This window comes from Equus przewalskii, chromosome 15 (genome assembly GCF_037783145.1).
Source record: "Equus przewalskii isolate Varuska chromosome 15, EquPr2, whole genome shotgun sequence".
Classification (NCBI taxonomy): Eukaryota; Metazoa; Chordata; class Mammalia; order Perissodactyla; family Equidae; genus Equus; species Equus przewalskii.
Window position 1 is genome coordinate 84,421,294 of NC_091845.1, and position 72,089 is coordinate 84,493,382.

General features: G+C 46.1%; 1 long non-coding RNA gene and 1 pseudogene across 1 annotated transcript; both read left to right on the forward strand.

The window, feature by feature from the left end:
• The first annotated feature begins 4,276 nt into the window (after window positions 1-4,276).
• On the forward strand, window positions 4,277-5,283 carry LOC103551793 (large ribosomal subunit protein eL32-like; annotated as a pseudogene).
• Window positions 5,284-30,555: 25,272 nt separating this feature from the next.
• On the forward strand, window positions 30,556-57,963 carry LOC139076238 (uncharacterized). Its single transcript, XR_011527625.1, has 2 exons — window positions 30,556-30,725; window positions 53,573-57,963. It is a non-coding gene; the product is annotated as an uncharacterized lncRNA (long non-coding RNA).
• Window positions 57,964-72,089: the final 14,126 nt, after the last annotated feature.

The window sequence follows — 72,089 nt, forward strand, 5'->3', positions numbered from 1 at the left end:
CCCAGAATAAAGTATATTTGGCAAGCAAGGTGAAGCGTACAGTGATTGCTAACGTGAGGAATTTGGGAGCAGCCCAAATATCCCATAATGGGGCTTTATGTGCCCTATTTATTTATCGTCATGAGCAAATAATGATAGATTTGCTCAATGAAATGCTATTTATTCCTTGAAAAATGGTAGTTATAAAGGCTACATAGGCACACGAAACAATGCATTATATAACAAGGGGGAGGAAGCGGTTAAGACACGGAATGTGCCCCACAGTTTTTGTCATGTGTAGGGGATCTGAATATGCCACCCCAAAACACGCCTCTTTGGCACAAGAATTGCTTCGAGCTGAAGGAATTAAGAAGCAGCAAACACAGAAAGAGCTCTCCACCCTCCCTCTATGTGCCCAAAAGCAGGATATAAATTTTCCTTTGTGAAGGTGTCCCCACTCCCCTCTCCTGGACCAGGAGGAGAACAGCCATTACCACTGGAGCCAGAAAGTCGGCACCATAATGGGTCTGCACAAACAAATCCTACTGAAATAACTCTCACCTTCCATTAGTTTCCCCCGTATATTTACCTCCCTATGGTTTACCATCCCCAGGACCCCAAACCTCTTTTCCTTTATCTTGCACTTTGCTACAAATTTACCACTCCTTGTTAAGATAGTATATAAGCCCCAAATTCTACCCACCCCCTGACTGACTCATTGCTGAGTCCTTCAGTGTGTATGCACGTTGTGCACATAAAGAAACGCTGCTTTTTTTTCTCCTGTTGACCTCTCCTTTGTCAATTTAATTTGCAGGTCCCCAGAAACTAAGCATAAGAGGGTAAAGGAGAAAATTTTCCTCCTCTGTATGTGTTAAATAAAAAGGAAAATGGCAGGAAGGGAATATACCAACATACTAGCATTGGTTAGGTAACATGTAGCACATTCAAACAGAAAAAAAAAAGCCTTGTCAAAGCAACATTTTGTAAGGACTGCAAGTTAACTGAACACCGGCATCCAACCACTAAAAACAGATTTGGTTCAAGTGTTGATCAAAGCAGTACCTGGAGGGGTACTTTAAGTTAGGACTTGATAAAGAGAACAGTGTTTGGTGAGGATGGCTGAACCCATGCTATGAAAGCAAGAAACAGACAGTTTTACAAGAGAGTTAACAAAAGTGTGATCAAGAGTCAGGTTCTAGAGTCAGATTATTTACTATTTGCAAGGCTTTGTGCAAGTGACTTCACTGCTTTGTGCCTCCATTTCCTCCTCCTTAAATTGGGGATAATGGTAACCGCCTGGTGGTGTTGTTGAGGGTTAAATAGTATGGCCTACACACGGTGAGTAGTCCATAAAAGTTACTAGAAACATTCTCTTAGTGATGCTCTTTCTTTTCTTGCTGAGAAAATGTTGATAATCAGTAGCCACGTGTAGCAGAAGAATGGCTGTATCAAGCGTTGGGTGACTTTTTGGCCCCTCCATCGGTTTGGTTGTGAGATAGAAGTTCCTCTCTCTGGTCTGGGAGCTCTGTGGTCTCTCCTTTGGGGTGAAAACTAACTCCATATATGGGGTCCAAAATGAAACTGATTTCCACAAGTGGGCAGAAAAACAGACGCCGTGATACTTCCTGTGAGGCTCAGTGGTTCGTCCTCTGCCCACTCTGCAGCCCCATGTGCAGCCCGCATTGTGGCAGGCGGGAATGGGGGTAGGGCGGAGGGGCTCTGGGTGAGTCAGCCGGAGGAGAGGGAGAGTGTCGTTTTGAGGGAGGCAGATTAGGACGATGGACTAGCAGTCATGCTCCGCGGCTAGTTAGCTTTGTGACCTTGGGCCGATGGAGTCACTCTGGCCCTTCGTTCCTCTCCAGGTAAGAGGAGGGGAGCTGAGTAGCTTCCTTCCAACACCAACATTCTGAGTCTATGCACCCCTCCCGGAGACCACATCCTCTGAAAAGACAGAAGAAACGCCGCAGGTCCTGATGGCCCTCAACTGACTCACATGCTCCTGGGCAGAACACCACGCCCCCCAAAGCCTTCCTCCACCAGTACAGCCCCACCGACTCAGGACTGAACCCAGGCTGCGCTGGGGTCGGGGAGCCGAGCTCCCCCGTGCAGGCTGGGGCTCTGCGCTTGGTGGTCGTCATTGCTGTCCTGGGCAGTTTTGCCTCATCTCTGAGAGCCCTTCACGGTGTTTACTCAGCCTCTTTTCCCAGCACCCGTTTGAAATGTGCTGGCTCATTTCTTCCTTTCCTTTGAGAAGTTCAGTTCCCCTTTGGCTTTAACTCAGAGCTTTGGTGATGAAAGAAAGGAGATCATATTTCCTCTAGTCAGAGCTATATTTTCAGGGCACAGCTGCCTAGACCCACCAGAAATAAAACAGGAGGAGATACGAGGTCATGGGCAAATCCCACCCAGCTCCCTCCTGGTGGGAGAAGAGCCCAGTGAGAACTTAGTCTCTGGAAGCTGGAGTCCAGACAGGCTTGTGGGGTGAGTGCTGTGTGCTGGTGTCTCGTTAGCTAATGGGTTGAAGGGAGGCTCTTTTCTGGGAGCTGGATGGAGCTGCCTTCAGCCCCTGCCCTACCCTCAAGCTCTCACGACTGCCCGAGGTCTGGAAGCTGCCTTAATCTCTGACTCATGGAACGTTGGAACTAGGGTGTCCCAGACAACTGTTGTCCAGTGTGACACCGAAGCCCCATTTGGTGCTGCCCTAAAAAGCCATAACACACAGGGCTGGTGTAGAATACACTGTGGGAGGCCTTTTGGGTGGATTGGGGCCTTGTCATTTCATATTTATGTTGTGCAACCAATACACACACACACACAGACTCATGCGCAAAGCAGGTGACTGGAGAATGAACGGCCCGTTTGCCAAGGCATTTGAAATATTCACTCTAGGACAGCAAAGAGCAGTAAGCGCGAGTCTTATGATCTGGTAATAATAGCTCTGTGTAGACAGTATTTATTGAGCTCCTATGAGATGCCAGGCACTTACCAAGGATTGCATCATTTAAAGTTCCCTGTGGTGTCCACATTTATGGATAGAGGCTTAGAAAATTTAAATAACTTTTCCAAATTCACACAGTGACTTCTCTGTTCACTCTGTGGTGAAAACAGAATTTGAATGGAAGTAGTCAGTCTACGGAGCCTGTGCACTTAGACTGTCCTACTTCGCTGCGTGTGGCCTCTGTCCCAACGGTGCGGTGAACACTTTTCATTCTGCATTGTGGGTTAAGAACCAGGCCTGCGGAGTTTTACTCTCTGGGTTCAAGTCCCAGTTCTGCCGTCTGTTGACTGTCGTAGTCGTAGGGGACCTGCTAACCTCTGTGCCTTGGTTTCCTGCCGTATAAAATGGGATAATAAGGGTAGCAAGCTCACGGGTTGTTGTGAGGATTAAATGGGATAACACATGGAAAGCTCTTAGAACACAGTGCTAGCCCTTCTTATCACATGCTAGCTATCATTAATGGCAAACATTTATTGATTGCCTACTGTATACCAGGCACTGGCAGGGAGGGACAGGGAGGACAGGATCTTGTGGTTAAAAAGATAAGTTATGGGGGGCGGGGAGGCAGATATTTAAACCAGTTATGATGTACAGTGTTACGATCCGTAGTGGATCACTAAGAAGGGAGTGACGGGCTGCAGAGGAAGGTTTGGGGCCAGACTTGGCAGGACAAGGATATTGTATGTGCTAAGGGGTGGGGATTTCATCCTGTGTAGGCAACAAAGGGGCTGGGGCATGTCATACATAGGGGGTGGCACAGTCCTTTAAGGGCTTCACTAACCTCCTGTCTGAACCGCGTTTAACCAGAGGTGAGTGTAAGAAAAGATCCAACAGGAAGGGAGTAATTCTTTCCAAAGTTTTTTGCCAGATTAAAAAAAATCTGTTTGGAAGCTGATCTCCTAGATTTTATATAATATAAAAAGATTCACTGTACAAAAAAAGGACTTCAAATCATTTTATATCCTGATCCCATATGCATCGTGCAAGTGACTCTCATTGACTTAACACATTTGGCACCATCTAGCATGTATAAAGCATGGTGTATAAATAGTAACATAGTCCATGCTGCCAGGGGCTCCTCTTGACTCAGGCAAGGATGACAGTGTGTTCTCCTAAGAATATGAGATTATGCGTGAGGCAGTTCCCTCACTCTGTGTGCCAGAGAGTGTTTGAGCGGGGGCATTATCTCCAGGGAATGGAATCATTTTCAGAGTCCAAGCTAGGGTTGGCTGGATTTTAGCGCAGTAAACCCAACCTGTCTCACCAGTTCCGATGTGCATGGCTGATTAAGTGACCAGCATGCCCAGCCAGGTGTTCTCTGCTTTGTATCCCCAGCTCCAACACAGAGAGCTGGAGGAAGTGGAAAAACCCAGGTAAATAACAAAAATAGGCAAGGCTGTGCAAAGGATTTAGCGTAAAACGTTCATTCAGGCTTGATTATAGGAGTAAGAATGTCCAACAATTGGTAATGTGTTTAAAAACATTGTAGCACGTGTGTAAGACTCACGACCATATAGTTACTATGAGTGAGGATGTGGAAGAGCTCGCCAACCAAGAGGGTTGTACTACATGACTATGTTCAAAAGCTTCCGAAATGGTGAGCACAATAAAATCTTATTTTTGTAAAAGAAAATAAAAGGCTCATATTTTAGTATTTTAATCTCTAGGTGGTGAGATTACAGGTGATTTTTGTTTTACTCTTTTGCTTATGTGTACTATATAATTTTTCTATAGTGACTGTCTATTAATTTTGTATCCAGTGTTATTTTTAAAAAAACAAACAAGAAAATCACCTTCCTCTCCTTCTTCCTGGATGCTGCCTGCAGAGGCGGCAGCCATCTCCTATGCAGCATCGTGATTGCCCTCAGAACTCTCGTGAAGCCCACGATCATCAACAAGGGACCAAGAAGTTCATCCAGCACCAGGCAGACCGATACGTCAACATTAAGTGTAACTGGCGGGGACCTGGAGGCTTGACCACAAGGTCCAGAGCAGATTCAAGGCTCGGATTGTGATGCCCAACGCTGGTCACCAGAACAATAAGAAAACAAAGGACAGGCTGCCCAGCGTTTTCCAGAAGTTCCTGATCCACAAAATCATGGAGCTGGAGATGCTGCCGACGTGCAACAGACCTTATTGTACTGAGATTACCCAAAAATGTTTCCTCCAAAAGGCCATCGTGGAAAGCAGCCCAGCTGGCTATCAGAGTCACCAATCTCCACACCAGGCTGCACGGCAAAGAAAATGAATAGACAGCTCATATGCATGTTTTATTTGTGGTCAATAAATCCATGAAAACTCTGCCATTTGGCATTTTCCTCCCTTAAAGCAAAAAAACAAAACAAAAACAACGCAGAAAAGCTGGATAAAATGAAGTGAAAATAATTGTAGGTTCTTCCCACGCGTTGCTCATTTAGTCCTCAGGACAATCCTATGAGATGTTGAGGCTGAAACCATAGGTATTCCACCAAATCCGTGTGTTTCAGGGCAGTCCCCAGCCTCCTTGAAGTTGGGTTAATCATATAACCGACATCTGGCAGACGGAATATGGGCAGAAGTTATGTGTCCCCTTCCAGCCCGGCCTTTTTGCTCTCTCTTCTTCATCTACTCAACTGCTGTCAAAGGACTCCAAGTTGTGCCCAAAGAAAGGGACCCCGATGCTCAGAGAGCACTGCCCAGGAAAGCCATCCGTCTGCACCCACCTAGGGAACGAGAAGTCAATTTTGCCCACGTGAAGCCGTCGAGACTTTGGGCTGTTTGTCGCAGCAGCAGAGCCCCGTCCTACCTTAATTAATACAGGTTCATTCTGTTGTCACCCAGTTTTACACACAAAACAAAGTAACTTTTCTAAAATTGCAGAGTTTTACTGAGTAGAACTGGGGTTTAAATCAACGCACATTGCACTCTAAAGCCACAGAATAAATGACCTCCCTATAGAGAGTTACACATTTCTCCTGTGCTCCCTGGGTGGGAAGGTGACAATGCTTCCAACAGATGCCGATTTTCAGAGTGTTACCAGGTGTCTCCATGAGCTGCTGGGGTATATATTAAAGTGTGAGCTACATAAAAATCACTCGAGGTGCTAAACCCGCCAGTTCCAGGCCCCCCTTCTCATAGACTCTGATTCGGTAGCTCACAGGCAGGGACATGGAATCTGAATTTTGATTAGCTCTGAAGAAATAACCTCGTGCCGCTGTCAGGGCTTGTGAGGCAGTTGACCTCAGTGGTAGACAATGCTGACCTTCTGGCTCCCCAGCCTGTGACCTCCTCCAATGTCTGGAGAAATTCCTCCTCCTTTTGGGTCAAGGGGTCGGAGAGAGCCCACCACCCACCGTGAAGCTGAAATGACAATTACGTGCTTTCCCAGATCTCAGGTGTGTGACCCACACATGACCTCTCAGACAACCTGCCCAGACTTGGAAGCAAAGTTAGTAACGGGAAGGAGACTGAGATGTGGCAAGGCTGTGAGGAGACCTGTGGCGAGATTCCAGGATCACTCTGCATATAGAGCCCCAAACCCAGTTCTTCTTCCCTGCAATTTCTTCTGAGAACCACCCCTTTAGTAAATGCCACTCGGCTTAATTCCACCCGAGCGGATGGCTTGCTGTTGCTTCCTATTAAGAACTCTGGCTGCTCTGTCGCTGTGATCCTGTGGGAACTGCAGGCAACAGGGGTACAGCCTCAGCCATCTGAAAGTGATTTCCAAATGTCTGGAGTTGTCTCAACTCCAACACAGTAAAGGCGAAACCCGTCCATAGCAATGATTTGCAAAGCTACCTTTTCCTCTCCGCCCATTTGCTTCGCTCCCTGCACATCTGCAAACTCTCCCTGCCTGCTCCGAACTCCTTCCCCAGGCCTCTCCGGAGATCCCCTCCCTCTTCTCCGATCCTTCCCCCTCACCTCTCAGACTCTGCTGCAGAAAGGCACCTGGGAACTGCCTGGTAGAGGCAGGTCTGGAATGGTTTGCCCTGGAATGGTTAATGCTGGGTGAGGAAAGGCGGAATCCTCTTTATCGAGCTTGGGAGAGGAAATCTGAGAATTTGTAGATGTTTCTACTAGTCCGTCGCCACAGGCGAGTGAGGCCGCCTTCCCCATCCTGCTGCTTCGCAGGCGCCCTGGAGCCAGGAGCAGAGCGAGATTTTGCACAGGGAGACCCAGAGTCGCCAGAGAAGTCTTGTGCTGCTTATGAGAGTGTGAGAAGCAGAGAATTAGAACACACCACAAATGGAAGCTTGCACTCTAGAAAACCCTGTGTACAGACCTCAGGACACACACCCACTTGTGCAAGAAACATAATTTTCTTTGTTTTTCTATAACTGTGTTCATAGTTTAGCTTTCACCCTGTCTGGTGGCAGACACTTACTCTCAGTCAATCCTTGCTTCTCTCCAAGGTTGAGTCTAAGTTCCAGGCAGCTTATTTTGTGTCACAGCTTTGGGAAGGGGCGTCTGGCTCTTGATCACCGTCTACCAGGCTGGCATCTCCTCAGATGCACAGCATCTCTTCTCCTCCTTGGGCCACACGCGTGCTGTCATCTCATCCCCATCTACCTCTGGGCCTCGCCAAGGGTAGCTCCTTTTGCTCCTCTTGGCTCAATCTTGGGTCCACTTTTTGGTGCAGCTCCCTCTTCTGCTTGGTAGCACGAGGGAATTCTCTGAGGCTGCTGCAGGCCTGTCAACCCGGACCCCCCACATAACCATCTCACGCACTGCTCCTGCTTCCTGCCCAGTGCAGGATAAACTGGGGACGCTGATCTCCCCTCAGGCTCCAGTTGGGCGGTAAGAATAGACACCTTCTACACTTGGATCCCGAGAACCCATCTGGGTTTCTACCATGCCCACCTCCATGGCCGGAGGCAGCCCAGGGAAGGCAGGCTCCGGGGACCTCTTCAGGGGCCAGCATTTACGCCCGCCCTCCAGTCCTCTTTGCCCATCAACCCCGGGAAATTTGTAAGGCTAGTTTTGAGGGTGGGAAAGCTGGCTCTGAGTTGCTATGCGCTCTTCAGAATCTATTGTCCTATGCCCTGTGCTCTTTCTGGTCCTGTGGTGGGTTAAGGCTTTTAGAACTACAAAGGCGTCTTTCCCTCTCCACTGTCATTCCAGCCTGAGGGGAAGTGCAATGAGCTTGAGCGGGAGGAAGGGCCGTGGGAAAACCCTGGGGCCGGGGTGGGGCCCCGTGGTTAATATCTCAAAATATTATTCCACCACAGGGGTCCGATATGTAATACATGCCGAGGGCTTTTTTTGGCTTTTTATGAATTTTTAAGAACATCGGCTCTTACTCAGTCACCCCCATCATCGAGTGATTAGATTAGCAAGCCCTGCATTCACACGGTCAGTAGAACTGATTCCCTGGATCCTGTCCCTTTATAGGAGGGCAGAGATTATTTCACGTCTATGTACTACACAAGTGCAACTTTTGTGTACATTCGCGATTAATTTCTATAGGAGGAAGTAAGCCATTTTCCCCTTCTTGAATTTCACGTAAATGGAGCCATAAAGTGTGTAATTTTTTTGTGTCTGGATTCTTTTGCTCGGCTTAATCATGTTGTTTTGTGTATTTTTTAAAAAATTACTGTATAGTATTCCATTGTATGGATAGGTCAGAATTTATTTACCTATTCTCTTGTTGATGGATATTTGGGTTGTTCCCAATTTTTGGTTATTATTTAAAAAGCTGCTATGAACATTCTCGTGCCCATCTTCCAGTAGACACAGGCTTCCTTCCTCCCGGGTATATACCCAGAGTGGGATTACTGGGACATAGGGTAGTTAGATAGTTAGCTTTAGTTTATAATGCTAAATAGCTTTCAAGGAGTTGTGTAAATTTATACTCTCACCAACAATGCATGAGAATTCCAGTTGCTTGACATCCTAATCAGTAAGAATTGGTATCAGCAAACTTTGAATTTAGCCATTCTGATAGACGTAGAACCCATTCTGATGGGTTATATCATTGTGGTTTTAATTTGTATTTCCTCAAGAAGTAATGATACTGAGCACCTTATCATATGTTTATTAGCTATTTGGATATCCTCCTTTGTAAGGTGTCTGTTCAAATCTTTTGCCCATTTTTTATTTAGGCGTTTGTCTTTCTCATTGATTTGCAGGAGCCCTTTATATATTCGGACACAAGTCTTTGGTTGGATATGCATTGCAGACATTTTCCCCTAGGCTGTGGATCGCCTTTTCACTCCCTTATGGATGTCTGACTTTTGATGAGCAAAAGTTCTTAATTTTAATTGTGCCCAATTTATTAATTTTTTTTTTAAAGATTTTATTTTTTCCTTTTTCTCCCCAAAGCCCCCCCGGTACATAGTTGTGTATTCTTCGTTGTGGGTCCTTCTAGTTGTGGCATGTGGGACGCTGCCTCAGCGTGGTCTGATGAGCAGTGCCATGTCCGCGCCCAGGATTCGAACTAACGAAGCACTTGGGCCACCTGCAGCGGAGCACGCGAACTTAACCACTCGGCCATGGGGCCAGCCCCCCAATTTATTAATTTTTTATGGCTAGTTATTTTTGTGTCCTGTTTAGTAAATCTTCCCTCAATCCAAGCTCATGAAAATATTCTCCTATGTTTCTTCTAGAAGCTTTATTGTTTCACTCTTCACATAGAGGTCTACTACCAATCTCAAATTAATAATTTGTGTTTGATGTGAGGTAAGAGGCAACGTTCATTTTCTCTGTTTGGATATATAATCACTATAACACCATTATTGAAAAGATGATTCTTCTGCCGTCGTGCTGGTGGTGTGCGTCAGGAAAATGTGTACATGTGGGTATATCTCTGGACTGCTGAGTCATCTGCCTGTCCTCAGGCCAGTATCACACCGTCTGAATCACTGTAGCTTTATAGTAAGTCTTGAAATTTGGTAGTGTAAACCCTTCAACTTTGTGCTTTTTCTTCAAGATTATCTTGGCCGTACCAGGCCATTTGCATTTCCATATAAATATTACAAATTTCCACCAAAAAAATCAACTAGACTTTCGATTGGAATTGCATTGAATCTGTGGATCAATTTGGGAAGAACTGACATCTTAACAATGTTGAATGGTCTAATCCAATTTAGCAAGAATACTGGATAATTCTGTGTATATTTAATCATAGCATCTGTGAATAAAAAGTTTCACATCTTCATTTCCAATCTTTACTTTGCTTAATTTTTTTCTTTCCTCTCGCACCAGCTGGATCCTCCAACATAAGGTTTAATGAAGTGGTGATGGTGGCATCCTTGTCTTATGTCTGGTCTCAGGGGTAAGGAGTTCTGTATTTGAGCATTTGTTGAATGCTAGCTGAAGGTATTTTATAGATACCCTTTATAAGGTTAACAAAGTTCCCTTCGAATCCTAGTTTTCTAAGAGATTTTATCTTGAATGACTGCTGAGTTTTGTCAAATGCCCTTTCTGCGTGTATTGAGGTAATTGCACATTGTTAATTTGATGAATTACATTGATTTCTGAGTATAAATCAATTTTATAACTTTATAAAACTTGACTTGGTCATAATGTATAGTCTTTCTTATTTATCACTGGATCCATGTTACTAATATTATTTTGTCTAGGATTTTAGCATCTATGCTCTTAGGACATAATGGCGTGTGACATTCCTTTCTCATAATGTTCCTGGCAGTTTTTGGTATCAGGGTTATGCTGGTCTTGTAAAACTAGTTTGGAATTATTTCTTCTTTCTTCTCTAAAAGAGTAATCCTCCCTTGAATGCTCAGAAAAAATCTACCAACAAGGCCATCTGGGCCTGCAGGGTTTTCTTGGGGCACGGGAGAAGGAAGGCTTTTAATTACAGATTCAACTTATTTAATCAATATAGGACTACTTATTTTTCCTATTTCCTTTGTGTTAGTTTAAGTAATTTGTGTTTCTTGAGGAATTTGTCCCTTCCCACTATGTTGTCAAATCTTTTGGCATAGAGTTGCTATTTTATGTTTTCAAATTTTTTTTTAATGTTTACGATCTGTAGTTATGTCCCCTTTCTTATGCCTGACATTGGTAATTTGTTTTTTTCCTTCTTGATCCTATGCTAGAGGTTTATTAATTTTTTTGATCTTTTCAAAGAGCCAATTTTTCATTACATTTCTGCCTTTGTTTCCCTTTCATTAATTTCTGCTCTATATTTCCTGTCCTTTTTTTTTCTTCATTTGCTTTTCTTTTTCCAGCATTTTGGGATGGAAGCTTAGATCACTAGTTTTCAAACTTCTTCTTTTAAAGCTAGAAATTTCCCTTCAGGCACTGCTTTAACTGTGTTCCACAAATTTTGATGTATCATATTGTTATTTCTTTGATTTATTATTTTTTGCATTTTTTCAATAGCTAATGCAACACATGAAAACATATGTAAAATATAAATGCAGTGAAAATATGCAGTTTCCATCTGCATCACTTAGAATCTGGCAAAAAACAAAAATGTTCCCAATTTAGATGCTTCATGTGAAGATACTTTAATAAGAAATTATTCCCAAAGTGTTGATAGGACTGAGAGATCAGACAAGGAATGTCACATCATTGTTATCATTGTCACCTCTAGGCCTGACAGAGAAAGTGAGGAAAGAGCATTTGTGGAAGCTGGTAAGAACCAGAACGATGGGGCGAGGCCCCCTGCAGGTGCCACTGTTACGGAGGGTGAGGACACTGCCAGAGCTGCGTCACCAAGCAAGAAGGAAGTAGATGAGAAATATCCTGGCCACTCTCCTATGTGCCTCCATCTTCTGCTATTGCTTTTTTTGGGCTGAATCCAAGCCAGTCTTTTTTTTTTTTTTTTAATGGAATTTTACCCACTAAGTTCTTTTTTTTAAAGACTGGCGCCTGAGCTAACTACTGTTGCCAATCTTCTTCTTTTTTTTTTCCTGCTTTTTCTCCCCAAATCCCCCCAGTACACAGTTGTATATTTTAGTTGTGAGTCCTTCTAGTTGCGGCATGTGGGACGCCACCTCAGCGTGGTCTGACGAGCAGTGCCATGTCCGCGCCCAGGATCCGAACCAGCGAAACCCTGGGCCACTGAAGCGGAGCACGCGAGCCTAACCACTCAGCCACAGGGCTGGCCCCCCAAGCCAGTCTTTAGGTGGAAATCCCTCGGAGAGAGCACGGGGCAAAGAAGGGCGGAGAGTGTGGGGCTGGGGGAAACAGGTGGAGAATGTCAAGCACAGGGGATGCTCAGAGGTGAAGGACGGGGGTGGAGGTATGACAGGACCCTGCCCTGAATTGCTGGGGACAGTTGTAAGGAGAGGTACTCTGAACATCCGGACGACCAGGCGTCGAACTGCCCTTGACTCCATTCCAAAGAAAACTAGGATTTGGAGGATCACAGAAGATCTTCTCAGACAGCGTATTGAATAAACTCTGCCGGTGGTGATGTGTACCAGGGCGGTACACAGCACAGTACAAGGACGCAGTGTCGTACAGTGTTCAATCACATGCTGAGAAATTCATCCCCTTTTGAATTATGTTTCAATACTTTTGATTAAATCAAGAAGAAAGTTTCCACTTGAAAGTTTTAACAAATCTCTACTAAGAACAGGCCCAGGTCCAGACTTTTTTCAAACAACAGGATTGAGCTAGAAGTTAATAATATTGTTTGGTTTTCCTGGCACTTGTCTTTGAAGTTACTTTCAGTTAATAGCAAGTAATATTGGTTTTCCATTATGGGAATGATGTAAGATTTCTTTTGAAAATCTACATATTTAGGTAAAAACCAAATCAGTTTAAAGAAAAATATTAAGTAAACAGGAGCCCAGGAGTCATCAGCTATGCAAGCACCGTGACAGGAGACTCCAAAGGCTAAGTTTGAGGAGCGCCACTCAACACTATTGTGGGGTGTTTATTATTATCCACCAAGAAGGTTCTGCTTCAGACTAGAGTGTTCCAGAGCCTTCTCTTTCATTGATACAGAAAACATTGGCATCTCGGGGAGACAAACCTTTACTCGGTTTGAAGATCGTGTCTTTTCCTTGTGCACTTCTCCAGGAGCAGAGCACACAGTTCAAACCAATATTCAGGCCTGTTTAAATTTTTTTGTATTTCTTTTGTTCCTGTTTTATTTCAGGACTTCGAATAATAGACAAGTTTCTCTTTCCTTTTCCTTTCTTTTTTTTGAAAAAACACATCCTTACTCTTTGTTCGTGTCAATGATGCTTAAAACAAAAACGAAATTCTCAGGTTTTCTTCCGTTGTGTTCTTGCCTAAATATGAAAATGTGCTTGGGGAAACCAGATCATTAAGATACTTATGACTGGTTTTACCAAATATATCTTTTCTGTATCTTTTTTTCTTTTTTTGAAACAGATGAGACGAGTTGGCAGTCAAGGTTCTTAGACATAACAGGCCCAGTGTGGTGCCAAAAAAAGCCTTCTTTGGTTTCCTCCTTTGTACATGTTGGTTGCCAGATAAACTATCTTAATAAGTGGCATGCAAGGCAAACTCAATTTTAAATATAACCCTGAATAGATGGAGAGACGTGTGATAAAGCAAATGTAGTCAGATGTTCATTGTAGAATCTAGGTGGTGGGTACATGTGTGCTCACTGTAAATTTCTTTCAAGTTTTACATATGATTGAAAGTTTTCATAATAAGATACTGGGAAAAAAATCCTTAAAAGATCCATTTAGGAGCTGGTCCCATGGCCAAGTGGTAAGGTTCACGGGCTCTGCTTTGGTGGCCCAGGGTTCGCCGGTTCGGACCCTGGGCGCGGACATGGCACCACTCATCAAGTCACGCTGAGGCAGCATCCCACATGCCACTACTAGAAGGACCTACAACTAGAATATACAACTATATCCTGGGGGGGCTACAGGGAGAAGAAGAGAAAAAAAAAAAAAAAGATTGGCAATAGATGTTAGCTCAGGGCCAATCTTTAAAAAAAAAAAAAAAAAAAAAAAAAAAAAAGACCCATTTAGTGTTTTGCACAGAAAGGATGTAGAAAATAGGACCATTCAGATCTGTGTGCAGTTGGTGATCTGTTTGGGCCCCGCTGCAGTGTCCAGCGCATCATGGCGGTTCAGGCAGTGCTGCATGTTGGCAAAGGCCTGTTTAGGGCTTGCCAAGCCCTGTCCCTTTCCCAGCCGCCCGGATCCCACCGCTGAGCTGTGAGGCTGGCAGCTGAGGTCACCGCCACCATTTGTCTCTCTTTACAAATAAGGAAACTGAGTCTCGGAAGAAAGTACCTGATGACCCGGGAAGCTCAGCCAGACCTTCTGACACCCATTCTGACTATGCCTCTTCATTCCCATTCAGAATTTCTCCCCTTTTATTCTGGGTGCTGCTCTGAGTTATCAGGGAGACAAAAGTGATCCAATGAGCAAATTCAGGGCATCAGGCCAGCCAAGGTATTGGTGATTCCAAAGTGCTAACCACGCTTCTCCTTCTGGGGGAGTTTGCATCTCCAAGAAAGACAAATGAGCAATAATAAGCCAGTGAACACAGGAAACCCGTAACTGTGGGACACAGGCAGAGTTGGTGGAGACCGTGTTGGGGAAGGGCCAGGAGTCCAGGGTTGGGAGGGCACACTGGCCCCTTGCCATCATGCCCTGTAAGTGACCAGCTTCTCCATCCACACATAAAGCCAACTTTGTCCCCAAAAATCCTCCAGCTAGGATTTTCCACTTTGTGGTAGAACAATTATATTGCAGGTACAAACTGTTCATTCTATTTACCTTTTAATATTTGTATTTGTGACAGAAAATTCATCTTTAAGCTAATGATATTGATATCCATCTAGACCTGACACAGATTTCCAAATCTTATTCAGCAGTAAATAATAGCTTGCCAGCTCCTTGAGAACAGATAGAGAGGAGTAGGTTCCCGTATTTATTAAGTGGAAGAAAACTATCGTTTGTCTACAAGCAAAGTTTGTGTAATCCTGTGGCTGGCTTGGCTTCCAGATGTCCGTGGGCTCTAAGTGAGAAGTGAATTGTTCAAAAGCAAAGCAGAAAATGCCCACTGACCTGAGCTCCCATAGCTTCTTTAACGCAAACATGGCAAGCTTGTCGTCACAACACTGGTAACACTAATCAAAGTGTGCTCGCTCACAACTTCAGATAGAATGCTTATTTAATTAGATTGCTCTGGAAATTTTTCTAAGGTTTCATAATCTGTGAAAAAACCCAATATATCAGCACAGTCAAAAATCTAGGATGAGATTTCTTTAAATATAGATATATTACCAAGACCTGAGGGAGAACATGACGACGTGTAGGGTTTCCAGCAGGAGGAGGAGGAAGCACGCCCCCTGAGGGGCAAGGTACCACCAACTGGATGGAGGGCTTGCTCAAGACATGCTCCTCACCGCTCCACCCTACAAGATTTCTACCAGGTTTATTGAGCCATAATTCACACGTCACAAAATTTACCCATTTAAAGTATACAATTCAGCGGTTTTTAGTATATTCACAGAGTTGTGCAACTGTGACTACAACCTAATTTTAGAACATTTTCATCACCCCAAAAAGAAACTCTCTACCCAGTAGTAGTCACTCCCCATTCTCTCTCTCCTCAGCTCCTGGCAACCATTAATCTATTTTCTGTCTTTATGGATTTGCTCATTTTGGGTATTCCTTAAAGATGGAATTGTACAATATGTGGCCTTTTGTGACTGACTTCTTGCAGTTAGCATAATGTTTTCAAGGTTCATCCATGTCGTGGCATTCCTTTTTATTGCCAAATAATACTCCTGCAATGGACTGAGTATTTATATCCCCCTAAAATTGACATGTTGAAATCCTAACCCTCAACGTGGTGGTATTAAGAGGTGGAGCATGTGGGAGGGAATTAGGTGATGAAGGTGGAACCCTCATGAGTGAAATTAGTGCCCTTATAAAAAAGACCCAGAGAACTCCTTGCCCCTTCCACCATATGAGGACACAGCGAAGAGATAGCCATCTATGAACCAGGAATCAGGCTCTCACAGATGCCAAATCTGCTGGTGCCGTGATCTTGGACCACCTAGCCTCTAGAACCGTGGGAAATAAATGTTTGTTGTTTGAGCCCCCCCCAGCCGATGGTATTTGGTTATGGCAGCCTGAATGGACGAGGACAATTCTCTTGTATGCATATTTTATATTTTTTTATCTATTCATCAGTTGGTGGACATTTGGGTTGTTCCCACTTTTCAGCTATTATGAATAATGCAACTATACGCATTTGTATACAGGCTTTTTTGTGGGCATGTTGTTATCTCTCTTGGGAGCAGAATCGCTGGGTCATATGGTAACTCTATGTTTAACAGTCTGAGGAACTGCCAGACTGTTTTCCAAAGTGGCTGCACCATTTTACATTATCATCAGCAATGTATGCAGGTTGCAATTGCTCCACATTCTTGCCAACTTTCGATGCTCTCTTTTTTATTATAGCCATCTTGGTGGGTATGAAGTAGTGTCTCCCTGTGGTTTTGATTTGTATTTCCCTAAGAATCAATGGTGCTGAGCATCTTTTAACTTTGTTGTTGAGTTGTAAGAACTCTTTATATGTTCTGGATATACCCACCTCCAGAGGGTAGCCCTTGCCAGCTAACTTAGTAATTACAGGAAAGAAGGAGAAGGAGATGTGAACGCTAGTCCATTGAAGAGTTACCTTACCTTGTAAGGTCTAAGGGTAGCCTACCTAAGTAGGGGTAGGCTGGGCCAAAGTTGTTCTCAAGAAGCATTTCGGGGTCTGTGCAAATACTTGGAAAGGAATTGAGTTTAAGCCTCAAATATCTGCACCAGCAAGACTGGAAGAAATGACATTGCCCAGGAAGATCCCGAGTCCAGAGATCCCCAGCTGCCAGCTGCTGCCATAAAAATCCTGTCCATCTCTGCCATTCAAAGTGTAGACCTTGGACCAGCGGTACCTACATCCCCTGGGAGCTTGTTAAAAATACAGAATCTCATGCCCTGCCCCAAACCTACTGAATCAGAATCATTTTAATACAAACGCCAGCGATCTGTATATACTTTATAGTGTGAGAATCCCTGCTGTAGGACACTTAAAATAGATGTTAAAACTGCATGGCAGAAGGCCTGCCTGGATACCTGTGCCAGACGGGGCTGGCTGGTACTCAGGACTGGATTGGGGAAAAACAATGATGCAGGCAAATTTATCTCCAGCATCCCTAAACCAATGCCCTCAATTCCAGTGCTTTCCTTTTATATTTAGAATCTCCCTTTCTTCTCCTCTTTTTATAAGCAGTGCTTTCCCTGGGTTACCCTCTCCTATAGCACAGTGTGCTCTGTGCAACACTCCAAATGCCGTCAGACTGCAGAGAACAGCGTCAATGGCATCCACAATTTATGTTTTCTCCCCAATTAAGAAACGAGAATACCTAAGCCTTTTGGAGAAAACTAAATGTGCTAGGATGCCCAGGGATTTTTCCAGATCCTGAAAGTGACACCAGAGATTATCTTTATTATTTATATCCTATATCCTGCATTGTGCTGAAAAGAATTGAAGAATTAAAATAAAGATAGGAAAAAAATATGAAAAAGCTACCAAGGGTAGGGTCTGGGTACTAAATCTAGGCCATAGTGAACAGTATACTTTGCTAGAAACAGGTTGCAAATTTGGTCCTGAGCTTCCTAGCAGCCAATGAGACAGGGAAAATACTGTGAATTATGTGTCCAGTGTCCAAAAGATAAAAAGCAATCAGCTGCTCAGAGTTGCCTGGCCATTCTTGGTGCTGACGTGCAAGGGAATTTTCTTCTTTAGGCCTCCGATTTCCAGGTAAGAGCAGACAAACTCACACAGAGGAACCCTCAGTGGGTCAACATCCTCTTAGGAAAAGCACTCTAACGTGAGCACAGGAGTGAACCAAGGATAGTGTGTCAGGCAGGGCCTGGAGCTGGGGCCTCCCTAACATACCCACCAGCAGTTAACTGAGGCCTGAAAGGTTTATGCCACAGACAAATGTACCTTATAGGAGGCCCCCTGGATCAGGCCAATCTGGTGAACTATCCTTTTTTCCCCTTTCTCTTTTTTCTTCCTCAACCACTATGCTACTGTGGAAAAGACTCTTAAGGAGTCTTATCTTGAGTCCAGAAAACTGGGTCAAAAGATTTATTCTCCTTTACTTAACAGAGAAATTTGCCTTTGCTTTTTTAGCTCAAATCCTCTGAGAACACTGGCAGTGACAGGGACCTTGCAGATCGTGTAGGTTATTCTCCAAATGTCACCAAAGCCAGAAAGCCCTGGAAATTGGCTGTTTCCATGGGACAGTCATCGCACACTTTGCCAGGTTGGCTGCCAGGTGGTTATGATCAAAGGGGTCAGGCTAGCTGAAAGCACGTGGGAAGGTGGAAGGGAGGGCACTGTGTGACTTACAGGCCAGGGGGCTGACTTTGTGCAATGGAAAGAGTGCTAGGCTAGTATTAGCTGTGTGACCTCGGGCTTGTCCTTAATCTCCCTGGATTGTCCTTCCCTGTAATAAATAATTAAAGCAGTTAACACCTACTGGGTTCTTAGTACTTTACATGAAATATTAGGTCGAATTTTCACAACAATCTATAAGATAGATCCTGCTATTTTCTCCATTGTACAGATGAGGAAACTGAGGCATAAAGAGGGTTAATTGCCTAAGGCCATTCAGTTGAAGCCAGGTGGTCGGACCCCAGGGTCTGAGCTCTGTCAACTGAGAGAGTCAGATTAGAGGAATACTAAAACTCTCTCCACCTCTGTTATTCATTTCTCTCTGGGTAAACTGAGATAATGACAGAGTTGTGAAGATGCTGAGATAACACAGATTAAGTGGTTGGAACAGTGCCTGGGTCACAAGTGCTCAGCAAATGTCAGCCTCAACTATTGTTCACACTTTCACTATCCCCATTGCCATTTTATGGAACAAATCACTTCTGTCATCTCCTCAACAGCTGCCTGAGTGCACAGCTAGCCCAACTGAACTGACAGGATAAATTCAAACAACGGGTCAATTCAGTCATAAAATCAAGCAAGCCTGAATTGATGCTGAAGTGAATTGCCTAGCTACGTCGTCTTAAGCAGCATTATCCAATGGAACTTTCTGTGGTGATGGAAATGCTCTGTGTCTGCACTGTCCAGCCTGACAGCCACCAGCGGCAAGTGCTTATAGAACCCTGGAAATGTGGCTAGTGTGACTGAGGAACTGAATATTTCATTTCACTTAATTTTACCTACTTTAAATTTTTATCTTGATGGCCGCATGTGGCTGGTGGCTACCATATTGGACAGCTCAGGCTAAGGCCTATCTGGCAGCCAAGAACCTTGATGAAAGGACTGTAAAGTGCCAGGCACAAGACAGAAAGTCGAGAGTTCCTCTGGCCACAGCTCCGTTTCTTACAGCTGTGTTAAAGAATTGTGGATAACAGGATGCTCCGGCCTCAGAGGGCTCCGTCCACCTAATAGGTGGGGAGGTGTATTTCATGGATGGTGGGAGGAAAGAAGACAATTCCACTTTTCTCACTGGATGCCCCTGGTTGATCGTGGGTGGAGTTGCATTCCTTACTGTTGTTAAAATTTTTTTGTGGGGGTGGACAGTTTATATCTATGTTATATGACAGCATCAGGACATTCCATCTTTCAAATACCTTGTTTTACTAAGTGCAGAAACTAAAAAGTAATTTCAAGTCATGGCTTGAATGTTTAATTAGGAAAAAAGATGACCAAAATGCATGAGCAAAGAATCATGGACTTGGAGGGGCTGTCCCACAAGCACGTCCGTGACAAACTGGCGCCTTAGGGCACCGCACATCTGTCCCCAGGACTCAAGTGGGACACTGCACCTTGCTTTTCAGGCTCACTGGCTGTGGATCAGGAGAAGAGCACAGTCAGCCAGGTGATGACAGCATCATCTCAACCCCCACCCTGGTCCTCTGAGGATCCTGACAATTTTTTTTTTTAAATGAGGGAATTTCCTAATGATATGAAACACCAATGAGCTCATTTTGATCTAAGTATATAAGCACGTGACTGCTGCCCTCGTACAAATTACTAGGCCTTGTACCATGTTCTGGTTCTAAAAATTTTGAGCAATGAAGGTCCCCCAGCTCCTCCTCACTCCCCCTGCCACCGGTATTGGTTGGGTGAATAATTCAATGGCTGCCAAAATTGGCAGAAAACAAAATTGAAGTCTAATGAGTCTTGCTTGTGTTAAACCAATTTTTAAATGATAGTAATTAAGAGAGCTTTTATATAGGAAAGGCTTTGTTTAGATCGCAGCATTAAAAGCTACCACCAGAAACACGAGGGTCTTATGCATAAAGGATTCTCTCTTCGCTGCCTCAAAATCGTGCCGGCTGGGGTTTGAGCAGTGAATGCTAACACAGTGGCCCGCCCTGGCGCTCGCCCCACTCCACCACTGTCCTGTTGAGTCCACCTCCGAGAGTGCCTTGCGCCAGGGCTGCAGCCTCTCAGGCTGTCTGCAAACAGACACCAGGCCATCTGCCCTCTCGCCTTCCACCCAAACACAGCTGCTGGGCTCCATCCCAGCTCCCGCCATCTGGAGGAGGAACAAAGGCCCCTCGCCTTACCCTCCTCCTGTCTGCTGAGAGGGGACTGGGGAGTCTTGGCACTCTCTTGGCCTCAGTGAGGAAGGGAAGATGGAAGCAGCGGCCAGATCCGCTGCTAGTGGCAGGCAGCTCCTCCTCTCTGGTTTTTGGAGTCAGTGAAACCCTTCATTCATTCCCCAAACATACGTTGATCTCTTGCAAGTGTCAGACCCTGGACCAGGCTCTGGGGACCTGGACCTGGCCTCGAGGAGCTCGCCTTCTGGTGAGAGTGATGGACATGTGCACAGCCAAGTTCACAGTAGGCAGAGGTAAAGGGCTTGGAGGAGCCCAGCAAAGGGATGCTTGATGCAGACGGAGAGGATCAGAGAAGTCTTCCCACAGGAGGGGACATCAGGCCTGATCTCTGAAACTGAGTCCACACTGGGCACCAGCAAATCAGAATGGGGAAAGACTGGCCCAAGTGGGAACTGTGTGGAGCCCTGCATGGTGGGGTGAGGCGTATGAAGAGGGGCTGGTGAAAGGAGAGGCCGGACAGGGAGAGCCAGATTCTAGCGGGCCCTGACGCCCATCCGAGGACGAGGGGTAGACACGGGGCAGATGAAGGGCTGTGAGTGTGGGAGGGTCACAGTCAGATTTGAGATTTGGGATCTCGCAAGATTCTTTAAATAGTAGCGAAGAAGAGGCAACAAGACTAATTAAGAGCAGGCAGAGTGGTCCAGAGGAGAAATAATGGTGGCGGATGAAGTTGTGGTGGAGATGCAGAAATTAATTGAAGGGAGAAATCTTTACTAAAAATGTTAGCTCTAAACCCTCCAAACCGTTCCGAAATAATTCTGAAGTTCATAGAAAGCTCTGCAGAGGAGCAACTCAAAACTGCTCTCGGACTTCTTCTCAGATAGGAAAGAGCCTGACCCCACAGGGAAGGCTAATAGCCTGAATGGGCCCAAGGACCCCTGCAAGGACTGCAAGGACCACCTGGCAGCCACAGATGGTGCGAGATGGCATGTCAGGCTACTCTCAAAGAGGATGTTTACCAAGAGACATCTGACCTGCTGAAATGGCTTGAACCCCAAGCACAGCATTTACCTGCCATCTGCACTCCAGTGAGGTCCTCGGAGCCCGGGGGGAGACCTCCTTTCTGAATGTAGGTTGTTGGGCTCATTGCAGTCAGCTCTAGGGTGCCTTTGGCCTGATGGGGAGAAATCCAGGGCAGTGGAGGGCAGCCTGAGGGAGGAGCAGGACGCCAGCCACTGCCTCTTCCCATAGGTGCAGATGCTGCCACCAGGTCCTGCATGTCACAGGCCAGTGGACTGTTCAGTTTCTGTTTTTAATTAAAGGCAAAGAAGGCCAAGGCCCTTTCTGTCCCAGTGCCCTTCGTTCCCAGCCTCCTTGTAGGACACACAGTTCATAATTTCAGGAGCACCCACAGAGAAGCAGAAGCCAAAAGGCAGGGATGGAAACGGGCTCCTCCTAGAAAGGCAGGGGTGAAACGCGAGTGACAATCTGACTTAAGATAGAAGAGGAAGCAAAAGATGCTCCATCCCTGAGACCCAGGCAGCAGACTGGATGCTGCTCCAAGAGAGAGAGCCTGAGGCCTGGCTCGTGCTTACAACCTCGGTTTCTGGTCATAAGAAACACTTCCAAAGCTCTTTGTTATTTGTAGACTTTGCCATTTTTAAAAACGTGAGGCGCGGAGCACCGCAGTAGGTCAGAGACCCAGCAGCTAGATTAAAACATTCTAAATCACTGAAAATCCATACTATTATTTTTCTTTCTCAATGATGAATCTTAATTTCCACTCTGAGGAATTCTTTTTTACTTTTAACACAAAAAATTTAAAAATTGCCACTGCTAAAAATAACCCCGGGTGGATTTTCCATCCCTTTCTCTCCGTTTCTCAGGCTTCCTATCACTGCTGCGTTCTTTCCTCGAAGGAGGGTTGTTTGGGTTTGTTTGGTAGGTTTTTAAAAAACATGTTTTCTAGTGCTTTCACTCTTGCATTTTAGAGCATTTTCGGTTATTAGTGTTACTGTAAATTAGACATTATAAAAACAGTAGATAAGGTTGTTAATTCAGCTGATTCATAATTTCTTATGTTAAAAATCATATCAGCAGTTTTAGAAGACAAGATAAATTGATACTATAACCTTCAAAACAGATTGCTGAAGGGCCCGAGGATTGCCACTTAGTGCCTTTGTTGGGAAAGTTTTTTTTCTTCCTGGTGTTATTCCCATATTTTAAAAGAGTCTTCTTTGAGTGTCAGTCTTGTTTCTAAAATTCACGCTGTTTTTAATCCTGAACGCATCCATCCAGGAGCACTGATGTGTGTCAGTCCCTTCACTTCCCAGACCTCAGGGTTGGCGCAGTGAGAGGAAACAGGAGGAGCAATGAGGTCTCAAGAGTTTTCACGTCCTGCAGCCTCCCCATCGAAATGCTACCTCTTCCTTCCGTCTAATGGAGTCCACCCTCTGCCCCCAGGGCAGTCCCCACGCCCGCCCTCCCTGCGGTGTGCTCTCTATTATTGTGGCCCTTCGATCACATTCTTTCAGCCACAGAACCTCCGAGACGCTTTGCCCTCCGAGAACCCGCATACTTTTGTTGGACCAGAAGGGCCCGTCACGTGACTTCCCTCCACTTGTCTGGAAATTCCTCAGTCAAAAGATTTCTCAGCATTTCTTTCACTTCATTTATTCCAGATCCTTCAAATCCCACTGTGTTCTCATGCTCGGAATTTCAGCAGATGGTCTTCTAAAAGGAAAAATATGTTATGGTGTTCAACTCCCCTGTCTTATCGCTCTCACTTACCTAGCCTTGAAGCCTTTCTCACATCCTTTCCTCTTCTAAGCTTGCATTTTTCCTTTGAAATGGTGACCCCCTCAACCACAGTTTCTTGTGCTTTCTTGCTTGAAATGGAAACTCGTCACTCCCAAGATAAATTCTGCAGGCGACACCGTTCAGCACCTCAGACAAATGCTGAGTTTTTCATTATATAATAGTCTTACTTGTTTTCTGCTAAAAGAAAAAGTGTTTTAGAAATTCCAACATCCAGTTTTCTAGGAACAAAGTGTACCAGCACAAAATCAGTGTATTTTGGAGGAAGAGGAGTCCTTTGAGATGATGCGATGGAGGGTCCCCATTTTACAGATGAGAAACTGACAGTCCAGAACTGGGAGGCTCAAGGTCAGGTTACAAGCTGTGGCAGAGTCAAAACCAGAGACAGAGATGACAGCTGCCTTCCAAACAGTCATCTCCACCACCATGCCTTCAGCTGCGAAGTGCAAAGCGTGACGAAACTGTCAAGTGAAGTACCCGGCTCTCTAGAGGATGTTCAAAGGTGAATGAGTTAACCCGGGCAAGTGCTTAGAACAGCGCCTGGCGCAGAGTTCACGCTCCATAAAGGTTCATTCTTATCAGCACAGTTACTGAAGATCGACATGGTAGGGAATTTTGTTAAAACTATTGCAATTCTTTATTCTATGGAGTATCTGCCAGAAATTTGGAGGATAGTATTTGGCCCAAAATGATGATGCTGATAAACAAATTTACCAGCATAAAATATAATTATAATAAAATAAAAATAAAAATGTCTTAGTATTAAAACATGTTTTATAAGGTAGGTGGTGTTAATAAGTGCGTAGGGAAATCCTTCACAATCTGCTCTTTTTTTTTTACTGTATCTGTTAACTTTCAGTTTTATGGTGATTTTCTCCAAAAATATAGACTATATTTTTAAATATCATGTCTTCCTCTACTTTCATTCCTCGATATCTCTTCCCTTTCTTCTTTACCATCCTGATTATCCTCTGCTGAGAAGCAAATTTAGGGCCTTCTGGAGCTGTGAAACGGATGAGGGCAGCAGTGCTCTGCAACCCAACACTGCTATCTGTTCACCAGACACGCAGCTCTGTTTTCAGTTATGCTATTTGCTCCCTTATCCCTCTCATATTTTCATTCTTAAGAGGGAGTAGACACTGGATGGTGGTGAGAGATCTTCAAAGAGGAACGGCTTGAAATGAAATGGCTTTAAAATGTCAGTGTGTCAATACACTTACAACGTAACGTTTGTGGGATATAAACAGAAGGATCAGGAGAGGGATGAAAATAACTAAGTTACTTGCAAAGTGGTTGAAAATGTGTTATACATTTAGAATTCCCTTTCAAGTGCAAGTTTGTGAAAATATTTTAAAATGTGTGGCTATTTTACATACTCATCATAATTTATATACATCCTTAAGAACACTGTACATGTGTGTTTATTTTCCTGTTGGTCATATAAGCTCATCATTTCTTCTGAATTTAGAGAAATCCACAGACACCCACGGACACGCACATACACACACACGTGCTTCCAGCATGGGCGTTTCAGCAGTAACTGGTGTTTATTTCAGCACAGTTTTTATTTCAGGTCTTATTTGAGACTGGGTTCCCTTGGAAGCACTCCCTGAGATGAAGGTCAGTGCGCAGGATGTGCATTCAGTGGTGCCCTTGGGCTCAACATTTGTGAAAGGAGGGGATCTAAGCGCAGGGAGAAAGCAGGCCCACTGCGCACCTGACAGCTGCAGCCAACCCCACGGAGAGCTCGGGAGCAAACATGGCCCTTCAGGGTGTCCCACGTGAGGTCAAAAGGCTGGGCTCTTCTACTCGCGCCTCTGTCAGTCATGGATATGGGCTGTCCCAGGTAGGGCCCGGCCCTGGATGAGGCTGCTCTAGGCAGCTCAGTCGAACCCCAAAGAGGCTGAGAGTTAAAGGCTGTTTGCCAGTCCGCCAGCCCTCTCAGCAGCAGAGGCGACAGGTCCCTCCTTTAAGAGACATCTGGGTGGCCCATCCCCAAGACCGCCGTGGATCTGGTCCTAACTGTGTGTGCTTGGGCAGGTCACTTTGCCTCTCTGGGTTTCAGCTTTGTCTCCTGCAGAAGGGCTGGTTGAATTAGATAATCTCTAAGAACTGGAAGCAGTTCTAAAATTCTAGATTTTTAAAAATCGACATGATTTTTCATAGCCTGACTTCTACCTTGTCTTTAGCAAACGTAAAACATAATCGTATCTTACATATATATATATATATAATGAAAAGATATACACATGCGTACTTATAAATGGAAAATCTTCCTGTTCCTTTTGTCACAACAGGAATTGGGCCAGAAAGTACAGGCGAGAGGAAAGTGGGAGTGATCAGAGAAGAGCTCCATTCTCGGGCAGCGCTGAAGAGCGACCAAGGCTGCCATGTCACGCGTGTCTCTAGAATGGAGAACACGAGAGCAGGGCTATTTTCTTAAGCCTTCAGACCTCTCTCCATAACAGTGTTAAGAGTTCTTTCTTTCTCAAATTATGTGATTAGGCCCAATTGTAGGAACATTAAGGGGGAAAAAGTACCCTTCTCATTTCTTCCTCTATCAGTCAGCCCACAGGCTCTTCCACCTCCTCCCCAGCTAGATTTTTCAGGCTCGTGTGGGCATCTGCAATGTGGAAACCAGATGGCAGTTTTCTTGAATCTGCCTGTTCTACTTTCACAGTCTCTTTGCAAAAAGCTCCCCAAAAACCGTGCGCTGCAGGTAGGGTCTGCATGAGAAATGGTGGATTCAGGTCATCCTAGAACACGGAATCCCCAAATACCAAGCAGATGTGAAGACAGTTTCAAGGCAAGACTCAATGTGGAGACCTTCAAGAGCCTATCGCTGGGTAAAATAGGCAACATGGGAAAACGTATCCCAGAAATCCTAGTGTTTTCTAGTGTTTTTATTTGAGCTGTAGAAATGGTCACCCATTTGTAGGTAGGGGCTGGCTGGTAAAGGAAAGTTTTGATGTCTACTGGAGTTTATCATATTCTAGACTTAGGGGCCTATCTTTGTCTCACGGTGAAAATCTCACCATGAGACAAGGATGGATCAACTTGGTTGCCAGTGTTTAGTTGCTCAAAGAAAATGGTTAGGCCCCATGGAGGGTGGAGGGAAGGGGAAATGTTATAGGATTCTGTGGTGAGGAAACGTAAAGTGCTCCACGGGTCTTCAAATGCCCCTCTGCAGGCTGGGATCAAGCTGACTGCTTCAGAATCATTTGGGGGGAACTTGCTGAAAATAGATATTTCTGAAACTCATCCTCAGAAATTTTCATATAGTAAGAAGTTCTCCTGTTTGATTCTAATATATTTCAAAATGTATGCAGTTAGGTTTAGGAACTACAGGAGTAGTTAGAACGTAACACTTAAATCAATGGAATCCGTCCATTATTCAACTATATGGTTATTAAGCATCTTCTAAGGAAAAGTTGCTGAGTTAAGTTCTGTGGGGTTTATAAATATGAATAAGACATAGGCTGCTTCAAATCCCTTTGAACATGAGCAGAGGACTAGATAGGTGGGCAGGAAGGTGACAGACAGGGATGCTCTCAGACATCAGCTGACAGTCCGGTGGGATGGAGAGAAGAGAACGGAACTGTGATGACAGAGGAAAGTAAGCAGATGTTTTAAACCAAGTAAGGAAATAAGAGGGAGACAGCTTGGCAGATTTCCCAGAAATGGAGCCTAGTTCAGATATCCAAAGGTTGGAGAAGACAAATATTATCAACCTCTTAAGTTTACAGAAAAACTTCAATGAAAACATGTATGTAGAACTTAGCACAGTACATGATAGTCATCAATAAATGGTAGATATTAATAATTGGAGGAGATTTAAAGTGCTATGCCCAAGCACCTTTTTCGGAAATACCTCCCCCTCTCTGCCTGTCATGGTGCCTACAATTCCTTTGCTGAGTTTTGAAGTCCTTTTTTTTGGGGGGCGGGGGGGAAGATTAGCCCTGAGCTAACATCTGCCAGTCCTCCTTATTTTGCTGAGGAAGCCTGACCCTGAGCTAACATCCGTGCCCCTCTTCCTCTACTTTACACGTGGGACGCCTACCACAGCATGGCGTGCCAAGCAGTGCCATGTCTGCACCCAGGATCCGAACCAGCGAACCCCGGGCTGCCGAGAAGCGGAACAAGCGAACTTAACTGCTGCACCACCGGGCCGGCCCTGAGTTTTGAAGTCTTATTGGAAAAAGACTTTCTTGAAGAAATTACTTTGAAAGGTTCATACCTTAAGATTTTAATAGTTAGTCTAGGAAGAAGCAGAAGAAAAACAGGGGACAGTGGCCACACAGGAGGACAGGGGTTGAGGTGGTGTCAGAAGCTGACTACCACATAACTGACATCATTGCTGGAGAAGCCGCCTTCCTGGAAGCGGGTCAGCAGTCCAAGGCCACCTGCCCTGTGATCCTTCAGGGCCCAGGCCGCTCCACCTAATGGCTCCTTTCTTCTCAGCAGCTGGCAGATGGAGAACGAGAGTGTGAGGAAGGTTCCTCTGTTTCTTAACCACTCGGGTCTTCAGAGAACTCTTGTGCTCACATTCCTTTGGTGAGAATCAGTCACTTGGCCCATCTAGACAAGGGGGTGGGTGGGTGGGGAGGCTGACAAAGGTAGCCCCTGCTGAGCGGGGCCCTCAGGATTCTCTGGACTCGGGACAGACTCGGACAGCAAGAGAAAAGCTAAAGTCAAGAAACAGGTCAATGTATAGATGGCCCCCAAATAAATGGACTTTTTCAGGGAGAAGAAAGGTTTAGCTAGGGTACCATTGTGAGACAAGAGGACAAGGGAAAGCATTTGGACAGCTTGCAAGGGATTGAGAGTAGAAGCTTTGGCTGAAAAGATGAGAAATTATGCTAGAAGAAGGAAGAGAGGACAAGTATACAAGACTAATCCCCAGATGGAAATTTGGTCTTCAGAGGTGTGACAAATATGGCGGGTGGAACTCCAAAGATCCATGCTCCCCCTGGCTGACTAGAGGCTTCGTTTCGTGGCCTCCCCATCCCTTACATGAAGATGGGTTGTGTGATTGATTTGCACCAATGGAATGTAAGCAGAAGACTTTTGTGAAAGAGCAAATGAGCCAAGGGGCCAAGAAGCACATGTGTCTCTGTATAGTCTCTCTCTCTACCTGCCAGCTGCTAAGAGGATGCAGAGGAAGACGGAGCCGCAATGTAAAAGGGGCCTGGGTCTCTGAATGATCACACGGAAGGCAGGTTTGCACAGGACTGCAATGAGAAAGGGAGAGAAACCTTGTTGTTTTGAATCTCTGAGATTTCCTGGTTTCTCTGTTTCAGCTCCTAGCTTTACTTAACACAAATAAAAGGTCAGAGGATGCCTACGGGGAGCAGAGGCAATTCAAAAAGCAAAGCGTGACTCCTTGAACTCCTTCCCCTATGATAAAAGACCAAAGGCTGATGAGCCCAGCTCCCCAACACGCCTCCTTAGGCAGTCGCCAAGGCCGAGGGCAGGGGACCTTCCCTCCCTTCCCAACTTCTACACTAGGCTTCAGGCTCCGGACTTTGGGGGCATTTATTTCTCTTCCTTAAGGCCTCCATCTGTCATCTTTTAAGCCATTTTCTTCCTAGACATAAATGTTGGAGGCTAGGAAGGACAGTGGGTGGTTAGCCTAACTTTTTAGGGGAAGAGGGAGGGAAAGTAACGGAATCAGATAAACAGGTGAAAATCTTAATTGTAAAGAAGAAGACAGTGCTACCATAAGAGAACATCATCGTACCTCTGAGCTTTGGGAGGGCTAAGGGAGGCAGTTCTTTAGTTTGGCTAATTGTTGATGAGTTTTTATCTTTTTTTTTTTTTTGAGGAAGATTAGCCCTGAGCTAACATCCACCACCAATACTCCTCTTTTTGCTGAGGAAGACTGGCCCCGAGCTAACACCCGTGCCCAACTTCTACACTTTATGTAGGATGCCTGTCACAGCATGGCTTGCCAAGTGGTGCATAGGTCTGCACCCAGGATCCAAACCAGCGAACCCCAGGCTGCCAGAGCAGAACGTGCAAATTTAACCACTGTGCCACCAGCCTGGCCCCTGTTGATGGGTTTTAGACGAGCAGAGCTGGGCTTGGAGCTCAGTTTTGGAGGAGGAACTGGAGATGAGTTGAGTCACTCTGCGTGAAAGTGTGAGAAAGAGCTGAAATAGGAAGAAAGGTGGAAAGAGAGAAGTAGAGCAAAACCCTGAGATACCAGGACAGTCTGTGGGGTAAGCGCACCAGGGACGCTCTCAGTTACAAGGACGGAGACGGTACATGCCGCATCCATGAGACACTGATGTTCAGTGTTAAACTCTCTGATCACTTCTATGTAAGTCCCTCTTTCTTCCCAAATTTCCAGTGAAGGCTTTCACACCAAAGCCACTGTCTGTGGGAGGTTTTTCAGGGGCACTCAAGGAAGAGCTAGAGTTCCACAAATGAGTTGACCAGCTGAGGGACAGGGACATCACTGTGCAGGGTTGGAGAAGACCTGGAAACTAAACTGATCCAGGTGGAGCTTGGAATCGGGTGGCTGTCCACACCACGAACATTGATTCAGTACCTAATACGCACCGAGCACTACTTTAGGACATGAGGACAAATGCCTTGAACAAAATGGACGATGTCTCTGGGCAGTCACAATCTGGTGGAATGACTGACAATAAATAAGTGAACAAACAAATAAATGAGAAAATAGAGCAGAGCACGTGACGCTGAATGAGACTCTGCTTGAGAATGGATTGTCACCTCGCAGAGCCAATATGGAAGCTGAGACTGTTCCCATCAGGACTTTGCAAACATCTTAGGGTGCAAGTCTAGTCCCCCAGGAGCAGGGTGACCCCAGCACACGTGGGCTACAGCCCAATCCTTTACTCATTTCTCTTGCTGATTCCCTCCCTCTTCCCCACAATGACGTAATGTTATTTTTCAACGGATGATAAACACATAGTGAAGCCTTCTATGCAAGCCGTGGAGAGAGATTTGCTACTCAGAAGGATGAAATCAAGGCTGTCACTGAAGACGAGGTTCACGGATTCTGCCTCACGCGGGTCCCTGTGGAAGAGCCAGTGATTGAAACTATTGCCGGATTGAAATTATGTGAGCTCATGCTTGCCTCGAGGCAGAAGGATAAAGCTGACTGGAAGACCTCTCAAGCTCCTTGGGTGTCCTGCGGGAAAGACGCCCTCCACCCTCCCCCAGGGTAAAGACGCCCTGGTTGCCAGAAGATGACATCCTTGTAAAGCTGGCTGTGCAAGGGCACCAGATCAGTTCTGGGAAACTGCTGAGCCCACGCTGGCTGCCAGAGAGCCAGGAGGGAAGGAAAAGAAGGAGCTCCATCTAGTGTTGTTATGAAACAAGACCGAAGGCATCCTGCGTGATTTGTCAGGTGGACAAACACACCCATCAGTGTCAGGAAAATTGTACCACTGAAAAAGCCAGACCTGCTGGCCGTGGGAGCTTGGCACAAAGTAAGTCGGACTTCACCTTTGTCTGATAATGGACCTGGGGACGGAAAGAAGGCTATGTTGTCTTAAGATCTTGCTTATCAGTGACTATGCATCAAAGGTTTCCTCCCAGAAGGGCAGACCCCACCGCTACAGGCAGACTTGGTTGTTGTTATAAAATTAAATTCTGGGGACTGACAACATCCAGAGGAATCTGGGTTGACACGTAAACGGGGTCCTGTAAATACATGACTTTTGGAGTATTCGTACAGGTACTTGTGATTCATGGGTTAAAGGGTTTGCATGTCTTCAATTTTAGTAAATAATGACAAACTGTTTTCCAAAGTGGAATATAAAGATTTACGCTCTCATCAACACTATATGAGGGTTCCTTTTGCTCCTTATTGTCTCTGAAACCTGGTATTGTCAGCCACTTTCATTTGTCCTTCTGATGGGCATGGTTGTGACACCTCTTGGTGTTTTAATTTGCATGTTCCTAGTTAGTAGCAACTTTTAGTGACATCAAGTGCTTTCCATATATTTCTTGGCTATTTGGTTATCCTCCTTTGTGAATTACCTGTTCAAGTCTAACAGCCATTTCTCCATGATCTGTTTTTTTCTTAATCGTATGCACTAGTTCTTTCTATATTCTGGTTAAGAGGCTGTTATTGGTTATGTGTTGAGATAGATCCCCCCTCTCACGGCTTAATGGTCTCTCTGGATGAACAGAGGTTCTTAACTTTAATGGAATTCAATTTATAAATTTTTTTCTTTTATGGTTTATGTTTTCTGTGTCCTATTTTTAAAATATTTCCCTACTGTGAGAAGAAAAAGATACTGTCCTATATTATTTTTCAAGAAGTTTATTGTTTTGCCTTTTGCACTGAAGTCTGCAATCTCCTCACACTGAAACTTTGTTGGAAGGAGGCAGCACTCAAGCTTTGTTTTCTTCCGTGCGCATTTCCAGTTGTCCTAGGTCCATCGATCAGAACGACGGTGCTCTTCCACTCTCTGTAGTACCACCCTGGTCCTAGACCAAGTGTCTGTTTCTGTGTACGTTTTGGAATGATCTATTCTGTTCCATTGTTCTACCTTGCCCCAATATCAAACTGTCCAAATTACTAGAAATTTATAATATACCTTCATGTCCTGGAGAGCTAGCCCTCTCGTCTTGTTCTTCAAATGTCTTGCCCGTTCTTAAAGCTTTGTATTTCTGCATAAAATTTACAGTCACGGGATTGCATTAAATCTATAGGCTACTAGAGGAGAATTGACATCTTTATAATATTAAGTATGCAATCAATACACATGGCTATTTATATAGGTCTTCTTTCATTTCTCTCAATAACACTACATAGTTTTCCACAGAGAGGTCTTGGGCATCTTTTGCTTGACTTATTTATTTATAGGCATTTGTTTTGTTATGCTTCTATAAATGTTCTTTTTTTTAAAAATAGACTTTGTTAGAGCAGTTTCAGCTTCATAGCAAAACTGAGCAGGAAGTACAGAGAGTTCGCCCAATCCCTCTGCCCCACAGGCACAGCCTCCCCCACTATCGACATCGCTCTCCAAAGTGGCACATTTGTTACAATTGACGAACACGCGTGGCACATCATTATCACCTGAAGTCCGTAATTTACATTAGGGTTCACTCCTGGCGTTGCACATTGTATGGATTTTGACAAATGGATCTGTGTCACCATTGTGGTATCATACAGAGTAGTCGTTTCACTGCCCAACAGTCCTCTGTGCTCTGCCTGTTCACCCCTCCTCCACCCCAACCCCCGGCAACCACAGATCCTTTTACTATCTCCATAGCTTTTCCTTTTCCAGAATGTCATATAGTTGGAATCATACAACAGGTAGCCTTTCCAGATGGGCTTCTTTCACTTAGTAATATGCATTTAAAACTTCTCTATACCTTGTCATGTCTTGATAACTCATTTCCTTTGAGCTCTAAACAACATTCCATTGTCTAGATGTATCGGTTTATTTATCCACTCATCTACTGAAGGACATTTTGGTTGCTTCCATGTTTTGGCAACTTTGGATAGAGTTGCTATAAACATCGTTGTGCAAGATTTTGTGTAGACATAAGTTCATAACTCCTCTGGGTAAATAATGAGGAGTGCAATTGCTGAATCCTATGGTACGAGTATGTTTAGTTTTGTAAGAAACCACCAAATTGTTTTCCAAAGTGGCTGTGCTGTTTTCATTCCCATCAGCAATGGATGAGAGTTCCTGTTGCTCCACATCCTGGCCAGCATTTGGTGTTGTCAGAGTTCTGGATTTTGGCCATTCTAGTGGTATATCATTGTTGTTTTAATTTGTAATTCCTTGCTAACTATGATCTGGAGCATCTTTTCATTTGCTTATTTGCCACCTGTATATCTTTTTTGGTGAAGCGTCTGTTCAGGTTTTTTACGTAATTTTTAATCAGATTGTTCATTTTCTTATTGTGGCACTTTAAGAGTTATTTATATATTTTAGATGACAGCCATTTATCAGATGTATCTTTTTCTCCCAGTCTATTGCTGTCATTCATTTCATTTATACCTAATATAAGGTATAATATAAGGTATAAATATAATATAAGGTATAATATAAGGTATAAAATAATATAATATAATATATATAACATGTCTTTATATATATATACACACACACACCCACACACACACATAAGCATACATAATCAAATACACTATTGCTATTATTACTTTGACAAACTGTTATCTGTTTTGAGCAAGCTGTTATCAATTAAGAATAAGAAAAATAAGAGTTTTTATCTTCACTTGCCCCTTCTCTGATGCTCTTCTTTTTATAGATCTGAGTTTCTGGCCCAGAACATTTTCCTTCTCTCTGAACAACTTCTTTTAACATTTCTTGCAAGACAGGTCAACTAGCAACAAATTCCTTAGATTTTTGTTTGTCTCGGAAAGACTTTATTTCTTCTTTACTTTTGAAGGACAGTTTCAGACGGTACAAAATTCCAGGTGGTAGGCTTTTTTCTCTCAGTACTGTAAATATTTTACTCCACTCTCTTCTTGCTTGCACGGTTTCTGAGAGGTCAGATGTCATTCTTGCGTATTTGCTCCTCTATAGTTAAGTGTTTCCGTCCTCTGGCTTCTTTCAAGATTTTTTTTCTTTATCTTTGATTTTCTGCAGTTTGAATATAATCAGCTTTGGTGTAGTGTTTGTGTGTGATTTTTGGCATTTATCCTTTGGCAGTAAGCTTCCTAGATCTGTGGTTTGGTGTCTGACATTAATGTGGGGGAAATTCTCAGTCATTATTGCTTCAAATAATGCTACTCTTCCTTTCTCTCTTTCTTCTCCTTCTGGTGTTTCCCATTGTAAGTATGTTACATCTTTTGTAGTTGTCACACAGTTCTTGGATATTCTGTTCTGTTTTCAGCACTCGTTTTCTCTTTGTTTTTCAATTTTGGAAGTTTCTGTTGAGACATCCTCAAGCTCAGAACTGACTCCTTTATCATTATATAATTCCCCTCTCCATCCCTGATAACTTTGCTCTGAAGTCTACTCTGTTTAGAGGCAAAACTCACAAAAATTTGGAGGTCCCTAGGGCTGGGTACTCTCAGAGTTTTTAACTCTCAGACTTGTCCACACTGGACCTCCAGCAATTTGTCAGTCGCAATTCAGGTTTTCCCACCCAGAGCTGGTTCCCAGGGAGGTTTCTGCTTCAGCGAGTTGTGATTCCCTGTATTCACCCACCTGTCTCTCCAATTTGGGGGTGCTGGTTTGTCCTGCAGCCTCAATTCTCCGACAGGTCAAAGAAGAGTTGTTGATTTTTCAATTTGCTCAGCTTTTTACTTGTTGTTAGGACAGAGTGATGATTTCCAAGCTCCTTACATGCTGGACTGGAAACTGATAGTCCCATTGTTTTTTAAAGCAATTTAACAATCTTAGTCATTTAATTTGAAGATTTAGTTTATTCATAGTTACTGTAATTGATAGATACATTTGGATTTTATCTCTGTTACTCTTTGTACTTATTTTTGTCATATAGTGCCTTTCCTTGACTTCATCAGGTTGACTCAGTATTCTCAGTAATCTACCTAAAATTTTCTCTCTGTTTTTGCTGGGTGTCTATATATGTATTTCCATGTATTTATCCTGCTTGGGGTTAACTTGGATTCTTGATTCTGTGGATTGGTATCTTTTATCAGTTTTGGAAAATTCTCAGTCAGTATCTTTTCAAATATTGCCTTTGCTCCATTTTCTCTTCTTCTCGTTCTAGCTCTAATTTACATAAATTAGATCTTCTTACTGTGTTCTTCTTTAAAAAAAAAAAAAGAGTTGCTCTTTTTTTTCTCCACTGGGAAAGATTTGCCCTGAGCTAACATCTGTGGCTGATCTTCCTCTTTCTCTCTTTTTTTCCCTCCCCAAAGCCCCAGTTACATAGCTGTGTATTCCAGTTGTAAGTCCTTCTCGTTCCTCTACGTGCGCCACTGCCACTGCATGACTGCTGACAGACGAGCGGTGTGGTTCCACACCCAGGAACCAAACCTGGGCTGCCAAAGTGGAGAGTGACAAACTCTAACTGCTAGGCCATCAGGGCTGGCTCTGCACTGCTTTCTTTATGTCTCTTATATTCTTTTCTCTTTACTGCATCCTTTTGTGTCTCTGTGCTTCATTCTGTATATTTTCTTCTGACCTATTTCCAGTTCACTAATTTTTCTTCAGCTGTGAATAATTGACTGTTAAATCCATCCATTACAATCTTAATTTTATTGTTGTATTTTTCAGTTCTAGAAGTTCTATTTGTTTTTGAATTGGCTATGCATTACGTTTTCAGTTCTCTAACAAGATTTTCAATGTTTTTTTTTAATCTTCTTTTGAATGTAGGAAGTATAGTTATTTTAATGTCTGTTTCTAATAACTCCAATATCTGGAGCCACCATAAACCTCTTTCTATCACCATTATTTCTGCTGATTATTGTCCATGTTGTCCTTTCTTCTTGTGTTCTCAGTTATCCTCACTTGTGTGCCAGACATTGTATTTGAAGAATTGTTCGTTGAAATCATTTGAGGCCAAGATGATATTATATTCTTTCAGAGAGAATTTTGGCTTGCTCTGCCAAGCACCCTGAGTCCCCAGCATGACTGGATCCCTTGTGTGAGGTCTGTAAGAGGTCTGTGAGAGACTTTTCTTTTAGATTCACCCTTAGCTCCAGGGGATAGCTCTTTGTGTCCCAAACCAAAATGTGGGAACTCACCGAAGCTCCATCTTGGAAGGTCATTTGCTCCAACTTTTATCTCTCTTGCTCCTCAGATCTAACAGAAGTACTGCTCAGCCTCCTGACATTTCAGCCTCTTCCAAGTCAACAAAAATTCCAAGGCATTATCATCGTCTATATGGGTTTTGATTTTCTCCCCATTCGGCCTTATAAGCTCTCTCATGTTTTCAAACGTATCTATTTATATATAGTTTATTCAGTTTTTACTCATTTTTCTCAGTGAGTGGGTTACTCTTGTTTATCTGGTTCCCCATTATCAGATGTTGGAAGGCCAGAGTTATGGATTTTTAAACTAATTGTTGTAAGCTATTTCTAAGGGGAGAAAAAAGGAAGAAATTCTGAAACTTCACTTAATTACAAAAAATAAGGATATCTATGGAAAATATAAGTTTGAAGAAATGCCCTAAAACAAGTAATTAGCCTTAGGTGTAGCAAATAAACAGAACCATTATCAGCTTTTCCTCACAGATACAATATTTGGTCCACTTACATATTACCACACTCAGATATAGTGGAATACCAAGAGGTCAGTTCTGGTTTAACAAGACTGACTTTCGTCTGCCCCGAGTTTTAAGGTCTCAGGATCTACAGGCAGATCTGAATATACTCCCTTCCATTATCCACCTTACCCTCACTCAATTCATATCTTAGAGAAAAAGTATTCAGAGTATTTTTCTCTTCTTTAGAAAGCACTTAGCTGGAGATATGCGTAAGACAATCTATGAGATAACTCTTAAGTTCCCTTCTTTGGTCTTATCTTTCCCACCCACTGATTAATCCACAAACCATGTAATGTATAGTATATGTCGTTCTAATGACAAAATACAGCTTATTATCAACAGTTTCATTTGATATGGGGCCACTAATCTTTTATTAGATATAAAAGTGGATTTTCATGCTTTTCTTTTGTATACATACCTAATGCACATGGAAGAAAAAAAGTAGCTAATGGCATAATGAGAGGTGGCTAAAGTCTATATATTTTGGGAGTTATGCTTAAGATTTAAGAAATACATTACAGTATAGGGCAAGTCTTTATTATGCCCACTGTTGAGAACCTAGGATTCTGTACCTACATGCTGATAGTATTTTTTTTTCCTGAGGAAGATTCACCCTGAGCTAACATCTGTGCCAATCTTCCTCTATTTCTTATGTGGTTCCCCACCACACATGGCCACTGAGGAGCGGTGTAGGTTCGCACCAGGAACGGAACCAGGAACTGAAGTGCAGCGTGCTGACCTTAACCACTAGGCCACAGGGCTGGCCCCTTAATAGTATTTTTTAAAGGACAATTACATGCCTGGTAACACCAGACCATATTCCTATTTAGTGTACGCTCTGGATTTAAATCCATGTCGATAATAATGAAAATGAAAGAGAAACCATACACAATTTAAATTTAGATTAAATAAAATCTGTATTTTGGAATCTACAAAACAATTTCTGGAATTAACAAGCGAGTTGCGCGAGTCACTGGATACGAGATCAATGTGCAAAAATCAATTGCATTTCTATATACTCTAATGAATACGTGAAAATCAAAATTAAAAACAATTTATAATCACTAAAAAAATAAAATATTAGGTACAAATCTAATGAACCATGTACTGGATTTGTATGCTAAAAATGCAAAATGCTGATGAAAGAAATTAAAGACCTTAAAAAAACGGAGGAATGTACCATGCTCATGGACTAGAAGACTCAACATAGTAAAGATGTCAATTCTTGCCAAATTGAACTATAGTTTTAGTCCAATTCCTATCAAAATCCCACCAAGTTTTTTTGTAAACATGGGCAAGCTTATTCTAAAATTTACAGGGAGAGGCAAAGGCACTAGAATAATTGAAACAATTTTGAAAAAGAAGAAGAAAGTGGACTGAATTCCTCTGCCTGGTTTTTAGACTTAGTGTATAGCTGCAGCCGTCAAGACAGCGTGGAGCTGGCAAAGGGGTGCACACACAGATCAATGGGACACAAGAGGTAACTCAGAAATGGACCCTGTACACAGGTACGTCCAGCTCATTTCCGACAAAGGAGCAAAAGCAATTCAAAGGAGGAAGAATATTGTTTTCAGGAAATGATGCCGGAAAAATTGAACGTGTATAGGCAAAAATAATGGACCTTAACCTAAACCTCATATCTCCTATAAAAATTATCTCAAAATAAATCATAGATTTAAATATAAAACCGCAGAACTTTTAGAAGAAAATAAAGGAGAAAATCTTCAGGTTCTAGGGCTAGATGAAGTCTTCTTAGATATGATACCAAAGCAGGACCCACCAAAGAAAACAACCGGCCACTTGGACTTCATGAAAATTAAGAACTTTGCTCTGTGAAGGACTTTGCTGACAAAAGGAATGGACTAGGTACAGACTGGGAGGAAATATTTACAAACCACATATCTGACAAAAGATTTATATTAAAATACATACATATTTAAAAATTCAATGGTAAAAAAAATCCAAATAATTCAGTTAAAAAATGGGCAAAAGGCATGAACAGATATTTCACCAAAATGGATCCCAGTGAAATTATGCTGAGTGAAAAAAGCCAATCTCAAAAGGTACAATATAAGTCCATTTGTCCAACTTTCTCAAAATGAGAAAATTATAGTGATGGAGAGTAGATTGGTGGTTGCCAAGCGTTAGTAGACAATGGGAGAGAATGGTGGGCGTGACCATAAAGAAGAAGTGTGAGGAATCTTTATGGTAATGAAGTAGTTCCGCGCCTTGATTGTGGTAGTGGGTTCACGAATCTATACACGTGATAAAATTGCATAGAATGTGCACGCGTACACACACACACACACAAATGATGCGTGTAAAACTGGTGACATCTGACTAAGGTCTGTGGATTGTACGAAGGTCACTCTGCTAGGTTTGGTATTGTGCTGGAGTTACACTAGCTCTTCTCATTGGGGAAAACCGGGTAAAGGGTACACAGGATCCCTCTACACTGCAACTTCCTCTGAACCTGTAATTATTTCAAAATAAACAGTTTCTTTAAAAACTGCTTTTTTGCCATTGGTATTACTCTCCTTTTTTCAAAATCTTTACAGAAAATGCCAACAAGCGATTTGTGGAGTGATTTATGTTTGCGCTGCCTACTCTTCACGACTTAGTGACAGACACCTTGAACTGAAATGACACATCTGCAGAGTCACCCAGCAGAGAAAGAGGAAGAAAATCAAGAATTTGGGCTAGGACAGGGAAGAAGTATGCGCAATCGTTGCTGAAAGTGATGTTTTTCTCCAGGTGTTTATTTTTTGATGATCTTAGGCAAGCAGGAGCCAGGGCAGCCAGCCAGTCTGAGAGATGGGCTGCTGCAAGTGAATAGGCAGGAGGGGAGCCCTGGGGCAACAGGAAGACTGAAGGTGCAAGGGAGAGATTTAGAAGAGAGGAATTCCCGCGAAAGACAAGGTGAGCAGAGGAGGCTATAAATTCAAAAATGAAAATGATCCGACGAGGCAGTACTTGATAAAATTATGGGACATTTTAACTTCCCACCCACCAGCCAGACGTAACTGTCTCTGTTGTGGTTTCCACAAAACTCTGAATAGGGTTTGTTGAAAAGACAGAGAGCTCCATAGGATCTGGAAATATTTGACAATTGGTATTTACCATATAAATCTTAAGGGGAAAACATCCTGTTTCAACAATGTAATTGCTGCCTGATTGTGTTGTCTTTCGTTTCCAAGTGAGTAAAATACAAATTGTTTGTTTGCAATCCTTCTATGGTGTTCTAACAATATTTGCATTCCCCCCAGTAGGATAATTGGATAAAGACAAAAGTGGAAAAAGCTCGGGCTTTGGCAACAGACAGACTGGGTTAGAACTGCAGCCCCACTGCTCACCAGCATGAGGTCTCAACCTCCCTGAACCCGGGTCCTTTCAGATGGATACAGTGAGAACTTCCAGGGTTACTGTGAGGATTGGAAACAATGTATGGAGAAGCTTCTGGCACACTGTCTGGCTACTGTTGGCATTAGTCACTGATGACTAGCTTGTTTATTACATTATTATTATTGAGTGAATCTTCGGTATAACTCTAGTCACTATGCAGTGTCATCTTGTGTGCATTGAATCTTTCTTGGGCCCATCCAAAGGAGACTAGTTGCTGACGAATCACAAAGACCCCTGCAGGGAGCCAGTTTCCTTTATAAGGCTGTCTCCTAGAATGGATGCCAAGGATCACATTACAGGAGGTCTTACAGAATTGATTCCCCAAACAAATTACAAACCTTACACAGTAATACATTGCATTAATATACTAGTAGAAAGCATACACTACAAATCGTTTTGTTTTTCTTCTAGAAATCCAAATAACATATCCGTAACATAATCATGAAATAACTAACAGATTTACCCAGAATACTGTAGGAAATCAAAGTAAAAGTCATACGTATTTTTGTTCCTCAGAGAGAAACCCAGGTTTTCCCACCTCTTGACAAAGATTCTTTATTTCACCAAACTTTAGCCAGGCTCCTTCACCTTCTCCCAGGCCCGTCTGCGCTCTTCCTCATAAAATCCAGTTTTGGTCAGAACCCTGCTAAGTCAGTTTCCCTTGAATCCCCATCCTTCAGATCTGATCCCTCTGGCTATCCGATCAGGTTCCTCGCCCCCCAGCCTCCCCCAGGGGGTGTCTGACCACCTGGCCTGCCTCCAGCAGGAGTCCTCTCAGGCCAGTTTGGCCGGAAGCCCCCTCACCCCTGGTGTCCCCTCTTAGTAATCTTGCACGCACTGACTCCACCTGCCCCCTGCTGATGCAGTCCCACTGCCCACGCTGTGGTCGGAGCCGAGCCCGGTTCCATACTGCGGACTCTTGCAATAGGTCTGAATAAAGTCGGTTTTTACTGCTTTAACTACCGTCCAGCTTTGGTTTTTCTCTGACCCTCTCAAATCCCCGAGAAGCCCCACAGTGCTCCGAATCACTTAGGGGTTCCATGAATTCACTAGACAGTCCCAAATTTTTATGAGACTAAATTACATATTATTACTACAAATCTTTGAGGTGGGAAGAAAAGAATAAGTTGCCTGGAAGCGGTAGCTGTGGTCACTTGCTGGTTACCCTTCTAGGCGTTCATCTCCCAGTCATGAAGGGGTCTCCTTTTCTGAACTGAACCCCAAGTCGCTCCTCTGAGGCTCTTGTTCCCACATTTTGTTATTAGGACTTCTCAGCTTCCCTGTGGCTCAGGAACCCCATGAACCCTGGCACACTGGGCCGCACTGAGCCTGCTGTCGGGTTCCAATGACAATGGAAACATTTTATATTACAATTTTAAAAAAAGAACAGCAGGGAAAGTTTGGAAAGAACAAGTTCTCAGGGAAATCAAATTAGCTGGGAAGATCTAATTTTCACAAAAATATTGCCTTTGCCCGGAGTTCTCTCTGAGGTCTGCTCTATAAATGAACTAAGCCTGTGAGAGAAAAGTGCAGTGGAATTTGACGACAGAAAAAGCATGTTATTTTTAAGAATTAAAGAAAGAAATCAAGACTCCAGCTCTTTTCATGGTCCTAACGAGGGATTACCTAGACCCATAAAACCTGACAATGGGAGAGACCTCAGGGACTGCAGAATCCAGCCCATCATTTTACTGATGATGGAACTGAAGCCTGAAGTTACCACTGGACTTCGTCCTGGCCACACAGATCCTTAGCCCCGGGCTGAAGATGAACACCCAGGACTCCTCATCTGTGGGCCAGGAGCTGTGTATTATCGTAGCAGCCACCTTAGATCACTGTGTTAGTCAGGGTTCTCAGGAGAAACAGAACCAACAGGATATAGATAGAGATACAGAAAGAGATCTATGATGAGGGGTTGGCTCGCATGATTACGGAGGCTGAGAAGTCCCTCAGTCTGCTGACTGCAAGCTGGAGGCCCAGGAAAGCTCGTGGTGTAAGTCCAGTCCAAGCCTGAAGGTCTAAGGACCAGGGAGCCAACGGTGCAAGTTCCGGTTAGAGTCTGAAAGCTCGAGAACCGGGAGCACGGAAGTCCAAGGGCAGGAGAGGAGGCATGCTCCAGCTCAAGCACAGGGAGCACATGCGTCCCGCCCACACCCCTGCTGTTCTGTTCAGGTCCTCAACGGATCGGACAATGCCCACCCTCACTGATGCCCAGTAGACACTCTGTGTGCCCAACAGATACACAGGGAGTGACCCTTAGGTCTGCTCCCAGAGTACGCCTGTCTCTTCTAGTCCTGAGATCAAACCTCGTCAAGGTCATCTGGAAGTTCATCACCCCTGTGGTGGATTAAAGATGGCCACAAACTCTTTGACGCTGCTCCAACGGGCAGGAAGGTCTGGAGCCTGGAGAAGCTCTCTAACGCTTGGACCAATATAATTCAGGGCAAGGGATGCTGTGCCTGCTTCCAGGCCCAGGTTTGAGACCCTGGGAACTTCTGTCTGTTTGGGACTTTCTGGGTGCCCTGAGACCATCGCTGGAGAGGCCAAGGGTAAGTGCTGCAGCTGCGAGACCCCCTGAGCCCTGATCCACAGGCTTCCCTGCCCAGGTCCCAGACACACGGGTGAAGCTCAGACCCTCGAGACCAGCCCACGCACCAGCTGAGTACCACCCGGTGACCTCACTCAGTGCCAGAGGGAACAGAACAAATGCCCAGCCAATGCTGCCTGGATTCCCGACCCCCAAAGCGGAGAGAGGATAAAATAGCTGTTGCTTTTTAAGCCATCAGTTTTGGACCAATTTGTTACACAGTAACAGACAACCAGGATAGGCCCCGACCAGAACACAAAAACTCTCTCTGTGCCCTTATGGAGGGTCTCAGTTAGGAATACGTCTGACTGCAAATAACAAAAAACCCTATTTTGAGGCTTAAATAGATAACAGAAGTCCAGAGCTGGGTGTCCTGGGGTGGTACAGTTTCTCCTGGCTGCATCAGGCCCCTGGGCTCCTTCTGTCTTCCTGCTCTCTCCAGGATGGCTGCTGTGTCTCCAGCCATTGTGGCAGTATTCAAGACAGTAACAAGAGGTAAGGGCAAGGCAGTGAGGGGACAAAGGCCAGTGAGATTGCCAGGCAAATCTGGTCCTTTCGAAAAGTTTTTCTAGAGGTTTCATTCAATGACTTTCCTTACATTTCATTGGCAAGATCTGAGTCACATGAGGCACCCCTAGGTGCAAGGAAGTCTGAGAAGGCAAGCACACCGTCACCCTCAAAATAACTGAAGTCAGCAAGGAAGAATGGATGGTGTCTGCCACAGGAATCCTTCGTGTCCTGGGGCCTCAAGCTCAGAGGGGCTGCATGCTGCCGCAGCTCCTGCGTGCCCACAGAGAAATGGCTTAGAGCACAGATCTCTCTGGAAGGGTAGGTGAGGGGCCTTATCTTGAAACTGTACTTTCACAGCAAGCTCACTGCTTTTTGCTTAAATCCATGTGCACTATCGTGTGGGACGGCTCGGGGAAGCCAGTGATTCTTCTAGGGGAGCTCATCCCCACACCCCCGCACTCCTGGAACTGACACCGTCTTCTTGGGCGGCGCAGCTCCACGTCCCTCGCCGCTCTGAGGGATGGCTGGAGATTTGCTCTTCACAAGTATAAAAGGCCCTAATCACCCGGTCAGCCCATCACCATCATTTCTGTACATCTTTGCATGACAAATGAACAAAGATGCAAATCCACCCTCAAGAGCGCCCATGTACACAAAAACTCATTACAAAAATGGAGGCTTGTCGCGTTTGGAACAAGAACCAAAAAAAAAAAAAAAAAGCCCTCATCTGAAATCCAAATACCCTACACCCACTTGGATGTGCAACGCGGCCCAAATGCTAATGAAGCAATTCGGCTCACTCAGCGGGATGGGCAACAAAGGAAATCCTTCTCCAGACGCAGCTGTCAACAATTACACTTGGGGGTGGAGCTGGCTCAGAGTCCGCATCTTCAGACTCATGGAAATGCGGAGCGCGTTCCAGACCCCAGGGAAGACAGTAATCCCTGTTTACTTGGCGGGCCGGAGAATGGGCCATGCTGGTTAGCTGGGCATCCTCACCCTGCTCAGAAACAAATGACAGATTCCTGCAAAGACTCAGAACGAGACAGAAAGCACTTTAAGTTCAGGACGACACGGGATCTACCCGCCTTTCTCCCGAAGTGGTGATTCAGCCAGCGGCTCAGGGTCTGGGAGCCTCGATGATTTCCTATTGTCAGGGAGAATGTTTATTTAATTTGAACTTCCTGATTATCTGTGTTTTTAGAAACTGAGGTTCATTTTACTGTATTATGGTGACTGACAGGAGACAGCCCCCATTCTGGCTGAGGAGCACTCTTTTGAGAATTACCCCCATTGCTCCAACACACAGACACACACACACACACAAACACGCATACGTACACATACATGCATGCACACAGACCTAGCAGATGTGTTGTAATGAGCGGCTCTTTGACCACAGGTAGCTGGACCAGGAATAACCCCTGAGCAAAGGGAGCGACTCGGCTCCTCCTTCCCTGCAGGTGGGGAGTCAGGGTTCAGAGAAAGCCCTGCAGTGTCTGCCAGTTTCCCTGAGCAAGGACGTGGGGACCTGGGCTCCAGGCAGGGACTGTCTTCTGCCTCCCGCACAGAGCCTTGAAGAGACAGATGGGAGGGGAAGAAAAAGTAGGAGGTAATCAGGCAGAGTGAAGAACAGACTAGAAACCAGGAGCCCCAGAAAGAGCCCTTCATGTGGCCACGTGGGTTCCACGGCCCACAGTTCCTGGTTCTTGCTCCTGCCCCCGTGAGGCCTGACCACAGTTCTGCCCTCGGCTTCCTTGGGATTCCCCGAGCCTTCCCTTCAACATAAGCTGGTTTGAACGGTTTGCCAGAGGCTGTCAGTTTCCTCTCCAATCTTCCTTCTCCCCTTCTTCCTCACTAACTGAAACCAGTTTATTCAGAGCAATGAAAAAATCACAATCCCCAGCCTCTCTTACAGTGGGGGTAGTTAAAGAGAAGTCATTGGGTGGGACTTGCAGGAAGTTTCTTAGCAAGAGTGGACTCAGGGGGAATACTTTCTGCCCTTCCCTTTTCCTTCTTGTTACATGGAAAGCAGATGTGAGTGCTGGAGCTCCAGCAGCCACCTGTGATCACATGGCAAACGTGAGGATGGAAGCCAGTGCTAAGGATGGAGGAGCAGAGAAACAGAAGGAGCTGGGGCCCTGATGACAAGATGAAGCTTCATATGAACCCAAGACTGTCTCTCGTGAGGTTTTACATTAAGTGCAGAAAAACAAACTTCTAATCTGCCTACACCACTGCTATTTGGGGTTTTGATTAGTAGGAGCAGTAGGAAACTCTAAATGACACAGTGAACGTTAGCTCCTTGCAGCCAGCCTTGAAGAGAGTTTCACGCATCTTCCTGCACGTTTAGCAAAGGCTCCACAGGGAGTAGGCGCAGTGGCTGCGTCATCTACTGTGTATGAAGCGCTCTACAAAGGACCAACGGAGAAAATGCAGGAGGCACAGCTCCAGTACCATCCACGGCCTCGCAGTGCCAGGCTGGCGGATGGGAGCAGGAGGCTGTGAAGGGCTGAGTCCTCCTCCTCCTCTCCCATCCACCCTGGACAGAGTCAAGGGAGAAAGGATTTCCTCTCTCTGAAAGGAGGGAGGGCAGATCCTGGTGGCGGCGGTGGGCCAGGCCTAGCTTCACTCCTCGGGTTATCTCCAACACTTTTCATGCTGAAGCTTCAGAGAATGACGTTATACAGGGCTTAGAGCCCACACACTTGTTGTGTTGATGTAGCACACAGGCATTGCTTTGTCTGCCAGCACCACCACCCCCACCTCCGGCCTGCCCCGCCTCTCCTCCACCCCGTCCACGTGCGTGCAGTCAGGACACCCATAATTGCACCTCGTGACCCTGCCCTGGCCACAGGTGACGGCCGGGGCGTGCAGTGGCAGCTCCTCCTCTGCCCCCAGCCACCCTGCCCGCTCCTTCGCTAGGTTCGTTTCGCTCAGGGGTTGGATACCTAACCCAAACTACGCCAGTCTAGTTTCCTTCCCCACAATTTGGAGTTTACGCCAAGAAATCACAGCTTCGTGTGCTGACTTGTCCTGTGGCCAATGCCAGTCCAGAGATGACGGCTGTCAGGACGATGCTTTGGATGTCGATTCGGCAGACGCGAAGGTGCGTTCGCGTAGGGTAAATCCAGAGGGCTCCCGTCACTTCCCTCCAGCCCACTAGTCGTTTGGACGACAGAAGCCGTGTGATTGTTTCAAGTTCCTTTTTTAAAAAATTGAGATGTAATTCACATAAAATTCAACATTTTAAAGTATACAATTCAGTGGTTTTTAGTGTATTACAGAATTATGAAACCAACACCATTATCTAAGTGTAGAATACTTCATCACCCCAAAAAGAAACCCTGTACCATCAGCAGTCACTCCCTGTTCTTCCCTCCCCCAAGGCTCTGCATCCACGAATCTATTTTCATAGAATGGATTTGCCATTCTCCACATTTCATATAAATGGAATTATACAAGGGCCGGCCCCGTGGCCAAGGGGTTAAGTTCACGTGCTCCGCTTCGGCGGCCCAGGGTTTTGCCGGTTCACTGGGTGCAGACATGGCACTGCTCATCAGGCCATGCTGAGGTGGCGTCCCACGTGCCACAACTAGAAGGACCTGCAACTAGGATATACAACTATGTAGTGGGGGCTTTGGGGAGAAGAAGGCAAAAAAAGAAGATTGACAACAGATGTTAGCTCAGGTGCCAATCTTTAAAAAAAAAAGGGATTATACAATATATGGCCTTTTGCGTCTGGCCTCTTTCACTCATCACAGTGTCTTCAAGTTTCATCCATGATGTAGCATGTGTCAGTGCTTCCTTCCTTTTTATTGCCAAGTAGTATTCCACTGTGTGGACACACCACATTTGGTTTATCCAGTCATTCGTTGATGGACACTTGGGTTGCTTACAGCTTTTGGCTGTTGTGAATGATGCTGCCATGACCATGGGTGTGCAAATACCCGTTAGAGTTCCTGCTTTCAGTTCTTTTGGGTAGACACCCAGAAGTGGAATTGTTGGGTCATGTGATAATTCTATGCTTCATTCTTCTGAGGAACAGCCATACCATTTTCTTACGTTCTTTTTACCACCTTTGTTAATAGAATTATTTATTTAATTTCATTTTCAGGTCGTCTGTTGCTAGAGTATAGAAATAGAACCGATTCTTATACTGATTTTGTTACCAATTCCTTCCTAAACGGTGAGGTTCTGGCTTTGGGAGAGGGTCTTGCCGGGTCGTCCGTTTCTTCCTCTTCATGTGACGGCTCTGGGGAGCATGCCCTCGTCACTGACTGCCTCCTGTACGCCTCCCAAGCTGAAACCTAACTTTTACAGCTGAAAGAAGAGCCCCAGCTGACGTCACAGGTCCCCAGGAGTCGAGAGGCAAATGCCCGGTGAAGCCCCTTTGCTGCGGAGCCAGCAGGCGCCCCAGACTCTGTGGATTTGGGGTGAGATCAGGGTGTCCGCGGACTGCTCAGCATCCTCACATTCTAGGCTGGCCCAGAAGACTTGACTTTATGCTTTTGGGTGAGAAAATATGACATAACGACTCACAGAGTGTTAGCCCTTGGAGATACTCTGGAGCAGTGAATAGTCTTAATAGTGAGCCTTAAACTGTTACATCTTGATCCTTACTAGACCCTACTGAAGCCCCCAACCCCAACCCCCGCCTCACATCGAAAGACCTACCTTTTCTACTCTGCCATAAAGATGAATGAAATCGTGCCATGTCTGACAACATGGACGGACCCTGAGGGTATTATGCTAAATGGAATAAGTCAGATGGAGAAAGCCAGATACTGTGTGATTTCATTTATATGCGGAATCTAACAAAAACAACTAACAAACAAAATAAAACAAAAACAAACTTATAGGTACAGAGAACAGATTAGTGGTTACAAGAGTGGAAGGGGCTTGGGGGGTCAACTCTAAGATGATGGATGGAAACTAGACCTGTGGTAGTGAACACTTTGTAGTGTATACAGATGTCCAGTTATGAAGCTGTACACCTGAAACCAACAAAAAAAAAGCCACCTTAAACCAGACTTCAAAGCCTCAATAAATATCCTGACAGTCCTTCCTCCTCTGAGACACCATCAGGCTCGCCAGGCACCATCTCCTCTGCCACAGGAAGCAGCACACTCTCCTTTGTCTCATCAACACTTCGTTTGGGGATGTTATGTGGAATAGCATTCAACCAGATAAAGACTAAAAGGGAATAAGCAAAAATTAAATCTGTTATTGAGTGACAATAGCGTAATTTTTCTATAAAAAGCGTCAATTGGGTACAACCAGGAGACATTGATGTTAAATGATTTTATGGACTTGTGACTTTTCTTAAGAGCAATTATGGTGCTTGGAGACATGCGATGAAGCATTCAGAAGGTATGATGATGCCTGCGCCCTGCTTTCCAATCAACGAGAATAAACAAATATATAAAAATATTTCATGCCTACCCACGTATAGAAGAAAGAACTTAAATACGCACACACATATAGAGAGATGGAGAGAGTGAGTGTATATGTCTACACAGAGAGAGGGAGGGAGGAGAGCGCAACGAGGCAAGATGTTAACAATTGTTAAAGAATTAGATGGAGTGCCTCTGCTTGCTTTGTACTAGTTCATCTTTTCATCTTTGCGAAAATGTTGTGGGAATAAATGGTTGGGGGTGGGGTGGGGAATTGGCCTCATTCTTCAAACAGAAACCAAGTAATTTTGTTATTTATTTTTAGAGCCGAAAAACATTGACCTTTTCTCAAATAGAGCCCAAATAACCTTGTTATTTATTTCTCCAGGCTTTTCTCATTTGTGGAGGCAGGCACATGGTGTTAACCATAGCGAGTACAGAGATTTTTTAAAATAACGCTTTTCAGGACTGGTATGTAGTTACACAAACTGTGCGTCCCACAAGGGGGCGCCATTCACATAGGCAACTTTGGAAGATCATCCCTGGAGCTGTGCAAGTAGGATGACCACGTTGTCCCTGTTTGCCCTGGATGGTACCAGTTTTAGTACCGAAAAACCCACCCCGTGGTTGTCACTCCATGTGCAGTGCAGAGGTCCCTGTATAACACTGAACAATGGTGAAGAGGACAGCACAGATCCTTGACACGTCACAGCCTGCCTGAAGATGTTGTTCTGTTGGTAGACGGTTCTGGCTCCATGCAGGATCCCACTAGGCAACACGTCTACCTGTCAGCAGGTGCTTTCCACCCACTGAGTCGAGCCTAAATGGGTGACATCAATGACAGGACACTCTTCAGAAACCAAGACATCAGCTAGGTTGGGTATGGACTGAAGACTCCTTGAAACCCCCAATACAGGCAGAACAAAAGGCCAACACCACCAGCCCAATACCTGAAGCTTATTTTTGACATTGTTGCCCTTCCCTCTTTGTGCTTATGAACTATTCCATTCTTCTCTCATCCTCTGTCTGCCTCCATCCCTGTAATCATGTAATAACTACTACTTTGCCAAGGAGAAAACTGAGACCTGGGGAAGTTAAGTGATTTGCCCAAGGTCCCAAAGCTTGTAAAGATGGGGCAGGATTTGAGAGCATGTTCGCCTGAGCCCAGAGCTGCTGGTCCTGATCATGTCATTCCTGCTGCGGACTGAATGTCTGTGTCCCCCTAAAATTCATGGACTGAAGTCCTAACCCCCAGTGTGATGGCGTTAGGAGGTAAGGGCTTTGGGAGGTGCTTGGGTCACGGGGTGGAGCCCTCATGAGAGGAATTAGCGCTCTTATAACAGAGGCCCCAGAGAACCAGCTGGCTCCGTCTCCACCACGTGAGGATACAAGAAGTCGGCTGTCTGCAACCCAGAAGAGGGCTCTCGCCAGAACCTGACTGTGCTGGCACCCTGATCTCAGACCTCCGGCCCCCAGAATCGTGAGAAATAAATTTCTGTTGTTTATAAGACACCCAGTGTGGGACATTGGTGAGCCGTGAATTCCTCTCGCCGGTTTTGCCCTTCCAGGTAGAGATTGCATTTCTACAGAAATTTATAAGGACAGAAACCCCTGTGGGACCCCCAGAAAGGAACATACACACATAGGGGTGGCATTTCCATCAGCACACAGCCCTGGAACTCCCCGTGCCTATCAGATGGGCATCCCACCCACGGCTGGGGATCCACAGCCTGCCAACAGTGAGTGTGGAGGAGCGGTTGTGAGCCCACTTTGGAAAGAGAAAGGCCTGGGGTCAAGAACTGGCTCTGCCCCCAAAGGCAGTAAGTTGGACAAGACGTTTAACCCTCCCTAAGCCGTAGTTTCGCCATCTGTAACGCGGGAACAATAATAGCCCCTGTATCCTAAAGCTATTGGGAATGCAAACAGGATGGTGCTTGGGAAGCACCAAGAGCAGGGCCTGGCCCATGTGAGGGGGTCTACAGAAAAACACTCTTTCTAAGATGTCTACACTGTTGAGTGAAAATCGTGTGCTCCTATTTCTCCGTAAGATAAACCAACACATTTACTGTGCGCACACCTTGGTGCAGCCACGTTCCACGTGATTCAACTGAGAAGAGAGTTATATTTTTAACACAAGTATGAAAAAAGTAGGTTTTTAAGATTCCGTCTTCTCTCAAGTCTTTCGAAGGGATCTAAGTGTGATCAAATATAACCCATGTAGTCTTTCCAGCATCCCTGTCTCTTCTTCCTGTTCTGAGGAGCCTCGGTCTCCCCACCTCCTCGGCTAGCTTGCCCCTCGTCATCTCAGTCCAGCAGCCCTCGATCAGGCAGATTGTGACAATTCCTCCTGTCTCCTCTCCCCACTGTCCTTCTTCCTCACCTCCACCAGTGCTTTTCAGCTCCGTCCTTCACTGTCCAGCCTGATTTTACAGCCTAAAAGTCTTGAACTTACACATATTTTTGAGAAACACACTGAAGTATGGGAGAGTGAAATAACACGATGTTTGAGATCTGTTTTAAAATGCTTCAGGAAAGAAAAAGGGATAAATGAAATAAATATGGCAAAATCTTGACAATTGTTAAATCTGAGTGATGGGAATATGGGTGCTTTTTGTTTTTAATTATTCTCTCCTCTTCTGTGTAGGTTGGCAAATTTTCAGAATTGAAAAAAAAATTAAGTCTTGGACCAGTGTGGCAGAAAGACTCTCCACAAGGTGGGAGGGAGAAAGGGGAGGTGCAGGAGAAAGCAGGTGACTTGGCCATTTCATGCCCTCTTTAGGAAGCCAGAGACGGAGGACATTAGTGAAGACTCCAACATTAGTCCATTTCACCTGAGCCTGCCTGGGGAAGCTCCCCCAGCTGGTACCTGTGGTTAGCCCTGGAGTGAACTGGTAAAGAGAGAAGCTGTGGCTTTTTATTTTGTACGCTAATGTAATATTTGGTTTGTTTCTAAGAGCAACTGAAAGAAAAGCTTTCACTGAATCCTGAAATCTAGCCCCTGTCACCCTCCATGCCCTTGGTCTATCCCATCTTCAGTCAAGAGCTCTCCAAATGATTGGAGATTATTAAGAAAGCCCCTGTTGAATGAGGAGTATTTAATGGACACTCGAAGCCCAAGGGCTTTGCTCTTAAATGCTCCTTATCAACATGTGCTTTGTGTGTTGTGCGTGTTCAGTAAATGCAGTAACGTAATTGTTGCCCTTCTCAGGGCATGATTTTCTAGCTTGGCTGTTACCCTCTTAAACTGTGATTCCAAAAATAGAATATAGTACTTTATATCAGCGGTTGTCATCTGAGGGTGATTTGCCTCCCAGAGGACTCTGGGCAAAGTCTGGAGACATCTTTGATGGTCATGAATTGGGAGGTGAGGAGAGCAGGTGGCTGCTACTGGCATCCAGTGAGTAGAGGCCAGGGATGCTGCTAAACATCCTACAGTGAACAGGTCGGCCTCCACCACAGGGAATTATCTGGCCCAAAGGGTCAACAGTGCTGAGGTTGAGAAACTCTGCTTTATATTAATCTGTGTCCAGAGTCCAGTAGAACCATTATATTTTAAGGTAAGGACACTTCCTAAAATGTAATTCATTTTGCTACCCATTCTCATGACACCATCACAGGCTTGCTTCACATCAGCCTTGGTGTTGAGTAAACATCACATTTTCCTCCACGAGGAGTGACCCCACCCCACCTCCCTCGTCTTATACATGCGCCATTGCTTCTTTGAACCCAAACGAAAACTTCCTTTTTCCACATAGGATATAAAGTTGTCCCTCCTTGCTTTGAGTAAGCTATAAATAGCTAGATGAACAACTTCGTGATAGCTTTGTTAAAATTATTGACAGAAAATCATTGACCAGAAAAAGGCCAAGGTTGTGTGTTTTGTGGCACGTCAAAAATAACCCTCAGCTGGACACAGACATGAATCACCGCATGGTATGCGCCCTGTTCACCCAGAAATGACTGAGGAAGCTGGTCTTCCGAATGGCCGCACCGTCTCACTCGCAGTGGTCTCTGCTACAACTCAGTGTTATCCTCCCCTCAGAATTCATGTGTTGAAGCCCAGACACCACCGTGGAGACATTTGTAGATGAAGCCTGTTGGAGCTGCTATGGACTGAATGCTTGAGTTCCCCCCAAATCCATATGTTGAAATTCTAACCCCCAGGGTGATGGCGTCAGGAGTCAGGGCCTTTGGGAGGAGATTAGGTCAGGAGGGCAGAGCCCTTGGGCGTAGGATCCATGCGCTTGTAAATGAGGCCCCAGAGAGTTCCCTTGCCCCTTCCGCCATGTGAGGAGACATGAATAAGTCGCCATGTGAGGAGACATGAATAAGTCAGCAGTCTGCACCCCAGAAAAGGGCCCTCACAGAACCTGACCGTGTTAGCACCCTGGTCCTGGCCTTCCAGCCTCCAGAACTGTGAGCGGTAAATTTCGGCTGTTCATAAGCCACCCAGGTTATGGTCATTTTGTTACAGCAGCTGGAACAGACTAAAAGAGGAAGCGATCGGGTTTAGAAGAGGTCATGAGGGTGGGGTCCTCGCGATGGAACTGGTGCCCTTATGAGAAGAGACCAGAGAGCTCTCTCTCCCCTGTCCTGTGCCATGTGAGGACACAGTGTCTACAAGCCAGGAAGAGAGCCCTCACCAAGAACCAGGTCTGCTGGCACCTTGATCTTGGACTTCCAGCTTCCAGAACTATGAGAAATGAATATTTATTATTTAGACCACGCAGTCTGCAGTGTTCTGTTATTACAGCCTGAGCTGGCTAAGAGGGTAGCCTTTGGCAGTCTGAAAATATTTTGCTATTTCTATGTCGTTTGTCATCTGATAACCCCATCCAAAGGGGCAACCTAGGATTTCTCCAATGTGCATTTCCCACTGACTTGAATTTCAGGAAAGATTCTCTCCGTGGCTGCCTCGTCTATTTGTTGTACCTCCTAGAATCCACGATATTATTAATTATAAGACACACTATTGCTTTGTGTACTATCGGATTTAAAAATATACTACCCAGTATCATAATATGAAGACATGCAGAAGGCACATCCAATTTTAAGGATGTTGAAATGTGAAATAAAATGTGTGTTTTGTACCTGAGGACCATAGTGGCCCTGGGTACAAGGTATGGCTCTAGGAGGGAGATGGAACCAAGCATTTTCAGACCAAGGTGCTGGTCCAAAAGCTGAAAGGCCCAGGCTTACTCTGTGTTTCTTTCCCAAGGTCCTCATTTAGAGAGAAGCTCTTTCCTCCGTGGTGCTGATGGAAGCAGAGGTCTCTTTGCTCTCCCCATCTGCTGGGGACAAGGTCGTTGCCCAGCAGCGAAGGTACTGCCCACGGAAGTTCCGACAAGGGGCTCCTTCTGCTGCCTGAGTAAAAAGATGCTATGGATATGTGTCTGACCAGCGAAATTAATGAAGCAGGGCCCTTCCCGTTCCAGGCTTGAAGCAGAAATGTTCCCTTGCAGGTAAACTACAAAAAAACAGCCTGGAAGGAGGGGAGACGAGGTGATTCATGATGAATGGGAACCAGCACAGGAATTGAATGTGGGGCATCCTTTCCAGAAAAAGCCCACACCAGAACTGAGTTCTGAAGCAGCATTACCCCAGATGCTCTGAGGCAGCCACTTACAGGAAAATCCAGCATTCCACTCAGGGAGCGTCAGAGGCTCCCCGCCCTGGGGCAGCGCATTCTCAGGCAGTGGTTCTGGGGAAGCCATGAGGTCTCCTGCGCTGTTTTCCTCTGACACCTAGTTAAGAACCAGCTCGTGATTCTGAGGTGCCCAGGGAGCCTCTGGGCTTGCTGGCCAGCTGTTCTGTTCTCCATCTCCCTGCAGAGGCCTGAGGAGCTGGGGTTCCCGGGAGCAAACCCTCCTTCGACTGCTCTGGGGTTGCCGGGTCCACGGCCTGGAAGCAGGTGACTGCGAGCATTTCTCCTTCCAGGGTCTCTCACAGAAGGACCCAGTTGGCTCTGTTTTGTGGTGCCCAGGTTGAACCCGAGGGCCTACCTTCCCGACGCTCAGGCTCCTGGGGTCGGGGGAAGAAGATCCCGCCTGCAGCAAGTCGGGGCAGCTGCCCTTCTCAGACCCTCCACTGGGGCCAGGCGCTCTCTCCCTGTGCCTTTTGCTTTTTGGCTGGGAAGCAGCTGCACTTGCCCAGTTCAGCCTTGAGGGTGGCAGAAATGAGCACCAGAGGCCCCCGAGCCAAGCCTGGCATCTAGCAGAATAGCCAGAGCAACCTGTCACGAACGACGCCGGAAGCTGCAGGATCCGAGGAGAGGCAGCTCCATTGCTCGCTTGTGCTTCCAGAGCTCCGTGCGCCCCTCTGGGTGGCACAGCTTTGCCTACACACACACACACACACACACACACCCCTCTGCTGGGAAGCTGCCCACAGTAAGGCGAGGGGACACTCTGCAGTGGCTTGTCTCTCGCCATCACCACTGGGGGGGTTGTATTTTTAATTTCAATATTGTCATCTTGCCAAACAAGCAAAAAAAAAATACCTTTACCCCAAGTATTTTAAATGTTTAACAATGTACCTTTCCTCACCATGACACCCCCAAAAGACAAACCCAGGAGGGCATGGGGGGCACCACAAAGTAGTCACATCACTTGAATGTTACACGGCGGCAGTTCCCTCCATGGCGCATTTTGGAAATTTGCAGGGAAGTTTTGAATTTTACCCTCACAGGAGATGGGGTTCCTGGCATTTAATGGGTGGGCTCCCGTCCCAAACAAGAATTTTTCTGCATCCTGAGTGACTCGTAAATGTCCCACTGGACAGTCTTGTGAATGAGAGACTTGTTTATAGTGATATGTGAGTGAAACCTAACTGGATCACAAACTATTTTATGCAAGATTCTAATGTACACTGACATTTTGGGGCATGTAACTAGCATAACAATGGACAGAAGATTGTACAGAATTTTACCAGGGATTGTTCACTATTGTGGGAAAATCACATGCAGTGTTTGCACGCGGGTCAGTCTGCATTCGCACCTGTGACAGTCTCGGTGTTTCCACGTACAGGTGCAGACATCTGGCCCTTTCACTTGTCGTCTTGTGTGGTTGTGGCTGGGCACTCACTTGTCAATACATCTATTTTATTCTCCTCTTAGAAATTACCTTCCTTTTACTTCTCCTTAAGATATAGTTAGGACATTACACTGAAATTTTAAAATTATATGTATAAATAGACTATATTATCCATGAATTTTATTTCAAGATGGAAAAGTGGATATTAGTTTTCTATTGAGGTGTGACAAATTACCACAAATTTAGTGGCTTAAAAACACACATACTTATTCCCTCCAGTTTCCGTAGGCAGGGGTCCAGCACAGCTTCAGCTGGGCCCTCTGCTCCGGACCTCACAAGGCTGAAATCAAAGGAGGTGTTCACTGGCTGAGTTCCCATCTGGAGGGTCAACCAGGACAAGACCCATTCCAAGACCCATCCACTTGGGCTGTTGGCAAAATTCAGTCCTCTGAGGTTGTAGGACTGAGGTCCCTGTGTCGTTGCTGACCTCGGCCAGGTTGCTCTCAGCATCTGGAAATGGTGCTCAGTGCTTGCCTGCCTTCCACAGACCCTCCAACAACGTGGCAGTTGGTTTGAGAACATTTAACATTTCACCATCTTCTGAAGACAATCTCCTTTTGCATTAACTTCCCATCATATCCTCTGGCCCTGCCCACCCACTGGGGGCGAATTATACAAGGTGTGTCCCCTGGGGCGGGGGTGAGGGATCCTAGAACTCTGCCTGCCACTGCTGTAAACAAATATCTGTTATCAAAAGGGGGCATTGGTTCTCCTAGGGCCCAGGAACACCGCGTGCTATGAAAGTGAGTTTTTCACACTACATTTATCTTAGTTAAGCCTCAAAATCACCTCTTGAGGTGGTGGTTATTTTTCTGGTGACTCTCCCCACAGTTAAGAGAACTACTTCTTAGGCTGACTGATAAAATGCTTAGGGCACCAGCATAGCAGGATCGAAAAAGAAAGAAAAGGAAAATCTAAGCTTCGATAAACTTAATCTGGAATTTGCAAAATCTAAAACTTTAGGGGGAATAAGAGCTATTATAATGCTAGTGTGCATGAAAGTTTTTGTTTTAGTATTTTACAATTTTTTACTTTTAACATAAAAAATAATTTCATTGCTTAGAACCTCTAAGTAATTCTACCCCCACCCCATCCCCGGAGATTCTGGAGATCACTTGGCTGACCATTGTTAATCCTCAGCCATTCGCCTGTCAGATGGTCTCAGAGATCCAGATGGAGACAAGCACGCCTTTAAAAGGAGGGATGAAGCTGGATGCGGAAGGAGTAGGGATGAGGAGGGGCTGAAGTTCATCTGGCCCGCCATGCCCGCCCAGCTGCTCTAAAGCCAGACCCCCTCCACCATCGAGTCAAATCTGTGCATTCTGCTTCTGAGTGCTTGTTACTCTCATCCATAGCAGCTCTGCCCACCTGCCCGGCACGAGGGTGGAGGGGCCCCATCCACGCCCCCTGCCCTCCGTCCTCAACCACAGCTGCAGCAAAGGAGCGGGGACTGGAGGAAGCAGGGTCTGTGGATGGGAGAAGGGAGACCAGAGCACCCGTGATGTCAGGGTTACTTCTTCTCAGACGGAAGATCCGAGGGTGAGGTGGTGAGACCTGCAAGGAGGACATGAGCTTCTCGGAGAAATGACAGCGGGGGATGGGGGGTGAGGGGATAAGGAAGAAAGTCATGAAAGGACGAGGGGCAAATACCAGAAAGGGGAGGGCAATTGTAGCCAGATCAGGGGAGAAAGGCTTCCTGAAGCCCACCCGCCCATGAGAGAGCTGCAGACCTCTATGCTTTAATGCCAACACTTCCAAATTCCCCCCAGGCCGTCTCTCATGCCCCGCCCGCTCCTCGGCTCATGGAGTTCTTGGCTTGTGGTGAGCAATAAGCATTCCGACTTCCTTAATTGTTTATTCATCAGGCCACAGATGGGGGCGAAGATGAGAATGCAGGCACTTACTTCTGCCACAAGAAGTGAGGCAGGCCAACAGACCCAAATTCTCAGCAGCCAGGGACACGGCCGGGCAGCAGTGACAGGGCAGGTTTCCCTACATCCAAGCCGCCCCTGCTTGTGGAGGGGAGCCCCACTGCTGACGGAGGCCTGGGGCTGATCTAACGTTAGCCGCCTGTGTGATCTGGGAGGAGAGGCTTGGAACATGGGGCGGGCCAGGCCGGGCTCTACAATTCCTTCCAGGGACCTCTTCCTTCCTTAAAGGTCACCAACATCTCAAGGAGGGGGACTCCAACTTTGACACAGTCACTGGCTTCTGTGCAACCTTTTCCAAACAGCTGGTGTGCAATTTGCCACGTGGCGTATATAGACAGGCTACCCTTGCGAGCTGGAAAATGAAGTCTTGGCCCAAATCTTCCTGCCCACAGCACCCTGCAGCCAAGGGAGCCACGACAGGATGGATGGGCTCCAGCCAGGGGGGTGGGAGCCTAGGATGGGGGAGCCAGCAGTGCCACTGACCACCACTGCTCATCCTGCAGCTTTTGCCCTGAGCAGGCAAGTGGAGGCAGTACAGGAACCTCTGTAAAAGGTAAAAAGAAAAGAAGCAGTGTGAGCGAGAAAAAGCTCAGTTTTCCATGGTGAAATCAGACGTGCTTTTAGGAAAAGAGCTTCCGAGCGATGATCAAGTTGGAGGAAACCAGGATAAGCTTTCTATCAGCGTTCCCATTCGCACTGCCGTATGGGCACGATTCCCTGGCGATGTGACTAACTTTGCAGCTGCCTGAACAGGTGTGCAGGATAACAACGGTATTGGGAAGGAGGTAGCTTGAAGGTTTATTATTGCCAGACACTGTCCTAAGGGCTTTCCTACATTAGCTCAGTTCACAACACAAGTCACTACCTCGTGTGGAAACTGAGGCATGGAGAAGCTCCATCGCTCAGAGGGCAGCAGAATGAGCTGAGCTGGGAATGTTCCAGATGGAGAAACAAAGTCTGGCTGCTGGGAAGAGGGGGAGGTGACCAGGCTGGTGGTGGAGCATGGTGCCCCGGAGGGAGGCAGCCTCAGGACGAGGCCCTGTCAGCAGACAAGTGGCAGCATCTCTGACCTGGCCAATCCATGGAGGTCATCCAGGCACTAGCTGGCCTCTGAGAGGCCTACAATAGGCCACAGGGTTCTGGGTAAGTGCGAGGTCAAAAAGAAAGAAACTCTGTGCATACAGATGGCGCCTCTTTTCCACTGGCACCCCCGTGCCTAGCACGGACCGTGGCACATAGTAGGTCTCAATATATACTTGTTGAATGAAGGAGCCAATGAATGAATCTGAAGGAGATGCGAATAAGAATCAAGCGATGCTCCTATCTCAAAAGGATGGGAAAACCAACGTATAACTCAGATAGAGCCTCAGAGAAAGGGAGCAAGTGTGGACATTCGGGGGAGTGTGGTGGGCAGCTTCTATGATGACCAACACTGACCTCTGCTCCTGTTATGCCTCCTGTAATCTCCTCCTCTTCAGTGAGGGCTGGACTTATTGACCTGTTTCTAAGAAACAGATTATGGCTAAAGTAATGTGGTATCACTCCCAAGATTAGGTTATGAATCTATTGGCTCCTGTCTTAGGGGCCTTTTCTGTCTCTCGCTTGCTCACCCTGGGGGAAGCCAGCTGCCATATTGTATAAGCTGCCCTACAGAAAGACACATGTGGGAGGGAACTGAGGGAAGCCTCCAGCCAAGAGCCAGCCAGGAACTGAGGTGCTCAGTCCCACAGCCCACAAGGAACTAAATCCTTCCAACAGCCATGTGAGTAAACTTAGACGCTGATTCTCCCCAGCCGAGTCCTCTGATGAGACCACAGCCCCCAGTCAACAGTTTGCATGCAACTTCATGAGGGATCTGAAGCCAGAGGCACCCACTTGATTCCTGATCAACAGAAACTATGAGATAATAAACATGTGTTGTTTCCAGCTGCTAAGTTTTAGGGTAATTTGTTACTTAGTGAAGGACTACAAACAAATGAGAGGTGGAAAGCTACAACTGATTACAACAAGAAGCCCCCTCACAAAGCTAATTCCATTCTGTCTCACCTGACCATGAACTAGTGCTTCTGACGTGAGCAGAATTCTTGAGCTATGGATAGAAGAGGACCATGCCCAGGCTTGGAAGAGGCAGGCTGTTCCAACATGAGAGCCTTAATATCCAAATGAGTGCTGTTTCTTCAAAAGTGGTCACCTCGGGTGAGTGCACACTTATTCCGATAACACGACTGTTGCATCACACCTGGAACAACTCTTAGCTATTCCACCTTGAACAGCAAAGGATTTGTTGGTCACATCTCAATAGCAACAGATATCCCAAGGCAGGAACCCTAAAACATCTTCCTCCTGTTGCTGTGGCTAACCCTGGTGACCCCAAGAGCGCTTGCGCCAGGTGCAAAGTCAGCTGGGAGCACTTTGACACCTGTAGAGCTGTGGCCAGAAATCCCCTCTTCCCTATCCCTGGGGAGCTAGCTGAGCAGGACGTGAGTGGAGAAGACTCCCTGGGTCTGAAGCAGAAGAGCGCAGTAGCGGTTTGTAGTGGGTGCTCCAAACGGGCTACTAGTGTGCCCCAAGAGCCTGGTTTCCTGAGCCCTCCAGGGTGGAGAGCCTGGGGCATCACTAGTGACATCTGTGCTGGTTGCTGCACGGGGATGAGCTGAGGGCAGTGGAGGAGGCACCCTCCCACCTAGGCGGCTTCATCCCCTGTAGCGGACAGCGGTGCCGGTCTGGACGGGCCTATGTAGCTGCCAGAAGAGTCTGGCTTCAGGGACCCAAGAAGCAAGAATTAAGCTCCTGGCCCTCACAGCTCCCTCACCTCTGTCTTCAAATCCCTGGGATACTGCTGGCTACTTGCTGAAAGGTAAGCACTCGAGTGAGGCGTGCACCCTCTGCAAATTAGAGCCCCTTAGTTTGAAATGCAGACATGCACCGCATGTACAACGGTGAACCCATAATTAGGACCATAGAGCATGCGTGTATAGTACGCTGTACCATCTAGGTTGTGTAAGTACATTCTATGATGTTTGTACAATGATGAAATCACCCAACGACACATTTCTCAGAAAGTGTCCCTCAGTTCTTCCCCATCTATAAGCACTGAGTGGCTGTACTTGATCTGAAACATTCCATTGAATTCAAAATCTATTCTGCTTATCCAGGAAATGCCAACATTCCCTTTGTTAATGAAAGCAGAGGAAGAACAGTTGGGTTCTCTTTTGTTATGATTTCAAATGTTGCAAATTTTTGAATGTTTGTAACGTGGGTCTTAAAAATTTTATCACCTTCTTTTGCAAACAAAATCATTGATGATGACTGTCAAAACTCTGACGAGGTTATTATTAAAAAGTCTGGAGGAACTGTTGCAAGGAGCTATTTTAAACGTAAAACCTGATTTTAAAAACTTATGTTGATAGAAGCAAACTCAAGCTTCTCATTAAAAATGTTAAAAGATTTTATTTGGAAGTTTCATACAAATTTAATACTTATCATCACATAACATAAGGAAAATGTAATGAATCTTTTCATCCACCCCCATATGGAAGTTTCCAGATAACCTCTGGTTCTAATTTTTTGTTCTGCCTTTTTATATAAATATTAGCGCTCTCTGTGTATTTGTGAAGTGCAGATGGGTGGGAGCCCTGAGACAATATAGGCCCCGCTGCCCCAGGGTCCCTAGCAGCGCAGACCCACCTTCAGAGGTGTGGAGGGTGAGCAGAGCTACCCCAGGCTTCTCTGGGCTGTGCGGGAGCCGGGGCGAGGCTAAGAGGGCATTCTATGCAGACAGCTAGAGCGCGCAGCCTCCTCTCCCGTCCCGCGGGCAGCTCCAGCCCCAACACCAAGGCCAGCTTCCGCTTATCCCTCCCTCCCTCTCCTGGGACACAGCCGCCAATGGAGGTGGCGAGTCTTCATCCTCGGAGGGTAGATTAATTTCCAGAAAAGCTTTGAGTCACCTGCTGCTAAATGCAAATGAATAACACATTTTAAGATGGCTAATAACATTTGGAGTCCCAAAGAGGCATGACATAAATCGATTCTGTGTGTGTGTGTGTGTGTGTGTGTCGTATTTTTCCTAAATGGACTCATAGGGCAGTTTCCTAACCCAAATGCTTTGATGCCTGTAATAATCATATTGGTTCCCGTGGTTTGCAGGAAGACTGTCAATTACATACATGAGGTCTAAGAGGTTTAATTAAAATCGTTCTCATTGCTTTATAGCTATGCCTCTTAGGATACACACAGAAAATTCTCTAAATAGAGGCTTCCAAGAAGCAACTAAAATAGTTTTGCTATTGTTTCTAACGAAGTTCTAACAATGGAATTTATAGCTCATTAATGGCATCAATCATTTGGGAGTTTATCTTCATAAAGATGTGGAAATAGCTTTGGTTAACAATCATTGCAGAACACTGATGCGATCTGTGATAATTTATTTCTATTAATTTCTGCACACTAGAGGCAGTGTGCTCAGAAGGCACTCACAACCCCTAAGAGAACTAGCCGAGGAAAGGAGATGGCAGGCAGGGCCTCGCAGCAAGGCAAAGGAACCACATTGATTTCTCCCAGAACCCCGGAGCAACGTCGGGATTTTTCCATCATTTTGCTCCCTGCTCCTTATGTTATTCCCATTTGTTTAAAACATGTGTTTACTTATTCGCTGTTCATTATGAAAATTACGTATGCTTGTTCTGAGAAAAATCAGAATAGTGCAAAGTAAAAGACCAAAGTCCCCCCATTTGTTTTTATATAAAATATGAGTCATTAAAATGTTGACACCCTCCCCCCTGTTTTTCTCTACAGTTCTGTTTTTTTGTCACGTTCCCTCTTTCTGCACCCCCACCCCACCCCGGGGGCGCCTCCTTCTCCCGCTGGGGCTCTGGGTCCAGCCTCTGCGGAGTCCTTCTCGCTGCCGGCAGCTCCTGTAAGCCGGGCTCCCGCGCCACCGGCTCCCTCTTGTGGCTCCAGCGGGTCACTGCGAACCCCTGAACTCCGGCCTCTCCCGGAGCGCGGATGCCGCGGGGCCTGAAGGATCCCGACCCTCCTCAGGAGTCAGTCAGCATCCTGCCCTCCATCTGTAAAGGTATTCCCAGAGAGCAGCCCGGGCCCCCCAATAAACGCGAGGGCTCCTCTGAGCCCGGCTCCACCCTTAGAGGTCTCAGGCCGTCCCCTTTGTGAGGGTTTACAAGAAGCATGAAAAGAGCATGGTCTGAACACTGATCGTTTAATTGAAATCTGCTAAGAACTCAAATGTTCTCACACACACACCGAAAGATAAATCTGTGAGGCGATGGATGCGTTAATTAACTAGATGGGGGCTCCTTTCACAATGTATACCGATGTCAGATCCCCACCATGTACACTTCACATTTCTTACAATCAGGCTGGGGGAGAAAGAGCATAGCCTGCAGGGTTGAAGTTTGTGTGTCAGTGTGAGAGAGTGTGTATGTGTGAGAGAAGGGGTGTGTGTGTGTACATGTGTGCAAGCGTTGCTGCGGGGAGAGACAAGGAAGGCGAGCTGACACAGGCTGCTGCGTTGCTCTCCAGGCTTCTGAGGGATTTGAAAATCCACTTGCTTGAAGTACAGCTGTGAGCACTGAGAACACACCACCCGGGGGACTCCCAAACGAGCCAGCCCGGTTTGTGCTACCAAGGCACTCGCCTCCTGCACCCGGGAGGGAGAGCTCGAGGGAGACGCTGGTCCGTCCAGGAGCAGGCCCCGGTGGCGCAGCACCAGATCTGAGGCTGAGCCCCCCTCCGCTGCCCGGCTCTGCAGCCTCCGACCAGTCCCCTCACCTCACTGAGACGCTCTCATCTGTAGAATGAGGACGGAACATCCCCCTCATTTGTCGTCCTTGGGTGGTCGTGAGGGTTCGCTGAACTAAATGTGAAAGTGCTCTGAAACCCCACGCCAACATGTGTAGATGATGTCGGTATTTTTAATATAATTTGAGGACCTGACAAAAAAACTGTATATCTCAAAATAACTTTCCTGCAACTGTGCCTGAAATTGTCACCCATGGAGTCATCTTTAAGGGGCCTTCTTAGCTGGGGTAAGGCACTGTCAGCTGGAGGGCACAGGGCGGATCTGCGGCAGCTAGTCTGTCCCATTAATCCGCCCACGGATCACATCTCCGGGCACCCCAGGGGAAAGTCTCAGGCAGGAGCTGGCCTGGGGACTTGTCCCACACAGCAGGGTGCTGCCTCTCCAGCAGGAACCAAGGCTCCTGACCACTGTGTCACCCACTGTCTCCACCACCCGGATGACCGGCCTCAACCTTGTCTGTCTTTCCCCAAGAGTTCCCAAGCACCACCCCCATTTGGGCTGAGTCTACTCTGGGTTTTTTTGCCATTGCCGCTGCCGCCGTGGTGGGTGACCCTCAGCCCAGCTCTATGAGGCAAGGTTGTAGCAGAGGCTGACATGCCTGCCCACAGCCTCTAAATACCAACGGCTACTTTGATGAAGACCTGATTTTTCTCCACTGAGGGCTGTTTGGGGCCAGTGAGTTAATGCCCCCAGATGCAGCCCTCAAGCAATGACTGCTGGGGTGTGGGTGAGTAAATACATCAGCTTCCTCATCCCTCAGGTCAGTGGGTAACTCTGATGAATGTTCCAGAGTGTTTCCCAGTGGGATTAAGCCCCGGTGTCGCCCAGAGGGCTCCTGCTGGATAACACACCTCTGCTCAGCTGCCTGCCCCTCCCCGTCTCCACCAGTGCTTTGGGGATCCCCTTGCAGGTAAACCACTTGCACTAAAATCCTCGTGTCAGGGTCTGATCCGGGAGCACACACCCTAAGACAGGGGTGCTGGAAGTTGTCCTGGGAAGCGGACCCTCGGGATGGAATTGTGGAATCTGATCATGTACCAGCCCGATGGTAACAAGACCCCACTGTTGGTGTCAGACGGAGCTGTGAGAGGTTCTGTAGGATTCTCCTCTACTCAGCCTGTGCACGCGTGCTGCAGGATCCTCGTCAGCAGTGAACTGCGATGCGTCTGCTGGGAGGAGATGCCCCGGGTTCTGGAACAGCCCTGGTGCCTCCAAGCTCTGGTGGCCACAGATGGCAGAGCTGCTTAGCTGTTCTTAACTACAACCACAACCCTGGAAGAAGGAAAGGACAGGCTCAGATCAGCCAACCACCAACTTAGAACATCGTGTGAAAGCCAGAGGCTCCATGGCAGCATTTTAATCCCCCATCCCCTGCAGCTGGAGGGCTGATTGTGCGCAAAACCAGATCTAGGACTGGATTGTCAGTGCCGCAGTCAGAAGGAAGTTAGAGTTACAGCCTTGGCATGTCTCCTGCTGGGGAGTCAGCGCCTGGGAAGAAACGAGTGGGACTCTGACCCTGAGACGGGCGCCTGAGAAGCTGGAAGCCTCGCATCCCCTAGAACTTCTGGGCTGGCGGAAGTCGCCCATTCCATTTGGAGGAGAGCAGCCTCCCTGACTGGAGATTAGACAAAGGCCACCCCAAGCCGGAGATAGTGCTCGACAGTGCTCACTGGCCTCCAGGTCAGTGCTCACTGGCCTCCAGCTCTGCTCCTGCGGCCTCCTTGCTGCCAGAGCAATCATTATGGTCAAGTCTCGGTAGGCTTGGGTAGAGGGTAGTGTCCCTGCTGTGGGAGGAGAGGGGTCGTTCACCCTGACAGCCACAGGATCTGGCCCGGTGCTAACCGACTTCCGGGGAGTTCTGCCCCTGCTCAGTACATCCATCCTGTTTATACGCTGAGGGACCAAAGCATCTTTTCCCCTCTTCATGTTCAATGACTTCATGTTGGTGGCTTGGAACTGGCCACAGAGGGAGTACGTACAACATAAAAATCAGTGAATGCTACATGTCCAACTCAGGGCTTTTTTCCTTTCCTTCTCTTTCTCCTCCTCCCACCCGCTACCCCCTTCTCCTCCTCCTTTGTGGAGAGCTGGCTTACTAGCATACCACTGGAATGGAAGAAAGACCACAGGGTGGTCCACAAGCCTACTGGTCCCATTTTGAGACTGACTTTGGTCACTGATCACATGGTTCTGTGCTCCACTCTGACAGGGCCCTGTTATCAGCGCCAACTCCAGTCCTCGAAAGCCCTGGGTATTCTCCTTTCTCCATGGAGAATTACTGGGGTAAGTGGCTATGGGAACCTTTGGGGAGGGATTAGGGGACAAGCTGCCAAATGAATCTGATGTGTATGTTTGGGGTCCTCCTCTAGCGGCCCGGCCTCCCCTTCAGTCAACATGCTCTGGGTCTGAGGACAGACTCTCGTCTGGAAACTGGGTGATGGTCTGCGATTTTTCACTGCGGTAGCTGACTCCAGCCTTCTGCTCATTTGCTCTTGACCATTTTGGTTACACAGGTTAAGCAGCACCCACACTAGCCGCCCATGACCTCACCCCCAGGCACACCATGGTCTGTCAGTCGTTACCAGACGCCCTGGCAGGGCAAGGCCCCAGGTTGCTTTCCGCCTTGCTTCCTATTGTGCCAGTTACTTCCTCCTTGCCTCTGATGGTCAAGTGCCTCCATTTGGCCTTTGGTACCCAGAACAGTATCATCCCCACTGACTATGGAGCCTAAGTCCAACATGGCGTCTCGTACAGTCTGTCTTAGCCTGCAGAAGATACCGCTGCCAAGCTTCTGAGGGATGTTGGTGCTCCCCCCTCCTCAACTAATGGATTCCTTATTATTTCAGTAAAGAGAGTGCCCTGTGTGCCCTCACCAGGACACGAATTCCGAGTTGGGAGAGAGTGCCCCCGTGTCAATAGCTCTGCTTTATTTTCTGTCCCCAACCCTGACTCAACACTCAAGCTCCGTTCCCACACAAGTTCTCCCGCTCGGTGCATAAGAGGGACAGAGATATTGATTGGCTGGCAGAACTCACCTGGGCGCTCATTAGAAATGCAGACTCTTGGGCGCATCCCAGACTCACCGAATCAGAATCTGCATTTTAATGAGACCCCACGTGATTCAAATGCATAGATATTTTTTTCCCAAGGAAGATGGACCCTGAGCTAACATCCATGCCCATCTTCCTCTATTTTATATGTGGGACGCCTGCCACAGCATAGCTTGATAAGCTGTGCATACGTCCGCACCTGGGATCCGAACAGGCAAACCCCGGGCCCCTGAAGTGGAGCACGTGAACTTAACCGCTTTGCCACCAGGCCAGCCCCCAAATACATATTTAAGAATGAGAAGCACTGCTTCAGAACTATCCAGAGACCCCCAGCAGAAAGAGTCTGCAGTGTCTTAAGCCTGAATAAAATATCTGTGACTTTCTCCAACACCACCATCACTGTCCTCATCACGGACTGTCGTCATTATCACCATTGAGCAGTATCCATTAGCAGCAGCAGGTAATCGTTTTTATAATAGCACTCACGGAGCAGACAATGCCTTGCCCCGGCTGACCCCATTTCCGCAGATATTTTTCCAAAGTGATCAGGGTGCTTGTCGTCCTCTGACAGGGTTCTATAATTCACCTTCCCCAGCAATCCCCACCTTCTGCGACCTCACACTTCACTGCTGCTCATTGCCCAGCACGGCCAGCTCCGCCTCCTCGCTCCTCCGCCTCCTCGCTCCTCCGCCTCTGTCCACTCACTTGAAGGCTTCTGCTATTGTCAGGACAGCCAAAGACAACAATGCTTCTACTGGCAGGAAACGGTCTTCACACTCTCAGGATTTCCTATTATGTGCTGTGCAGCCTTTTCCAGAAACACAATTGCATCTAAAAATAGAAACTGCCTGGATTTACCTTTATCCCAACACAATGACTCCATGGCCGCTGGGACTGGCCTTGAATGAGGGCCAAACCCTTTGAAAGGCAGAGACTATCGATGAAGGTGAAGGAAGCTGCTTCCAGGGCCTTCCAAGGGAGGCTGGGCAGCTGTTGACTTACTCCCCATTCTTTTGTGACTTTGTTTGATTTTGCCAGTAAAGCTTGGGTAGGAGGAAGGAAAGAGAGGAAGAGAGGCGGCCAGGGACCAAAAGGAAGGAATGGAGGGGAGGGGGCTAAGGAAGACCAGGACGTGAAGTGATAACGATGGAGTGGAGGGGATGACTCAGGAGCCAAGGAAAGGGGCAGATGAGCTGTGGAAGGAGGAACCAGAGCAGGAAGAGAGGAAGAGAGAGATTTCAATATGATTTACAGCTGTCTCTACCCGGCTGGATGGTCAGGACTCCACAGCTGGCCCACGGTTTCCTAAGAGTGGAGAATGAAGATAGCCACCTCCAAAGTCAGTGCCAGGTCCGGCACTGTTTATTTCCTTCTGCATGATCTCCTCAGTAGCATAACTGCCTCTGGGGAGAGTTCTCACCTCTATCCTCATTCCCTTCTCTCTCTCTTTCTGTGTGTGTGTGTATTGAGGTTGGGGTGGGCGGAGGGGGATGCGTGGCGCTGTTGATGGGGAGGTGAAAACAGCATCTTCAAAACCAGAGAGGGTTTAGGTGTCTGTCCCATCAACCTGAGACCAGAGAAAATAGACCGCACTTAAATTCTGTCTAGCTAAATGCAATTAAATGGTATTAGGCTACTGTTGGAGAAGAAATCCCAGCCTGGAAATAGGGCCCTGGGTTGGACAGTGGAGGAAGTGATCCTAGAAAAGAATTTTCAGTGATGATTCTGGGAGAACATGGCCTGGATTCAGAAGAAAATAGAGAACTGGTGAGAAGCCAGGAGACACATGAATCTGAAGCTACCTCAACAGAAACAAGCAGAAGGCCCAGCAAGCGCTCACCATGCAGAGTCAAGCAGACTTGGGTTCGAATCCCACTTCTGCCCGTTACCAGTGGGGACCAGGAAGCTGGAAGTACTTGTTTCACTTCTCTAACCTCAGGTTCCCCATCTGTGAAACCACGACAATGACCCCCATTTCACAAGATTTGTGAATGAAAAGTTCCACTTCCCAGACGTTCTGTTCAGGAGACTTACGGGCAGAGTCAAGATTCAGAAAATAGCTTTGACAAGTCAGACTTTGGACCAGAGGAAAGAGGAGATGCCAGGGGCCAAAAGCAGAGAAAGTTCAGATTGGACCTGGTGAATGAGCAAGAAGTGCTGGGACCCTAAGGACCCAGATTATGTGCAAAGAGGAAAAACAGTGGAGATGCAGAAAGAGCCAGGTCCTTGTCCACACTGTGTCCCAGGTCTTCCAAAGTGACAAGGGCAGTTCTCCCTCTAGGGCGGTGCCAGCTAACAGATGCAGAGAGCTCAAATTGGAATACACCATTTCACAGCCCCTGGTGGGACAGTGCACCTAGCCCTTGATTAAGTGACACAGGCCACCCTTCAGTACCTGCTCTGTGGGATGGACGCCCGAGGCCTCTCACAACGAGGCAATGTTGAGTTTTGACGGTAGAGGGCGCCGGAGGGACACTGCAGGAGGAAGGGGCTTTTCTTCTTGGTCCCCGCGTATTGAGCTTTGTTTTCGTGCTGCAGCTGCGTGGCCTGTCCGCAGTGCGTGCTCCGCCCCAGCCAAACGCTTCGAATGTGCAGTCCCTTGGAGACCTCAGAGCCCGAGCCTGGGCCCAGTGACCACCTTCGCCTCAGCAACTGTGAGATGGACACTGACCCCCAGGCCTCACACCTGCAGCGGAGCCCCAGATCCTCCTGTGCATTGTTCTCCGGCGTCAGCGGGCCTGCGCCCCAGGACGTTGTTTCCTACATCCTCCTAAAGGGAAGGCTGCACACCAGGCCTTTCACCCACCGCGGTACCCACCGGGCTCAGCTCGCCTGCATCCGTGGATTCTCTCTTGTTTGCCTGGGGACTGAGGACAGCTCTGGCAGAGAAGTCCAGGGAGGTTAACTGCCATCATCTGGTGTGCTGCAGCGTACCTTCGACTAGGTGGGAGCCCCAGCCTTGCAGGGAGCCCCCCTCTCCAAGCTTGTTTTCCCTGAGCATTCACCTTTATGTATAGGATACCCTTTAGAGTTCTCTTTACATCTTCATAGTTACTCTCCTATCATAGTTAATAACTCTTTATGTTAAATGCCCCCTATTTGAATTACTATGTGGTTTCTGTTTCCTGAGTGGACCCAGATGGACACAATCATGAATGGCTGCTAACCTCACAAAGAGACAGCCAGAATTTCATGGCCTTGTTGGAAGTACACAACACACCTATGACGTATTCTTGTAGAAACATCAATCCTGAATCTGATCAAGCCTTAGATCTAACTATGTACAAGTATTCAAGAAACATATAGGAACATGTTAAATGAAACCATCAGATACAATCAGGAAAAGCCCAGCTGTGGGAAATTCCATAGGAAAAATAAACAGAATTCCTCAACAAATGAGAGAAAGAACCTATAAATTAAAAGAGACTTAAAAGGCTTATTAACCAATTAAATTAAAATGCATAGACCTTCTTTGGATCTGGATTCAAACAAATTGTTAAAAAAGATTTACGAGACAATGAAAGAAATTTAAACACTTGCTGGATATTTGATGACATTGAGGTAGTTATTTTTAAAAATATAAGAGCTAATGGGGGAAATGTGAACACTGAATATTTAATGATATTAAGGGAATTATTTCTCTTTTAGATCTGATGATAATATTGTGGATATTTTTAAGAGCTTTGATGTTTTAGATTTACTTACTAAAATATTAACAAGGGAAATGGTATGATGTTGAGGATTGCATGGGGTAGAAGTAGATAGGAGAATATATTGGCCATGAACTCATAATACTGGAGTTAGGTGATGAGTATGTGAGTTCATTTTAAAAATTCTAATACTCCTACAAACTGATAAGCAAAGAGACAACTTAACTGAAGCAAAAAGTATAAATAGGCAGTCCATGGAAGAATTCTACATGGCCCCAAACACGTGTAAATGTGCTCAACCTTGCTGGTAATGAAGAAAATGCAAATATTAAAAAAATGAAAGATCAATGAGTGTGGGGGGGAATGGGTATTCCCATTGGTACTACCATATCGAATGACAATTTGGCAGAATTTTCAAATGTAAAATGTACATTTCTGTAAACCCAGGACTTTTACCTCTACATACCCCTGTCTTAGAGAAATGGTCAAATACGTGGACGAGAATATTAGTTCATTGCAATATTCTTTTTGAAATAGCAATACTCTAGAAGAAGCAAACTAAATGTCCATCAGCGGAGAAGTGGTTAACAAAAGGAAGCAGGTAAAACACGGCATGTCCACACGTGGACCCTCTGCAGCAGTTAAAAAGAAAGACTGCGAGGGGGGCTGGCCCCGTGGCCGAGTGGTTAAGTTCGCGGGCTCCGCTGCAGGCGGCCCCAGTGTTTCGTTGGTTCAAATCCTGGGCGCGGACATGACACTGCTCATCAAACCACGCTGAGGCAGCGTCCCACATGCCACAACTAGAAGGACCCACAACGAAGAATATACAACTATGTACCGGGGGGCTTTGGGAAGAAAAAGGAAAAAATAAAATCTTTAAAAAAAAAAAAAGAAAAGAAAAGAAAGACTGCGAGGGCTGACGTGGTAAACAACTCCAGGACAAAGCGTTAGGTGAAAAAAGCATATTACAGAGTAATGTGTTCCAGTTGATCCCTTTTCTATGAAGATAAAAGTAAACTAAAACACCTAGACTAAGTCCCTCTAAGAGCGAGCATATTTGTAAATGTTCACATATACACATATGACTTCGTATATATACATATCTTGCTTTGTTGACTTTTCATAATACGTTCATAGCACTTGTATAATTTACTTTTCTTTTACTTAACGGTATTCACTGAATTTGGCAACAAATAAATCGTGAGTGATCTGAGCAAGCGCAGTTTCCACGGTGCGATGGGAGACCGACTGCGTGGACTACGTGGAGTGCGTGGACGGCGAGCGGGGTGGGTCGAGGCCACGCCTGCCCCAGGCCCTGCCCCACCCTACCGCCCTGTCCCATTAGTACCAAGGGAACCAGCCAAGTTTTAAGATGTAGAAAACTCAGATAAGTTTTTCCTGTTTAAAAGGGCTCCCTCAAATGTGTCTTGTCATAGGATTTTAGGGCCAGAAGCCATCTTCAAGACCAGCTACTCCAATCCCTGATTTTGAAGGATGAGAAAGCAGAGGTCTAGAGAAGCTGAGGGAGTGGCCCGGGGCACCCAGACTATTCGGCATTTTAAAAGGGTCTCTTGCTAAATCCCCAGAGGGCAGCCGGGAAAGCGTGCCCAGGAAAGCGCTGAATGTTTGGGAACCAGGAGGAAGTAACGAGGGAATTGTGTGTTCAGGACGAGCATCCAGATTAGAATTCCTGCAAAGCTGCTGACAGCCGGTGTGAGTGACCAGCATCCAGCGATAAATCACCAGGATCAGGAGAATGAATCATCCCAGGCTTTGTTCTTTGTGGACAGCACATTTTTCTCCAGCTCTCTCTGTTCTATATCAAGGGATTGTTTCCACCGGGGTCACCGGGCTGAAGGACCCACTAAATTTGGCCTCGTTCCTATCTTGGCAAGCAGCCGAGGCCAGGGTGATGGAGGAGTGTTTACACGTGTCAGATCCCGGGAACATTTTCTCTGTTCCGTCTGATAAAGCCCAGAGTCAGATAGGCAGAGTGGTGAGGAGCACTGGACAGAGAGTCAGCCAGCCTGGGGCTGATCCCTGTGCCATCACGAACCCGGCTGTGTCAGCTTGAGCCAGTTGAGGTTTTCTAAGCGTGCAAAATAATCGGCTTAGACCTGACTCCCCAGCTCTTGTGTTTTGGGATGAATGTAGCTCCTAGCCTGAGTGCCCACTTTCAAAATACGTTCTCTTAA